Source organism: Ixodes scapularis, unplaced genomic scaffold (assembly GCF_016920785.2).
Source record: "Ixodes scapularis isolate PalLabHiFi unplaced genomic scaffold, ASM1692078v2 ptg001639l_1__unscaffolded, whole genome shotgun sequence".
Classification (NCBI taxonomy): Eukaryota; Metazoa; Arthropoda; class Arachnida; order Ixodida; family Ixodidae; genus Ixodes; species Ixodes scapularis.
Window position 1 is genome coordinate 624,221 of NW_024610181.1, and position 72,089 is coordinate 696,309.

At 45.9% G+C, this 72,089-nt stretch overlaps 1 protein-coding gene and 1 long non-coding RNA gene across 4 annotated transcripts in view; both read left to right on the forward strand.

Moving 5' to 3' along the window:
• The first annotated feature begins 43,010 nt into the window (after positions 1-43,010).
• On the forward strand, positions 43,011-50,712 carry LOC115327681. Of its 3 annotated transcripts, none has more exons than XR_003919833.4 (4): positions 43,011-43,037; positions 46,773-46,894; positions 49,223-49,341; positions 50,661-50,712. It is a non-coding gene; the product is annotated as an uncharacterized LOC115327681 (long non-coding RNA). The 3 variants fall into 3 exon arrangements; XR_003919834.4 differs by lacking the exon at positions 43,011-43,037 and adding an exon at positions 44,678-44,713; XR_003919832.4 differs by lacking the exon at positions 43,011-43,037 and having other exon boundaries at positions 46,710-46,894.
• A 10,862-nt stretch (positions 50,713-61,574) lies between these two features.
• Positions 61,575-72,089, forward strand: part of LOC121834580 — a 14,380-nt gene continuing 3,865 nt past the window's right edge. Inside the window, exons 1-3 of the mRNA XM_042288306.1 lie at positions 61,575-61,612; positions 65,875-66,294; positions 69,341-69,526. Of these exons, the coding sequence (XP_042144240.1) occupies positions 61,575-61,612; positions 65,875-66,294; positions 69,341-69,526 (644 nt within the window). The remainder of the gene's footprint in view (positions 61,613-65,874; positions 66,295-69,340; positions 69,527-72,089) is intronic.

Consider the following 72,089-nt stretch of genomic DNA (forward strand, 5'->3'; position numbering starts at 1 on the left):
TAATTATTACAAGCAAACTTTATCGTCGAAAACTAACATAAAAATGTGCAGAAATTACCTTTTTCACAAAATAAAGAAAGTACACTACGGTGGTGGCGGTGATGATGATGACGAGTAGCCTCTGCCTCTCGTGGGAAAGAAGTCCGCCATTATGTGCACCTACGCCTAACGAACAACAAATATTGTTTCGTGCATCAAGTTTTGTGCTGGAAGTGGTTGTGGTCTTCCTGGAACAATGAGTGGCCTACCGCGCAAAAGGAAAGTTCTAACTCTCGACATCGAGGCGAAAATAATCGCCGAAGTGACGAATGGCAAAAAGGAAAAGATGGTTGCCGAGAAGTAGGGTATTCCGCAGAGTTCACTTTCCACGATCTTGAAATTAAAAGATAGCATCATAGCCACCGTAAAAGCCAGTGGTTCAAATACAGCAAAAAAGCACCTGAAGACGTTGAAAAGGCCCTGTTACTTGGTTTACCGACATGCGGGCTAGAAACATACCTTTGAGCGGAGAGCTGCTTCAACAGAAAGCCCAGTGCATGCATACTTGGATGCGACGACTTCAAAGGCAGCAGTGGGTGGCTGCAACGATTTAAAGATGGCCACAGCATCGTCGGAAAGGTGGGGAGCGGCGAGTCTGCTGCAGCCGACGCAATCGGAGCTGCTGACTGGCTACGTGATTGCGTCCTGGATATTTTGGCACCTTACAATGTCGCCGACATCTACAATGCCCATGAAACTGCCTTTTTCTTTAGGCCAAGCACAACCCTCGCACTAAAAAAAACAACAGTTCAAGCAAAGCCTGACAGTGTTGCTATGTGCAAATATGGAGAGAACCGACAAACGGTTTCCATTGGTGGTCAGGATGAGTGACAAGCCATGGTGCTTCAAAGGCAGCAAGAGAATGCCCGTAAAGTATGTGTCTAATACTAAGACATGGATGACACGCGCTTTATTTAGCGACTGGCTAACCGAGCTCAATGAGGACATGCAGAAGCAAAAGAGGTGCGCATCTGTCTACTTTTAGACAATTGTTCGGCCCATCATGTTCAGGACCTAGTGTTATCGAACAATGAATTGCAATCATTTCCTGCTAACTGTACGTCGCTGATACAACCACTGCATCAAGGCGTAATAAACAGTGTGAAGTGCTCATATTGCAAGCGCATGATACCAAAACTTTTATTGAACATGCACCTCAACAGAGCCACGAACATTGCCGTGGAAATGCTCTCTGCATTGTGGGACTCTACCAGCCAAGCCATTATTGCATACTGTTTTAGAAAGGCTGGCATTAAAGAAACAGGCGTTTCTTTGAACGAAGAAACTGAATGCACCGATGAAGACGGCAATGAGGAGTCCACGGGACCATTTGCGGACATTGCGGACTCCTGGCAGCAGCTTTGCGAGCAAGGTGTAATGCCCAGCAACGTAACTGTTCAGGACTATACATCTAGCGATGCGTCTGTCATTGTAACCGAAGAAATGGACGACGAGGCGATAATTGAGAGTGTAACAAACAAACAAATGCGTAAAGACGAGGTTGATGAAGAGCCCGAGGCTCCAACGTACGTTCCTATGTCAAAAGATGTGATGGACACCATCAATCTTCTGCTCCTGTGATTCCTCTGTTGACAACGCCATGTGTTGCCAATGCTCTGGACTAAACGTCAAACGAAACTCATTGACTTTATGACCGCACCTTAAAGGGATGGTGAACCGAAATTGGGTTTTAAAAAAAAAACAATGCTGGAGATGTAGGCAGGACGCTACAATCCCTACAACACTACTAGTAAGACGATATCTCAAATGGACGGCCGTATTTTTGGAAAAAGAGGTCGAGATTGAACCAGGCCGACGAGGCGCGTGACGTCAAGATACCTAGTTACCTCCTCTCTTCGCTTCGCTCCCTCAAGGCCGCGAAGCGGAGAAGACGCGAGGCCGTTCCCTCTCCGTCTCGGAGAAACATGACGTCAACATTCCTGCCAAATGTGCCTCTTGTTTGAAAAATACGGTCATCCGTTCGAGATATCGCTGTACGAGTGATATTTTGGTGTTTGTAGCATCCCGTTGCACGCTTTTGCCGCGGGTTTTGGGGAATCCAGATTTCAGTTCAGCATCCCTTTAAACACATGTGCCGAGGTCTTTAAATAAATAGTTTCCTCTTTGTGAACCTTTTTTGTCATGTATTGACAGATTGAGCGCGGTCTAGGTTGCAGGTCGCAACTACAGTCGTCATAACATTCCAGTGTATGAGAGCTGAAAAACGGTTCGCTTTATTGACTTTCTGAGAGTCGCATCTCACTCTCGGTGACGTAACGTTAGCTGCCACTCGCACCGCGCGGACATAAATGAACGAGACGGCTCTGTTGGAAACCGAGGATGGTCGTATACGTGGCACCATCTGTCGGCAGTGACAGGCGCTAGAAAGTTGAAAATGATAATGGTGATAGTAACAAGTGTTGTTTTTTCACGTGGCGCCATCTGTCGGCAGTTACAAACGGTCCGCTCCTCGGTGGTGTATTGGTTTCGTTTTGCTTTCTCGACTGCACGCTCTCCCACGGTGGTAGTCACTGCTCCCATAACCGTACCAAATGCGGGTCAATGAAATGCATTCTTCTATTACTGCCACATTTTGTACTGGAATCTTATTTGTAAACACTCACTTGCTAGATGTGAGGGAATTTTGGGAGTTCTGGGAACCTAGCAGACCACTTTTAATGCTAAAAAACCAAAACCTCAGTCTAACAAAACTCGCGATGTAACGAAATTTTCGCTCAAAAGACGACTTTGTTAAATCGAGGTTCAACTGTATAACTCAGTCAATGTGAATCGAAAAAAGGATTGTTATATTCAAAATCCGTTACATCTGGGATCCGCAAAAAAAATTACAATTTCTTTTATGCACAGTACAACTGATGGAATGCAGCATAGAGCACAGGCTTTTATAATAACAACTGTTCTACTTTCATAGATTTTCACTGTAAGGTAGCTATAATAGAGTCGCAGTTCTGTTGATCGCAATTGCGGCCATGCGCACGCATGTTAACGCGCCTGGAGGTGCGCTTCTCCTTTCGACCATTTGTGCAATGCGGGAAAGCGAGGAGCAGCAGATAAGCGGGGTGCATACATTATTCGGCCGGAGCGGCTTCGGGGCGCAGCATGGTCAATACGGCAGTCTCTCGTGACGCGCCTTTTTCAACAAACCGAGAAAAAGAGGCCTTACGACCAAAAAAACATGAAGGGTGACAAAGCTCCGAGAAGCTGTACGAGAAACGGGAACCTCCTGCTGCACAAGCTCGTTTCGCAGGCGCGTTCACAGTCTTGAAGCACCCAGGTTCACACGAAAAAACAAGATTATATTTTTTCTGATGTTTTAATAAGGATTTTGAGGATGGAAGTCCCCTTAAAGGCTCCAAGGTCGCCGATGCGGTAACCTGAGTGCAGACGAGATGAGTGAGTAGGGGGCAGCGGAGAGAATGGAGAGTTAGGAAACCTACATACTCACTGAACCTAAGTATGTGGGCTCCCTATAGAGAATGGACAGAGAGCGCCATCTGTTGTAGAGCTGGGAAGGTATTACGGATTCATTTACACATGCCTGAGCAGTGCCCGCACTGTGGTGGAACAGGCGTTAGAACGAAGGAAAGGTGGTGCATCATATTTAAGCGAGCAGATATCGACTACAAGTTTGTTCCCACCATGGCAGCAGCAGTGAGCGTACTCCACAATATTTGTGAACTTCGCTCCAAGGGGTAAAACATTGGATGGAATGCTGCCGTCGCAGAGTACGATCGGTATTTGTGGAATTGTGCGTGGAGAAACTTGATCCCGACATCTCGCAATGACCATGGCCAGAGACAAATGAAATGTACTAGAGTTCAGACCTGTAACGATATTACACCAACAATTTTACATTCTGCTAGCAAAACCGCTGCACGGAAACATTACTTTTTGTCAGAATTAACCCACAGTGATGAGGCGTGATCATTATATCAGATATGTGATGTGATGGTATTTATGCAACCTATTTTTGTCTATAGTTTGGTACTCGTATCAAAAATCTGCGATCAAAGGGTTTACCGAGCATCTTACCGTGTCTATTTGGGTAGCAACGTGTTTCAGAGATTGTAGAACTGAATTTTAGTCATGTCGTATTACACCTGAGACTGCGGTGGAAGAAATCGGAAGAACCTTCAGTAGAAGGAACAGACACAGTGAACGTCTCAAACTCAGCTCATTGTCTGTTCCTTCTACTGAAAATTCTTCCAATTTCTTCCACCGCAGTCTCAGGTGTAATACGACATGATTAGCTACCACCAGCTCGCCTGCACTCTCACCGTCTTTTCACTGAATTTTAGTGTTGTGATCTTTTTTTCTTTTTCTTGTGTATGCCTTGAGCTGCCAAGTCAACATGGCTTTTATTGTATTGTATCCAGAACTAGCCTTTGGCTCAGGGTCCTATTTTTTTGTAAATGTGTTGAATCATGTCTTTTAGAAACAATAAATGGAATTGAATTCCAAAAAAAAAGAGGGAAGTGACATATGTGCCCTTCTGCATTGGCCCCTGCTTCCTATAGTATCATAGGGAGTGAAAAATAGCAACTTAATTCTTGAAATGTCTGTACTTGGCTGTACAAAAGGTTTTCTCTGTGCATGTGCGGCGTTTAAACAGACCAGTTGACAGCATTTAAGCCTGATCGGTTGTGGGAAACATACTTCCCCCCTGAATTACTTTTTTTTTCATATCTTGCATCAGCAGTCTGAAGTTCGTGCACAGGATTTTTAGAGAGTTCATATAATAGAGAGCCAAAGATAATGTGTGGTGCTACAAAAAAGGTCTCCCATGAAATGGTTAAAAAGCAGCTCTACTGTTGGCATAGGTTTGTGTAGCTACTAATTATAGTACATCAAGTGTCACCATAATTGATTGCTTCCAAGAACTGTTTCATGAATTACATTTCTGCCCATTCAGATTCCAAAGCCTATCATGCAGCGTGCCGGGAAGTGCCCACGACGCAACAGTCCTCAAGCTGTCTGATCTGTACCGAACCAGTGAGAGGCTTCTACCAAAAGGTGATTGCGTGATTAATGGTAGACCGATACCTTTGATGCACTGGGGGGCGCACCCAGCGTACCCGCTTCTGCCTAGGATCCTCAAAGGATATGTAGCCACGAAGAACAGAATATCGGAGAAAGACGACTGATTTAACACATATCTCAGCAGTGCCAGCATTCTGGTGGAACAGGCGTTCGGCAGAATGAAGGGAAGGTGGCACACCATACTTAAGCAAGCAGATATCGATGACAAGTTTGCCCCCACCCGGCTGCAGTGAACATACTTCACAATTTTTACAAACTTCGCTCCAAGACGTACAGCATTGGATGTAACGCTGCCGTCGCAGAGTATGAGATTTTCCCTCAACCAGTTCTTAGCCCCCGTAACGTGGACACGGAGTACCCCATAAGAGACTTCCTTCGCGACTATCTCGGCGACAACTTCCCGCTAAGGCCAAGTAGCTATGTACGTCAAAACTAGGCATGTTCAGAAGTATGTACGCAGCTCCATATTTCTCTAAAGGGCATTGGGCAGCATGGCAGCACAACTGCTACCACGCTTAAACAATGCACTCTTGCACTGCAGATTCCTGGCTGCATTATCTTCAACGGGCTATCTGTCCAAGGACGCCCCAAGCTCCCTTCGAAAGTTGACGTGCGCGGTCATGCTGATCATCTCGCAACACCGAATGGGAATCCCGCCCCAAACATGACATCGATTCTTTGGCATCTGGACCGCATCCAATGACAACAACCTTTAACGGTGACGTCACATACTGAACCAGAGACGCCGGCTATAAAAGAAACCTTGACAGACTGGATTTTCAGTGGGCAGTGTGGCAGCACAACTGCTACCATGCTTAAACAACATACTCTTGCACTGCAGCGTGGTTCTTGTTACAACTTCCCTTGTTTTTGTAGTAACAACCGTTTCATCGTGCTGCTGCCCTGCCCATGAAGAGTCCGTCTTTGTTTATTTGAATGCTTGCATGTATTTGTGCAACTGCTTCTGCTTAGTGGTGATGTCGAGCCAAACCCTCGCCCGAGAGATCGCAAAATTGTGTTACAACCGTTAGAAGGCCAAAAGGAAATCAAAACCATGCAAATGTTACTAGAAGACAAACTTAATAAATTCAATGATCGTCTGGATACTCTCGATAGAAACCTCAATGTTAACATGAAAGAAGTTAACAACCATTTGGGTTCGGTAGATGCAAACGTAGTGATGCTTGAAGATCAAGTAAAGTTCTTGCTTGGACAAAGTTGACGATCTCAGGAACAAAGGCCACAGAAACAATCTTTTCATTTACGGCGTGAAAGAACTACCCACAGAAACTTCAGATAATTTAACACACTTTATCACGAACGAAATATTCAAAACCCGCCTCAGTACAACTGTGACTGGAATTGAGCGCTGTCATAGAATAGGCAGAACAGAAGATTTCTCGCTTAAAGTTCGTGAGGCCAAGAGAAAACTGTTGAATAGTGCGGCTAATGAACGTGACCAAAAACAAAAAGTAAAGCTTTGTTACGATAAGATGATTATTGATGGCACGACTTACATTTGGGACGAACGAAAGGGCGAAAGACTTGACATCAAAGAAATTAAGAAACAATGACCAAAAGCATTGGATGTCAGTGGGTTTAGGTTGCTTAACGTAAATTGCCATAGTGTGGTCAACAAATGTATTGAACCCGAACATATCATCGCTGTCAACTCGCCGGACGTTGTTTGCTGACCTGAAACTTGGCTTAACAATAACAGTTTTGACTGTGAATTTGTTCCTAAATGTTTCATTGTAATTAGAAAAGACCAAGATACTAGAGGAGGTGGGGTGGCCATACTGTATAGGAAAACATTACCATTTGTGAAACTAGATGATATCTCTGGTGTCGAGGGCGTATTCCGTAAAGCGACGATAAATGGTACAACGCATCTCCTTGGAGTCATGTACAGTCATGTCTCGTTAATATGGACCCCGTTAATCGGGACACCCCGCAATATGGACGAAATTTTCGGCGACCGGTCTCCCGCCATGCAATTCTGTCCCGTTAATACAGAAACCCGCAGTCCGGACTATGGACGGCTATTTTGGGGACAAAACGGGAAAATACAGGCATTTTTGTCTGGTTAATATGGACACGTGTCCACGAAAAAAAAATATTAGTGACCCCAGTGTGTACTACTCGGAATTCACCATTGCCTTTTTGTTCCCCTTCTGGTTACTTTTTGTTCCCCGTCTGGAAGGCGAGTCCACATACCCGACAGAAGAAAAGGTTAGTGAATCGTAGAGGTCACAGTTTGTACCCGGAATTCACTATTGTCCTCCGCCGAATTGCGCGCCTGAAGGTGGTTGTTTTTTGTTTTTTTTTTGTTTCTTGTCTTTCAAGCTTAAACGTATGCCATCTCCTTCCGGGTTGGCATACGTGATGAATCACATTCGTTGTGCATAAGAGGCAAGAGGCAAGGCTGGACGCTTCTCCGGTCATTTCGGAGGTGGAGACGATGACAGGTGTTAAGCGTAAACGGACAGGGCTTTCTGCTCAGCTGAAAAAGCAGATATGCAAATTCAAAATTGAAACGCCTTCAGCGTCTGTTCAGTACGTGAAAGAGTGGAGTGGAAAAAACCTTGGCGTTGATCTCGGAAAATCGACAGTCCACGCAATTCTAAAAGAATCAAAGAAAAGGATGAGCGTTCCACAGCCAGCTCCAGTTCCTGCCGGCAGCGACCCCCAAACTTTGAGAAGTTGGAGGAGGCCGTCAACATCTGGTTTGCGGAAATGCGCTCCAGAGGGGCCGCCGTCAACGACGAGATTCTGCAAGAAAAGGCGAAGGAGTTCGGCACAACGATGGGTAAGTGAGTTCTGAGCGTATCTTTTTAAGCACTGAGTTTGAAAATGTTTTCTCAAAATGTTACGCATTCCTCCCCAAAAATGTTGTTTCTTCTAATGATTTTTCTAGTTGCTCGTTCTTGTGCAATTACGCATCTACGTTAAAATAACTGTTCTCTCTTCAGTGGTTTTATTTTAATGTCTGCAATCTTCACGTCGTTATGCAGACATTCATGACCTGAACTACTCAAGGGGTTGGCTCAGCAGGTTTAAGAGAAGGCATGGAATTTCAAGCCACCGTATTCATGGAGAGAGTGGAAGCGTGGATACAGCCGCCGTTGCCAGTGCTCGGAAACAGCTTGCGGAATCTCTTGCTCACTATTTTCCAGATCATAATTACAACTTCGACGAGACTGGCTTTTTTTACAAGTTGGGCCCATCTTCGACTCTGGCATCCGAACCTGTGGCTGGAAACAAGCGAAGCAAAGAGAGAATCACGGTGGGATTCTTGTGCAACGCGAGCGGCACCCACAAGTGGAAGCCCATTGTCGTGGCAAAAGCGGAGCGACCACGATGTTTTGGAAAGACATTTGACCCGAACATGTATTGCTCTTACAATTGCAACAAGAAAGCATGGATGACAGGAAAGATATTTGAAATCTTCTTGGCAAAATTCGACCGCTTCTTGAAGGCTGAGAAGAGGAGGGCTGCTTTGTTGGTTGATAACGCATCATGCCATTCTGCTCGTGCGGACTATGAAAACCTTACCTTCAAGTTCTTTCCACCCAACATGACTGCCAAAATACAGCCCTTGGACACAGGAATTATTAGCGCGGTTAAGGCACACAACAGAGGTGAACTTGTGCGGCACTACATCGCTTGCGCGGAAGACAACGAACCGCAGACTGTTAACTTGAGGTGGTGCCTTCAAAAGCTGAAGGGGGCGTGGGACGCGGTGAGGCCTCAAACCATTGTGAACTGCTGGCGTCACGCAGGTATTCTTGTTAACAGCTCTGCTATGAAGGTGGAGGATCCGATGGATGAACTTCCGCTCGCGGCCCTTCCTGAAGCTCTTCGACAACTCGGGGAGAAAAACCCAGATGAAGAGGCATCGGCATTCTTGGATATAGACGAAGAGACTAACAGCTGGGAGCCTATGAGCGACGAGCAGATCATGGAGCTTGTCGGTGAATCCGCTCAACAGGGCCATCAAATTGTCGAAAACTTTGCGCCGACAGAAACAGACGATGAAGAAGAGAGACCAACCGTTACTCGATGTGAAGCTCGCCGTGGCTTGGAGACAGCGATCGCCTACCTCGAGCAGGAGGGGGACGGAGAACGTGCACTTCAAGTGGCCGAAGTGTTGCGCTTTTTGGACACTAAAGTGGGATCGAAAGCGTCAGTGCAAACTCATATCTCCTCGTTCTTTGCGAAATAAACAATGCTTTTTTTTAACAATTATTACCTAATGTTTGTGTTTTTGACCTTGATTCGTTATTATGGACGATTCACATTATGGACGATTTTTCTGGGGAACGGAGGCGTCCATATTAACGAGACATGACTGTATAGGCCTCCGAATCCACCTATTTCCGTTCTTCAAAATCTAAAAGCTTATCTCGCGCAGTATGTAACGAGTAAAACCAGAGTCATCGTGTGTGGAAACTTCAACTTACCTAACATAGATTGGCTTAATTATTTTCCAGGCAATGTTGACTTTGAACGTACTGAAGAATTGCTGGACCTAGCTTTTACATTTGACTTATCGCAAGAAGTAAAATCTTTCACAAGAGTGTACAGGAACTTGCAGTCTATTTTAGATCTTGTTTTTATTGAAAATTCCGTACTATCACTCTCAAACGAGGTTGTCAAAGATAACGCTAAGGTCACCAAAGTGCTGGACTTCGCTCACGCTGATGATACATCAATCTAAGACACGCTTAATTTAGTTTGATGAGTTTTTCTTAGTTTCATCCGATTCCTGTTCTGATGTTAACCAATTGTGGCTTAGGTCTAAGAACATTCTGAACCACTGTATTAAAATGTATGTTCCAGTACGAACTATAAAGCGAAGCTGTAACAATCCATGGATCTCACGTGAATCCATTAATTTAAAACGTTGATCGCGACGTTTAAAAGCGAAATGTAAAACCCATATAAATCAGTCCCTAAAAGACAATGTTAAAGATCTTTCCGACAAGTTAAAAGAACAAATGAGGGCAGATAAACACATGTTTTTTAACATCTCTCTTCCCAACTTTATAAAATCGTCGCCTAGAAAGTTTTGGAATCATATCTTACCAAGCACTACAAACACAAATGTGTTTACAATTGATGGCGTTCTTAAAACAGACCCCCAAAAAATAGCTGATCATTTCAACACACAGTTTAAATCTGTGTTCACACGTGATGATGGCATCGTGACCCCTTTTACCAAGTTTGACCACTTACCAGCCCTTGAGAATGTCCGTGTGACTGTTCAGGGAATCTTTAACTTATTCTGAAACATAGACCCGCGGAAACATAGACCCACGGAAGCCATGAAGGCGACGTGTCGATTGATTGGAGGATGGCCAGAGTTAAACCGCTATATAAAACCGGAAACAAAGAGCTGATCACTAATCATAGACTTATCTTAACTTGTTCTGTCTGTAAACTCCTTAAACACATTACTAATAACACATTTTTGAATTTCTTGATACAGATAACATACTGTCGAGCAGCCAACATGGCTTCAGACGAGGATTTTCCACAACAACTCAATTGCTTGAGACAGTTCATGACCTTACCTCTGCCCTGAACAAGAAAGGTAAGGTAGATATCATCTTTATTGATTTCGCGAAAGCGTTCGATTAAGTATCGCATGCAAAGCTCCTAAAAAAATTTATAACAACTTAAAAAATAATCAAGTTATTGGTTGGATCCAAGCTTACTTAATAAACCACTACCAATATGCAGATTTTAATAATGAGGGTTCTCCCCCACTTTCAGTGGACTCTGGTGTCCCCCAGGGATCGGTACTTGGGCCTTTGTTGTTCTTTCTATTCATCATAATATTCCCGATGAGATTTCTGTCAAAGTATGTCTTTATGCCAACGATTGTGTGATCTATAACGAAGTCAAGTGTGTTGATGACCAAATTAAGCTAAATGATCATTTGAACAAGATTTTGAAATGGTTTGACAGATGGCAAATGTGTATAAATTACGACAAAAGTGTTTGTATGTCCGTCACTAATAAAAAGAAGCCACTTTCATTCTCCTATCACATGAACAAACATATCCTAAAAGAAGTTACTGAATTCAAATATCTGGGTCTCTGGATCAGTTCCGATCTTAGATGGGATAAACAGATCAATTTAATTTCCTCTAACGCCCTTCGTAGGTTATTTTTTCTCAGACGAACACTAAAATCAGCCACTTCAGATACTCGACTCCTGGCGTACAAGACTCTTATCCGGCCAACCCAAGAATATGCAAACATTATTTGAGACCCATTTACAAAGGTAGGAATTAATCGTATACAACGAATGCAAAATAAAGCTGTCAGATTCATTTTTAACGCCTATAAGAAGGCGCCCGTTTCCAGGCTTAGCAAACAGCTTGGGTTTGTCCCGGTTCAAGAGCGAAACAGTGTATGCAGACTTTGTTTTTTATTTCAATTAATTAAGGGACAATGTAAAATTAACGTCGACGAATACATCACTTTCTCGACTGGTTATGCCACCCGAGAAAAACCCCACTTACAATTCCACTTTACCAACTGTGCATCAACGTTTTCGAATTCTCCTTTTTCCTCGAACGATTGTAGAATGGAAGCGCTTCGTTTTATGTTACTTTCCACCCTGCTACGATCCTTGATAGGGATCAGCAGTATTTGTAAATAAATAAGTAAATAAATTTCCAGATAAGATCAGACAACCATGTCTGGCAACAATTTTTAATATTGATGAAAAAAATATATTTTGCTGGCTCCAGGCTCAGAAGAATAAAACCAATCCTCGTTTAAGAAAAAAAAATCTTTGTCTTTGCGAAAAAAATTTGTAAGCACCCTCTCAGTCACATGCACGTTTTGCGTATCGTGCGATGTTGGCATTTCGGGCGGCTTCCCTCAAAAACTGTTCTGGTTACGGGTCTAGAAATATTTACTGAAAAATTAGGCATAGGAAGGATTGACAAATCACTGAGTATTAAGGTCATTATTTTGAGAAACAAAACCGCAAACACAGCACATTGCGCATTAACGGCTTGGATTAAAGATTTTTTTTCCTCCGTACCTATAAAAGCTAAGGTCTTCAAAATTGCCAGTGTGTTGCTCTGTATATAGTTCATCTTTGCATGAAATATTATTGTCCTGGTTAGCGGGAGAATTTACAAGAATTGCTCACACAGGGTCATTTCATTAAATAAGCATTATTTTGAAAATTATTAAAAAAAAAAGGCCATCTTCAATATTGTTTAAACTTTCCGAAATTAAAGTTTATAATATGTACTAACAAAATCTGCAAAAAACATACTGCAATATCTTTGTGGCTATGAAGCTATAAAGCGAGAAAGCTGGCCAAATTGACGGTAACATGGTTGCCATGAATGGGGAATGCACATACCCTCTTAAAAATTTCATTATTTTTAGAAAGCGTAAAAATGCTACGGGGTGGTAGGAAAAGACAAATTGACAGCACAGAGCTTCTCCCTTCTTCCCGGCCGTCGTCCGGCCCAGTTCCAGGGCCGTGTTGTGTAGTACCTGGGTGCAGTCTTCGTTTGGGTACAAATCTTCTTCCCAAGTACGGACGTACAGATTTCCGATGGAGACCCAGCGGCAAGCCACGTGAATGAAAGCAATACGTCGGGTACACTGGGAGCCAAGCAAGCAATCGGAGATATGCTCTGCACATTTCATATCAGATAATCAGTGAAAGAGTTTGTGCGTGAAACTTCTTGACTATTTATATCTACCTATACCGCCACCACAGGCTGCCACCCTGTTGAACCGGGTCTATGCGCTCTAAAATAGGTAGGAAAAATAAGCGGCTGCATTCGCCAACATTTAACGAGCTCAATCTTTTACCAAAAGTATATTTTAGTGGTGAATTTTACTTTTTTAAAGTTTGAGGGCATAGGTTGCCTGTGCCAAATTTGAACGTCGTTGAAAGTCAGAAGACCAATGACAAAAGCTGACACAGACGAATTACCTGAGAGTAGCGTCAGGGGAATGAAGCTCTCAGCTACTTCCATCCGGCCGCGTATATTTACGACGTTTGTCCGGTCCGGCGAACTGCTTCCGATTGCCGGAAGCAGTTCGCCGGACCGGACAAACGTCATACATTATTTTATTTTAAATAAATATGATTTATATATTTCATGAAGTGAAATAAAGGTGAAGTTGTTTTGAAGGTGTGATTGGCTTTGACGGTTGTTATCGTAACGTTTTCTTTCACTCTTTCAACGCGTCTGGGCACTCTCACTCTCGCTGCTCTCACGCGTCGGGATGCTGGGATGGGCAGGGATACGCAGGGAGGCTGGGGGCTGGGATTCCCCAGCGCCGCTGGCACCGGGGGATCAATGAACCGTTACGTGCGCGTGCAGGTTTCTAGGTTTCGTTGGTTTCGTTTCTGGGAGGGCATGCTGGCGGAAGGTTCATAAATGCGCGCGTGCTCGGCTTTCCTTTCGTAAAACTCGTTATGTTTTTCGAAAGCGTTTATTGAATGGAATGGATTCTCGTTGCCACCACACCTAGTGCTGCGCTAAGTGGTGCAATAATTCATGCAGACATCCAGGAGTGAAGTTCTTTCGAATTCCGGTAGACAAAAGGTACGCTCTTTCGGTTATCATCGGTGGCTTTAGTTTCTGATTAAAAGTTTCCGACATCAGCACCTGTCACAGTAGTAGTGAATATTCATAAGTTTGCTGGAGCAATGGCTGCAATAGTCACAATTAAATCAGAGCGAAATCCTGCGCTTGCTTAAGAGAATTATACTCGGTGAGCTGGGAATGAGACGAGGGCATTCCATGTTTGCAATTCCCGCGTCGATAGATCTGTTTTTCGGGGGTATTTAAGACCCGAAAGCTTTGAATACCATAGCTTTGCATGCTAGTTCTGTGGCGACGTTTTGTTAGCACTAAGGTCTAACACTTTTATTGAGAATTGAGAATAAGATTTTAAACACATTAAATTGTTCATTTTTCTTTTTGCATTGAGCATTCATTTTTTTTTCCATTTATTCTTAAGCTAAATTGTTATTTGTGTTACACCTCAAAGCTACAAATCTCAACTAAACTGCAGAAATTACCTTTTTTTTCTTTTCTTTTTTATTTTTTTAGATTTTCCATCTGGCTGAATTATGCTAACAGGCTGGACCTGGCAGACCTTCCTCGAAGGCAGGTCAATGAAAGATACCAGCTCTGCTCAAGACACTTCACAAGTCACGACTATATGAATTCAGAAAAGACCAAATAAATATGATCAGCTGTGCCTACAGTCACCAACTCCGGCAAGAAACTGAAATGTCTTGCAAGTTCAGGTAAGAAGACAATTTGTGTTGCCGTTCTTAAATAATAATGTAACATTATATTTAGACATTTTCTCAGATATTAAGAGATCCCTTGGGACATGTAACATCTTATTAACTGCTATAAATGTTACATTTTGCTAGTGTTATTTTTTTTGAACAAAGTGAGCCATTTTATTTTATTTAATGTTATTAACTGCTCTGAATGTTAAATTTTGCTAGATTCTTCTTTTTTTCAAGAAAACAATGAGTCATTTCATTTCAATTCAATTCATTTTATGTATTCCCATAATACAAATTGTCTTTATTTATCTTTGCCATTGACCAAACTTTGTTTATTTGGGCCTATATGTGAAGTGGCTTCCCTATATTTACAAATAACTTTTGCTGCAGCATGAGTTTAAATATGGTTACTTCCCAAAAATTTTACAGTCAATGCCTGGGAACACATTTGATAAAATATTTTGCTAGTGTTTTGTTGTAACAAGCTTAAACTGGAGCTCATAAGACACTCATTTCAGGTGACACAGACTTAGTGTCTCTGGCCCTTCCACATCTCCTCCCGACCGAAGATGCACCGAGAGAGCCACTGCGTGAGTCACCTTAATAATTGTAGTGCCATTAGCAAAAGAGAATGACATTGGTCAACCAGGCACATCGTCAGCATTCGCTCCATATTGCAGTCCCTGATTACAAACACTTTTTCTATTTTTTTCATTTATGGCCTTTTTGTTTCTGTGAGGGTACTATCATCATCATTTATTATCCTTATTATCCGCGGACAATATGAGCTGGAACAGCGCTCCGGCCGGCGCACGGCACTACCTGCGCCGCCTGTCGCCTTATTCCGCACACAAAGCGCATCCTGAGGCCGATATAAATTGGTGCTAGGCCTAAGTTCTCGGGCCCCGGCCTCGAACAAGGGCAGTGGAGTTTCAAGCGGCGGAGTTAAAGTGGCTCTACGGACTTCCGATCCCCCCCTGGCGTTCTATGGGCCCCGGCCTCGAACAAAGGCGGCGGAGTTATAGTGGCTTTAAAGGGACACTGACACCCCCCAAAAATTTTTTTTAATTTTTTGCCAGGCGCTTCATTATGGTGTGGGAGGACTACCCAAGTAATATTTTGCAACAGAGTAGCGTATTTTTTTAATAAAACCAAAAGACGCAACTGCTCGAAACCGAAACCGAAACCCGACGGAGGTCGGAGAAGTGGAGAGAAGAGAGTGAGTGGCGGAAGTCACGTGGCTACACCCGACCGTGTGTTTTTTTTTTTTGTTTTTTTTTTTCTCCTTCCCGGTAGCAGACGACATGCGGCGTATGGGAACTGCTCGCCGTGGGATTCTTTTGCAGTTATGTATGTTCCGCTCGTTGTTCTCTACTCCAAGATGAGTTGTTTTGTACATTGAGGAGTTGGAGATGAGTAGTGAGTGCCCGTGGTGAATTTTGATCGGCTCCGAAAAGAATACAACCAAGATGTTGCGTGAAGAGCTGGCTCACATGTCCCGCGTCCGAAACAGAAGTGGCATTGTGCGACAGAGTTTTCGAAAGATCAACGGGATCGGGACCAATGGCTGGCTGCAATTCCTGTAGACCATTTACGGGCACCTCGGAAAGCGGACGCTACCTGATTTATATGCTCCTTGCATTTTGTGGAAAGTGATTACATTGAGTTCGCAGGTGTCAAAAAAGATATCCCATACCATCTAATTCAGCGACGTGTCGTCCACAACATTTGTTTCTTATTTTTTTTTTGTTTCTTCAGTAATAATTGTAAAAAAAAAAAGAAATGTGGACATCAAAAAATATTTAGAAAAAAAAAAAAGTTCCACGGGGGATCGAACCCGGCTCTACCGGGTGTGAAGGGGACGTCTTTCCCACTGAGCTACTGGGGCATACCGAAAGTGGGGTATCTTTTTTCCTTAGTAATAATTCAGCCGATAAACTGTAAGTTGGAAAGTTTGCTACCGATTTTCCTCTAGCAAAAGCACTCCCGGGTCGAAGTCGGGATGCACCACGCATTGGCGACATTCTCACCTAGTAAATAAATCGTACGCGTGCATATTCCACTCGAAGTAGACACGCCGCGCTTGACGTTTGCACGAGCGATGTCTTCAGCCACAAGAAGGGAGCGACGGCTCGGCGACGTCTTCGTGCAAATCGGCTTGGTGGTCGGGCGTGTCGAACGGGATGAATACCAATTCTTTTGACCAGTCCCAAATTTCTCTTTTAAAGGCAGACAAAATTCGCCGGTACCGCGAACGACAGTTCTGAAATAGAGGTCCCACGCCCGTCGCCCGCTGCCATCGCCGTCCCTGCGAGTCCCACGATACGCGAAACGACGCACGCACAGAATGCTTCCGGTTGTCTGTGGAACTTTTTTTTCAATCAACGTATTTACAGCTTTTTAGAAGCCACAAAAACTGGGTTTTCTATTTTTTTCTATTTTTAATATTGAGTGTGTGCTTTCAGTGACCTACGACTTTGATTAAATTTGGTGGTCGCATCGATACCTTAGAAAACGGCCCGAGACCGCGGAAAAGAGAGTGAGCGAGACTCGAACCGGCCAGTTCTTGATCGGCGGTTTTCGGGCGGAAAGAAACCGAATTTCGAGCCGCAAATTCTGTTCTGGGTAGTTGAGCTCTCATATGTCACGTACAACTAAAAACCTCGGCGAGTATAAATACCCTGTCAGTGTCCCTTTAAGGACCCCGTTCTCGCTCACGTCCTATGGGCTCCGGCTCCGGACAGAGCAGGACTATTTTCGGTTTGGAATGGGGTCCAATCCCCCTTGTTGTTCTATGGGCCCCGGCCCCGAGCAGAGGCGGCGATCTTAAGCTACTTCAGGCGTCCGCGCTCACGTCCTATGGGCTCCGGCTCCGGACAGAGCAGGACTATTTTCGGTTTGCTATAGGGTCCAATCCCCCTTGTTGTTCTATGGGCCCCAGCCCCGAACAGAGGCGGCGATCTTAAGCTACCTCCGGCGTCCGCGCTCGCGTCCTATGGGCTCGGCTCCGGACAGAGCAGGACTATTTTCGGTTTGCAATAGGGTCAGATCCCCCTTGTTGTTCTATGGGCCCCGGCCCCGAGCAGAGGCGGCGATCTTAAGCTACTTCAGGCGTCCGCGCTCACGTCCTATGGGCTCCGGCTCCGGACAGAGCAGGACTATTTTCGGTTTGCTATAGGGTCCGATCCCCCTTGTTGTTCTATGGGCCCCGGCCCCGAACAGAGGCGGCGATCTTAAGCTACCTCCGGCGTCCGCGCTCACGTCCTATGGGCTCGGCTCCGGACAGAGCAGGACTATTTTCGGTTTGCAATAGGGTCAGATCCCCCTTGTTATTCTATGGGCCCCGGCCCCGAGCAGAGGCGGCGATCTTAAGCTACTTCAGGCGTCCGCGCTCACGTCCTATGGGCTCCGGCTCCGGACAGAGCAGGACTATTTCCGGTTTGCTATAGGGTCCGATCCCCCTTGTTGTTGTATGGGCCCCGGCCCCGAACAGAGGCGGCGATCTTAAGCTACTTCCGGCGTCCCCGCTCGCGTCTTGGGAGCTGCGGCTCCAAACGATGCGGCGCAGTCTTAGACAGCCACAAGGGCTATTCAATAAGCCAAACTGTCCGATCCCCCTTGTTCTATGGGCCCAGCCCCGAGCAGAGGCGGCGATCTCAAGCTACATTCGACGACCCCGCTCGCGTCTTGGGGGCTCCGGACGACGCGGCGCGTTCTCGAACAGTCACAAGGGCCACACTTAGCACCTTTATTCCTCTCGTTCGACAACGGAGATCAGTGCGGCTGTAATCGTTTCTAAACCGATATGTGACTTTCTCGCCGGGCACTCCGAGAAGGCCAAGACGCAGTGGCTGCCGCTATGGGGCCACTAGTTGGCCTCTTAGAGATCGGCCTCTCGGAGGAGGCCATTGACAGAAGGACGGTGGCTGACCACTTGGGGGCAGCGACCGCCCATCTCAGGCAGCTCTTTGCGTTGCTCTCTAGCGAGCGCCGGGAGGGGGTGATTGCACGAGTCACCCCAGACCTCTGCCAGATGGTGGCCCATGATGGTGGGGACGAGGGATCCCCATTGCTGCTCAGAGAGGGCTTCTTGGGGCAGCTTTGAACGCGGAACGAGACCGTCAAGGTCCTTCGGGAAGCATGCCAACCGCCCCCTCCCGCCGCGGAGCCAGTAGCCAAGAGGCCCCGCAGCTCGGCTGCCCCAAGGACCAGTGCCCAGAGCCGGAGTGGGGGCCAGCAGCCCTTTCACAGGGGGCCCCCCTTCCTGAGGCTACACGAGGGGGCCTACCTCCACCAAGGACATTGAGAGAAGTGTAAGCCCGCACCTCTTAGCACTGCTGCCCGCGGGCCGACTGGCATATTGCCGCGAACTGTGGAGGTTACTCTTCCACGATGTATGGGTCCTTCAGACAACACAGAGGTACAAGCTGGAGTTTGCACAGGTACCAGCGATTCAATGGTTGCACAGCGTGCCGACGCGAGGGCAGTCAAATCAGGTCCGGGAGGCAGTGTCCTAGCTGGTAAGAAAGGAAGCAGTCTCTCGGGTACCGCCCTCCGAAGTGAAGTTCCTCTCCCCCTTCTTCATAGTACTAAAGAAGGACAACAAGATGCACCCAATCCTAGATCTCCAACAGCTAAACAAGTCGGTGCCACACAACCACTTCAAGATGGAGGGTTGGCACTCTTTGAGGGATCTTATCCAGCAGGGCGACTCCATGATACGTATCGACCTGAAGGACGCATACCTGTCTGTCCTAATCTGCCACCAGGACCGCCCCTGGCTCGGCTTTCGAGAGGGGGACAGGGTCTATCGTTGGAACGTGCTGCCATTTAGCCTCAGATCGGCACTGAGAGTTTTCACAAAACTATTGAAACCAGTCGCGGCCTATCTCCTGTCCAAGGGACTTCGCATCGTCATGGACCAATCCCCCTCTCTACTGGCAAACCAGGGACATCTAATCGTGAACCTCCTACAAAACCTAAGTTTTGCCGTAAACTTGGAGAAGTCAGTACTGACACCAGCACAGGACTTGTTGTTTCTGGGACTATCAATAGGCTCGAAACGATTGACGCTCGAGCTCCCTGGAGAGAAACTCGCCAACCTGTTAGACCACCTACAGCAGAGGCTAGAGCAATTAAGGATCACGGCCCGCCAGGTAGCAAGCTTGGCGGGACAACTGAACGCATGCCTAATGGTGCTGCCGGAGGGTTCCTTTTATATCGGGAACCTTAAAACAGATTTGAGACGGACCCTACAGAGAGGTACATACACGACCACTCTTACACTATCCAGGGACACGCGGCAGGACTTAGCGTGGTGGATCCGAGCACTGAGGAAGACCCCAAGGGGCCAGATCAAGACACCCCCAGTAGTACAGACGATACAGTCGGACAGCTCTCTCACCAGGATAACCCACGAGCTATGGTCGTGGTGTTGGGCGAGGGGAATATCAGTCAGGGCGCAACACATTACGGGGCACATGAACACGGATGCAGACCAAGCATCCAGGAGAGTGATGGATGCCAGCAGTTGGAAGCTGTGCCCGTTCACATTCAGCAGGGTCAACTTTCTGTGGGGCCCCGTGCATATGGACCTTTTTGCAGACTTCTCCAACCACCAGGTGAGGCACTATTACAGCTGGAAGCCGGATCCTCAGGCGGCAGCAGTGGATGCTCTTAGCCACGACGGGACGGGTCAGGGCCTCTATGCCTTCCCACCGTTCAGCCTTGCCAAGTTGCAGACCTCCAACAGTCAGCTCATTCTAGTAGCTCCAGTCCGGCCATCTCAGCCGTGGTATGCCTCGCTGCTGTACCACTCGTACGAGGAACCGCGTCTTCTTCCCCAATCACACGAGCTACTGCGCAGCCACGACGGGCAGGTACATCCAATGCTCAGCACGGGGACCCTGATACTAGCAGCATAAAGACTGACCAACTCCAGCAAACACATAGCCAACTTTCGGAGCAGGCTGCACACCTCATTGAGGCATCATGGAGGCGGGGAACACAGCTCACCTACACCTCTTGCTGGCGCAGGTGGGAACGCTGGTGCCATTCACGGACTGTTGATCCCTTTCCTCCCACTCTAACACAGGTGCTCAACTTCCTCGCTAGCCTCTTTAAGGAGGGCCTGGCGTATCGCACTATAGGATGTTACTGTTCTGCCTTGTCTCAGATCTTGCATAACTTTGACGGTTGCCATCTAGGGGAACACCCTTTAGTGGTGCGCCTTATGAAGGGAGTGTTTAATCCTAACCCCCCCCAAAACCCTGATACCCCCCAACTTGGAGGGTTGACAAGGTGACAACCCTCCTGCAGTCGTGGGGTCTTAACAAGGACCTTAGCCTCAAAACGCTCACTAGCAAGCCAGCTATGCTATTAGCCCTTGCCTCAGCAGGCAGGACGTCAGACTTGTGCCTGCTTTCAACATGCCACATCCGTAAGCAATTCGCGGGTTGGGAGCTTGTGCTCATTGGCCTCAGAAAGACTTCTGGGGCATCTAAGCCCCTTCCCACCCTCTTCTTCCCAGCATTCAAAGAGGTTCGGGAATTGTGTCCAGTGGAATGCTTGCAGATGTACCTCGAACAGACTGCACGACTATGAGGCGCCCACACGCAGCTTCTGCTCACTACGCAATAGCCTTTCCGCCCAGCAGCACGGGACACCGTAGCTCACTGGATAAAGCACACACGCTTGCGGGCATTGACACGTCGGTTTTCAAAGCGCATCAACGCGAGGAGCAGCCACCTCCAAAGCTGTGGAGGTCGGAGTACCACTTGCCGACATCTTAGCAGCAGCTGAATGGTCCTCCGAGGCGACATTTAACCGCTTTTACCGACGGCAAATGGATGCCCGGGCTCACTTTGGAACCCAGGTGCTGAGAACACATGCGAAAGCTTTGAACAAGCAGTTGTGAACTTGATAGTAAGTGCGACAGAGGCTGAAGTATAATTACCAGTTCTCACGAATGGTACTTACCTGAAGTTAGAGCGGGAATTATACGAAGCCTATGGAAGCACTTACTATCAAGTTCACACTCCCACCACATACCTGCCCATTTTTGGGGTATATCATCACATTCTCTTCCCTGTCGCAGGTCGAGGTGGTTCAACATGGCACCAGAGGTAGTGCGTAGCGCGAGAGCTCCAACCAGGTGCCATCACCAGAACGGGAAATAAAAGCGTTCTGAGTGCACAAGTGCTTATACTCTATCTCTCTCGTGGGGGCCCCACCATCTCAATGCAGCCGCAAGCTTTGCTGTAACAACTAACTCGGAAAGATGAAGTCGGAAGGGGAGAATACTTCCCTAAGGGAGAGCGCCTATGGCGCCACCTACTTTTTATTTTCAAAATAGCTTTGAAACGTTGACGTCAGTTCCGGTATAGAAGGAAAAAGCAGTTGTGAACTTGATAGTAAGTGCGACAGAGGCTGAAGTATAATATGAGCTGGAACAGCGCTCCGGCCGGCGCACGGCACTACCTGCGCCGCCTGTCGCCTTATTCCGCACACAAAGCGCATCCTGAGGCCGAGATAAATTATCACCTGCGCTCGCTGCGCCACCGCGCTCTTCCAGCCGTCTGCTTGCGAGACAGCGTGTGCAACAGCGGGCATATGCGTGGTAGGGCGGCAGGGGGGACAGAAGATTACAATTGTCGTCCGTGTTTTTTTCAATTGATTTACTTTATTCTATGGCGCCGAAGCAAGTAAAAAAAACACTGACTGGTGAAGAAAAAAGTTGCGCTATCTTAAATTGCAGCTGCGATTATTGTTTTTCAAAGTCCCATCAAATTACGTTGCAGGTAGTTCTTATTCGATTAAGTGCGTCTACAAAGTAGGACATCGTAACAATAAAGCGAAACCTTTTTACTGGATTTAGGCCGGCTCCAAGGTATTTTCCTCTTTTACTTTTTCAATTAGCACAGCTGTATAAAAACAACGGTAACCATACATGTTACTGCAAAGGTTTGGTAACCTTGATTTTGAATAAAAAAGTTCAAGAATATTATTTTAGTATTACAGGGCCCATGTGTTTCTTTCAAACAAGAAAAGTTATTGACAAGACACCAAAGTTTTATTTATAAATTTCTAGTCTTAATAAAGTGTGACAAAGAGTTGTATATCTGCCATGAGAGGTAGCTTGAAACTTCATCGAAAAAATATTCGCAGAGGACAATGTCAGACACAAAAAATTAATGGTCGGCGTCGAAGTTAAACTGCACTATACAGGCAGATTAGGATCAAGGATGCACTACACATAAGTATGTGCCGGTTAACGGCATCAAACTTTGAGTCGCAACCGTTGCACCAATCTTTGTTCCAAACGGCAGAAGTCCGGTTCAGGGGGTCCTGAGGCACCGTAAAACTTACAAAAAAAAATAATAAATGCCGCGTAATTCCCCCCCATCCGCAGCCACGAAGTCTGGCTCGGCCCGCTCCCATTCACGTCTCACCGCTTCCCAGAATTCGTCGGCAGTAGCGTGGTAGAGGGGACGCAGTGACATGGCTACCTTGATGCACCTCCAAACGTGTTCAATGATATTCAGATCGGCTTTGGGAATCAAGGCAGCTCCGTCAGCCACGGCTCCTCGAGGAGATACGAGCGTGACAACGCATTTTCTACTTCGGCGCTTTCTTGAAATACACTGAAATACACGTTAGCTAAAAACGTGAACATTGGGCTGCACAGGCATCTTGATGGTGGTTTCGTCGACCAATCATTTTGCTAGCAGATGGCCGGAAGAGCAGAGCGGTGCAGTGAGCGCAAATAAGAATTTATCTCGGCCTCAGGGTGCGGCGTATTTGCCGAGTGATGCCACAGGCGGCGTAGGTAGTACCATGCACAGGCCGGAGTGCTGTTTCAGCTCATATTGTCCGTGATGGTACATTCAACTACCAAAACACACTGGAAAAACAAAAATGCATTGAGAGGTTTGAGTACCAGATTTCCAGAAGCAAGAACTCCCATTTTGTTACAGCTTTGGTTTCTGTTTACTGTAAACATTTTTATCTTGTCGGTGACATTGGTTGTTACATTAATCAGCTGAATCAATGCATTAATATCAGCGGTCTCCACATATTGCTGATAACAGTATCTTAGCTCCAGAGTTCAGATTTAACAAGCTTAAACTGGAGCTCATAAGACACTCACTTCAGGTGACACAGATGTCCTCTGGCCTTTCCACATTTGCACCCGAAGATCAGTCATGGGTAAGTTACTTTTAAAAAGTAATTCGTTACAGTTACAGTTACTTTCACAAAAAAGTAACGAAGTTACCGTTGCGTTACCGCAACAAAAAAGTAACTCGTTACAGTTACAGTTACTTTCAAAAAGTAACGACGTTACTTTTCAGTTACTTTTCTATAACACAAAAATTAATGAAAAACTAATGTTCGAAAGAAAAAATATAGACACGAATCAGTCGGGCTTTCACCATAGCGGTAAATTCAAACTTAATAATTTAGCTGGAGAATTAGTCAATATTATGAAAAGAATAAAGACAAAAATTGAACTGGATGTGTTTTCTCAGATTTGAACACGAAGACTTGTTGTCGGACTTAATATTAACTCAAACTTAATTCAAACTTAATAATTTAGCTGGAAAATTAGTCAATATTATGAAAAGAATAAAGACAAAAATGCACTGAATGTGTTTTCTCAGATTTGAACACGAAGACTTGTTGTCGGAGTACTCCTTGTTGCAAAGTTTGCATACTGCAGTCAAATAGTTAGCAACCAACTTCACCACAGAAAAATACTCTGTACGCCGGCCATGCTTGTTCTTCTGTTCTGTTCTCATCAACATCCCTATCCTTGTAGCACTAGCACATTGCTGGCTCGTTGACGGTTGCGCTGTGTTCGTGGACTCCTTTGATATATTTCAGTTCGTACCTGGCAAACCAGAAACGAGCCCTGCGCAAACAACAGTAAATTTTGCCTCCACCGTTGAAACCACGCCGGAGTAATGGCGCAAATCAAAATACGAAACATGCACAGTGCGGAGTAGTGGCGCTAATCAAAATACGAAACATACGAAGTTCCCTCCGCGTGTATTGTTGTTTCACGGTTGATTCACCCGATTAAAATATGTGCGCAGAAAAGAAAAAACCGCAACAGAGGTAGTGCTTCAATATACTAAGATGTAAGTGTTCAGTCACAAAGTACAAGCAAGTGCGTAAAGATAGCTACATTCTTCTTTTTTTTTCTTCATCAAATCTACACGTGGCTGTATTCGGATAGTGACTCGCGAGAAAGAACGCATTCTCAAGTTTGTGCAAGGCCAACTGACACTCAAAAGGACGGAACAGACACTTTGGAAAGTGCAAGGAATAGCTAGATTATACTCGTTTAATGATATATTATTCACAAAGAACTGAAAAGTAACGACAAAAGTAACTTCGTTACTTTCATCGTTACCTCAGAAAAAAGTAATAGAACTACAGTTACAAGTTACATTCTAAAAAAGTAACTCGTTACAGTTACAAGTTACCGAAAAAGTAACGAAGTTACAGTAACGCGTTACTAGTAACGCGTTACTACCCAAGACTGCCGAAGATGCACCGAGTCACCGTAAGGTACCTTAGTAATACACATCATGTCTAGAATTTCTCCGTTTAAAAATAGTAAAAACAAATCTCCCTTTCCCCTCCCTCCCATTTAACAAAAAAAATATTGTCTTATTTTAAATTGCTCTGGTGATTTAAGAAACAGAGTTTTCTTGTTAAGACCTTGGATGGTTAAGATAATACAATTGAGAACTAGTTAGTTTTGGGGAACCTTCAACAGTCACTTTTGTTTACATTTCATTTCCTTTTCGTGAGCAAATACTTGAAAAATAATCATAGCCATTTTATCGTTGTAGGCTGTCCTGAGACTGTCAATGTGGAGCTGAACCCGGGTTCCCTGCATTCACCCGTTGCTCTTCCATGTAAGCCCCTTTGATATGGGAGCACATTTTCACTTCAGTTTTGTTAGGACAGGAATGAGATGGGCTGCCTTGAGTATATCTTTTTACTGTTTAACTTTAGCACACACTTTTTCAACCTGTAAAACCTAGTATTAATTCTTCAAGTTCATAACCTACGAGACATGCACAGGTGTTGAAGCTCAGTTCTGTGAAGAGAGATATTATATGTTAATTCTTTCTCGGTCATGCTCAGTCCAATAAAGCAGTGAATTATCTTTTTTCCAGGCTCAACACCTGTAAAAACAAAGGCCGTGAGTGCACTTTAAGAACATCAAAGAAAATAGCGAACCTGCACCGCTCCAATGCAAAGTATCGGAAGGCAGTGTCACGGTTCAGCAAAAAAAGAAGCCGAAAAAGTTTCCCAGTTGAGTGCCTTAGACACAATTCAGCCACATGTGAACAAAGAGTTCTTTAAATTGGTGTCTATACATGTGAACATGCAGGGTGTAAAAAACAAAGGAAAAAGGTGGTCACAGGAGTAGACAATTTACACTGAACCTGTACTTCAATGGTCCAAAAGCCCGTGCGCCTTTTATCAGGAGTGTTGGATTTGCCAACTGTAGTGATGGAAGTGCCATTTGACCTTTTGGAGCAGGCCTTGTAGCAGGCAAAATGTTGTTTTGGAGCAGGTAGTGGCCCTTTTGGAGCAGGGTCCAGCATATGTTGGCATATTACTTGAAAATGATATAATGCTGCATTGCTATATAAAGCCCATCTCTGTCACACAGCGCCTGCTGCCTTTTTAAGACAGGATATATAAAATTCAACAAAGTAAACACACAAAAAAACATTCTTTTTTTTAAATAAAGTTTATCTGCTCGTCAGATAAAAAAATACATTTAAATATGTCACATTGAGTCCTGATGGTACAGGACATTTAGTTTTATCAGCCTGCACTTCTTTTAGGATATCAGCAGCAGCATCTAACGACCCTCACTGTTGTGGAATGTTTTAGTTCAGATTAGAGTTGTCTTTCGGGCAGCAGCTTCAAATATTGCGGTATTTAATATTCGCTTCAAAAATTCCGATTCATTTTCGATGTGCTGGCGAAGTCACAATCGGATCACGGCGAGTTAACCCAATAAGTGCGCTCCTTGGCATGCACCGACGCACTGCAGAGAAGCGACACCCGCGGAACAGACACCGCAGTCGCGCGGGTCGCGCAGTGCTTTGTGCTCCGAAAAGGACAATGAGGCTTTACCAGCACTACATCCAGAGTTTGGTTCAACTCAACTATACTTCGTTTCAGCTTCGGTGCGAGCGCAGCCGAAGCTACAAGCGCGCACATGGAGCCCGTAACGGTGCCCACACTGCACGAGCCCATGCGCGAGTCAGGAATGCACAGAGCATTGGGCTCGCGCTAGCTTTGACTTCGCTGGTAGCTAGCGCACGGGAACAGGGCGAGCCAACATTGAAAACATCCACAAGCTCGGCCTTTCTTTCTTTTTTTTTTTTTAAATAGGCTGCTCAGTGGGATAGTTCTTCGCTTAGCCTCTGCGGCTTTGGTCTCAGATATTGCTAACGTTTTTCCTTTCAATGATGATGATGATAATGCGCCATCGCAGATTCAGTTTGCGTAACAGTTGCGCCTCGGAAAATACCACGGTACCGCTACGCGCTCTGATAAGACTTAAAATTTTATTTTTTATTGATACATCTCATCTCGGCGCAGGCATGGCGCAATTCTTCGGTAAAATGACAATTTGGCGCTACATGTAGCAGGATTGCGTCCTTGGCGCAATTTGGCGCAATTGGCGCAGCACTTCCATCACTGCAACTGCGAGGACCCTGAAGTTCTGGCTGTTGAATATCCAGGCGACCACTGAAATTACTCCTCACCTCATTGATCTGGAATTACCCCTCACCTCATTGATGTCCTCAAGGAGACCGTTGAAAATTGACCATTATCAGGTCGTGCTTGTACACTAATGTTTGATGAAATTTCACTTAAGCAGAATTTGCAGTATGATGCTAAACGTGACGTCGTCGCTGGATATTCGGACAATCGTCAAGAAAGGACGCCTGCAGTGGTGAATACAGCACTCCTGATTATTATTTCGGGCATTTTGAAAAACTGGATACAGCCTGTAGCGTTCACCATAGCCAGAACCAAAACATCCGCAGACACGATAATCAGCTGCAGGAAGCCAGGATTTTCGTTAAGGCACTCATCTGCGACCAAGGGGCAAGTAACGTTACTTTGGCAAATCAGCTAGGTGTGACCCCAGTGGCGCCTTTCCTTTTGGTCGACGGGCACAAGATTTTTTTCTTGTTTGACACCCCGCACCTCCTTAAGTGCACAGGGACTAATCTTTGCGCCCCTCACAAGCTCCATATTGGACCTGAAATTGCTGATTGGACCTACATTAGGCAACTGTATGAGTCTTTACATCCCCTAAAACTCAAATTGGCAAAAAAGTTGACTGATAGTCACATCTACCCAAAGCCGTTCGGGAACATGAAGGTTAAGTACGCAAGTCAGGTCATGAGTGAGTCTGTCTCAGTTGCTATGTGCATCTTCATGGTCCTTGATTTGTTGCCGGGATCTGCCAAATCGACAGCTGATTTCCTCGACAGGATGGACAAGATCCTTGATTGTCTGAACAGCTCCTCTGTCACAAAGACCAGAGACAAATTGTGTTATGCTATCAGTGATAGCTCGGAACACCTCGTGTTCTTGCAAAAGTGCTTGTCGTGGATTGAAAACTGGTGGTTTGACGGACCTCAGTAGCCTCACAGAATCCTTGGGTGGCAGATCACCATAAGGGCCACCCTTCTCCTATGGGAAGAACTCATGCATGACTTTGATTTTCGCTACCTCTTCACTCGCAGACTGCAGCAGGACCCTCTTGAAAAACTTTTCGGGTTGATCCCATTAGAGCATGGCTGCAATGACAATCCAAATGTGTTTCACTTCATTGCTGGACTGAAACAGATTTGTGTTGGGAAACTGATGGCACTCCTCCATCAGGGCAACTAGATAAGAGCACTGTGTTGGCACAGCCGTCGCAGATGCCTGCCACAGCTGGTGCTACCACAGCTGTTGTTGAGAAGCAGGGTCCCTCTGAGGAAAAGCAGACAGACAACCCTGACATCGTGGAGGACAATATCCTATACTCTGTCAGTCGTTACCTGGTCCATCAGCTCCTGTTGCACCAGCCACAAGATTGTGTCTGTAAACGTTTCCTGAAGGAAGAGGACCCACAGCTGCGACAGCATTGCATCAATGTTTTGCGATGCTGAGGTCGAGTGGCCTCCCACCAGAGTTGTTCGGCAATGTGACAGTGCCTTCCGATGAATGTTTTGAGGATGTTAAGAACAGGGAGACTTCTTTCTTAATGCACATTGGCGTTGTTCCTCATCAACTAGATGTAACTGCTGTGCTTGCAGCACTTCTTATCAGCTGCTTGTCACAACAGGCATTTTGCATCGAGGAATGCAAACAAGCATTCGTAAACTTATTCACAAAAACATGTCTCATGTGGCATATTTGTTTCATCAATCAATCTCGCAAATCAAAGTAGTAGAAAATCTGCAGGTGCTAAAAAAATTAGGGAATTTTTGTAACTTTTGAGACAAGAATCAGTGAAAGAATAGAAACGCTTAGGGATAAGGACAGAAAGCATGGTTCTCTTCTTTGTGCATTGTATTCCTATTTTTTTGCATTTCTTGTTTGCCCTGAAGTTGGGCTTGCAAGGTTGCATGACAGAAAAACCTTTAGACTGTCGTTTCCTCCTCCAAAACATGTTTTTTCTATCATTCTAAGAGGGTGGTCTGGAAGATATATGTACATATCCAGTTGCCATACCCTGGCAGACTAAGCCCCTGCTGTACAAATGACGACTAATTTTGTACAAATACAACTCATCTGTAAAGAAAGAATCTAGAAAGAGTGAATACTGACAAATATTTAGAACTGGTATCTGCTGTAATCTGTTATCACAGAAAGTGTGTATATTATATAAGATAATGTGAGAAGTTCCTACTGCATTTTCAAATGCCTGTTATGTGTATAGAGTCTAGAAAGTGTGAGTACAGAGAAATATTTATAATTGGTGTCTGCTGTAATCTGTTACCGCAGAAAGTGTATGATTTATAACGGATAATACGAAAAATTCGTACTGTGGATTCAAATTCCTGTTGAATAAAAAGGAAAAACAATTGTATCTTTTTTGCATTCATGTGTCTTTCTTGTATGTTAGCTAGGCTTCAGCTGCTTTGCTGCTGCAACAAAACAACTAAAATAAAAAACAATGAGGCGATTTTTAGGTCTGCATTATTTCTAAACAAGATGGTGCTGCCCTATAGTTTCAGTTTCCCTTTCGGTGAGCCGCCATGTTGACTTTAATACAGCCTCCGGATACCAGGTGATTCAAATGGCGCTGCGGACTCCCAGGGTTTACCAATTCGCGTTCCACGGGCGGTATCAAAAGTTGCACTCCTCTGGTAGTGTCCCCGAGAGTGTTTCTTGTGACGCCATCTACCGATAGCCGCAGCGTTTTGTGACTGCTTCGTCCGCTTCAAACTATGTGCTTGCAGCGCCCGTCAGGAGATGGCGCCACAAGAACAACTTGAGTAACTGCACCCAAAAGCAGTTAAGGTAATGTTATTGCTGTTGGGTGTTTGCATTGTCGTGATATGTTGTTAATGTGAACAATGGGATCACATTAAATATGACTACTGGTGTGTACTCACACGCTGAGGTGCATAAAATGCGATCCCATTGTCTTTTGTCTAACACCATTGTCTTTTGTCCAACACCTAAGTCCTTGTACCTGTATATAGAAAAACCTTCGTTGAAAAGCTTGCTTGCAGAGCACTAACACACTGTCGCAAGTTGGCCTCCACATTGTGCTGCTTGTTATGTTTGGCACTGCTTGCACCAAACCTTGGTGAGCCATGACTGCATCGCAAGAAAAACTTTTCAGATTGAATCTGTGAAAATTTTATTTTGCACTGTGGAATAGGCCTTGAATGTGCTCATGTTTTGCATAGTAAAGAGCTATTAATTCATGTAACAATTACTTTACCTCTTTATCACACGTAGTAGGCCCTCCCAAGACCAGGGTCACATTGATTACAGTCCTTCTGTATTCCCGTACCGTCGCTAGGGTAACAAGGAACACAAGATGGCATGCTACAATCACCGCCATAGGCAACGTGAAGAGGGTGAAGAAAATGTAGAGGCACCAAATGAACCCGAGGAGGCTCCCCACCAACCAGAGGAAGCGTGTGCAAGAAGTGAGGCATCCATTGCGACCGAATTGACAGGAAAGGATACTGATGTGCTCAGCATCAAGAATGCCAGGTTCAAGCAGGAGTTCAACAAAGCCCAGAATGACGTCAAGCTTGCGCAGTCCCAGATAAAGAAGCCTGAAAGCCGCGAACACAAGAGCAGAATCTTGGAGCCAGCGGACGGCGGAGGAAGTTCTCAAGTCCAACAGGTCGGTGAAGTTTCACACGGGGACTGTTTCAACTACTGTTTTCAACACTCTGCTAAGCTTCATCCTTTTTGTGTGGACGCCAGACCTCCAAATGCACCCAGCTGACCAGCTCATCATGGTTTTAATGAAACTGCGCCTTGGGCTCCTCAGCGAGGATCTGGCATGCAGGTTCGAGAGCTTCCCAGCAACTGTGAGCAGAGTGTTCCATGCCTGACTGGATGTGCTGAATGCAAGCTTTGCGAAGATGCTGCTGTGGCCGTCTCGGAGAGCAGCCCGAAGAAACTTGCCCGAAGCATTTCGAGATGCAATGTTTACCCACGCTAGAAGAATCATTGACTGTACCGAAGTGTTCATCCAGAGACTGACATCATTATCTGCACGGAGTCAAACCTCGCCCAGTTACCAGCACCATAACACCATCAAGGGTATGGCGGTAATAGCACCGAGTGAGGCAATTACCTTTTATCCCAAGCTTGGGGAGGCAGAGTGTCCGATAAAGAACCGATAAAGAAATGTGGCATTCTAAACATTGTGGAACAAGATGACGTTTTCCTCGTTGATAGAGGCTTCCGTTGCGAAGAAATGTTTGCCGTGAAAGGTGCAAAAACTGTCATGCCATCGCTCACCAAGCTACAGCCACAGCTGTCTGGAGAAGTGACACGGTCACGAGAGCTATCACGTGTTCAAATACACGTGGAGAGGGCAATCGGAAGGCTCAAGACATTTCGTATTCTTCAGAGTGCTACCTGTCAGTTACATCAAGATGAGTGATGTTGGACTTGCCGCCATTAAAAAGGTGTAGACGGTGTGTGCTAAATTCCGCTAAATTCAGCGGGGAAATAGAGCGAAAATTTCCCCGTTAAATTTAGCGGGGAAATTGAATTGGTGTTAAGGTCACATGACGTCAATTTCTTCGCTAAATTTAGCAGAAAAATTTTCCTGCTAAATTTAGCCGGAAAATTTCCTTGTTGACTTTAGTGAAGAAACGTCCATAATGCAACGCGCAGTTACGCCAAAGCCGACGACGATGACGCTCAACCCGGCAACGTGCGCCTAAAAGTTTTTTTAAAAATCTCTCGGCATTCTTCACACCATCACCCCAGAAGAGAGTGTCAAATGAAACATTATCTACGTGCAGGTCACGCGTTGAATACACAACGAAAAATGTCTGAGGCAACTGTAGCAACGCCATTTGCCTCTGTACTTGAGTGCAGTAAGCATGGCATTTGTTCAAGTGCATATCTTCATCAAGAAATGGAATATTTTTCTTAGACGCAGCTTTAGTGGCAACTGCCACTCCTGGAGCAGGTCTCATGGCCCCTGGGTCGGAGGCTAAGGTACTATGGGTTACAGCTGCTGATGCAGGTGCAGTGAATGTGGCATATTTGAGTGAGAATGGACACTTCACTTCCAGAAGAGGACTCCCGCAACATGTGCATGACACACTGCCTTCAGAAGCCCCTAGAAATGGTTTCTTTGGCATGACAAAAAGGCCGGACATTCTTACTTGAAATCCTTCATGCTTTCACGACTCTTGTACAACAAAAGCTGCTCTAACCTTGGGCTCGGCTTCGCAATCCCAGCGTATACTTGGAACGTCTGGCGCCGTCAAGTACCCCATGACGTCCGAGTGCACTCCTAGATTAGTTTAGCACGACATCACCCTTTTGAGGATGGAAGCGGTAATTCTTCCTTCCCGTTGGTCAAACCATTAACTTGATACCGACTGTTCTCGTGTAGCCTCCTCAATATGTCTACAATCAGCTGTTGTTAGCCCAACTTCCTTCTCTTCCACCTCACTCAGACCGTGGTACATGATCAAGACCTTAACGGGCCGGCACGCTGGTTGCAGACAGCACTGGTTGCGGACGATTGGATTTGCTAGCCTAGACATGGAGGGTCTCGATTCGACTGACCATTTCAAACCACCCTGTCCCAGCGGATCGGATAGGATTGGATTCGACCTGATCTAAGCCGTTTACGTGGACCGATTCAATTTGTTAACTGGATCTGGCGCACTTCTATCGCATCCATGAAAATATACCGAATGTCGCACTGTATATGCATTGTAAATAAATAATTGTTTTCCATTAAAAAAAACAAAAAAAAAGTGGCGGCGCTCTGTGGTAAGGTTGCTGCTTCACAAGCAGCGGACCCAGGATCAAATCCAGAGAAAGGCGAGCATATTTTTTTTTTCTTTTTGTCAAACATTTAAAATATTGACTTTTTTTACAATTTCATTGTAAAGGACGAATGTTTTCGACGAAACGTTGGTCCCTTTCCGGAAGTGCAATGGACAACAGTGGGGCTCGGGCTGCCAGCGGGGTGCCGCGAAGCGGTGTCTACAGGTTGGCCAGGGGGTTAACATTTTTTAATGAGCCATCCACGGTCTGTCACCGCACAGCGGCGTAAATGGATGGTCAAGTGGGTTAACACGCGCCTCAGTTACAGACCCCAGAGATACACCTGCCGTCCCCCACTGCACCTCCGAAAAGGGAAAACCAAATGGCATGAGTGAGTGAGTGAGTGATTGAGTTTTATTGGCGCAAAAGCATCTAAGGCTATAGAGCGCCGAAGTCTGTGACTATTTCATAAATGGCTTCTAGAGAGGAAAGAGGGCTCCAGTGGCCAGTGATAGAATAAAAGGATGTGCATGAATCTGTATATAAATAATGTGGATGAAAAATTTGAAAATTGCAAAGCAAGTTTAAAGTTGACGTAAAAGTCCAGTGCTTTCTAGGAATTTAAAAACATTTGTCGGATTTATAAAAGGTTCATCTCCAAGCAAAAGAGCAAGGTGTAAAGGCATCTGTGCTGAGTAAAACTGGGCAAAGTAGAATTAGCGGTATCTGTGATATGCGGGGCACTCAAGAAGGATATGAACTACAGTTAATGGTTCTGAGCAGTGTTCGCATGCAGGTGGATCCTCTCGGCAAAGCAGATACCCCAATTCTTAACCGACAAAGGATTACCTCGAAAAAACGGTCCCTATGACGGGCACTCGCCCACTCCTGTAGCATCGGCTTCACAACATGGAGTTTGTTGTTGGTTTCGCAGGACCATTCCTCTTGCTATTTACACTTGATACTTTTCTTTACGGTCGCTTTGTAGTCTTGGCAGAGTATGTCGTGAATATCAACCTTCCTTGTAGCACATGTGGAAGCGGCATGATCAGCAGCTTCATTGCCGGGAATACCCACGTGACTAGGCACCCAGCAAAAGACTATCTGCAATCTCTTGTCCCTAGCCGCAGCAACCACTTTATGTTTTAGCTGAGTTATTAAATGATTTTTCGCTATTTTAAGGGATCTGAGTGCTCTCAGAGCACTTAATGAATCAGTGTAAACTACAGAGTATGGATGCCTATTTTTGATAATATAGTCTATGGCCAATAGTAAACCGTATAACTCGGCAGTCAAGATAGTTGCACTGGAATTAATCCTCCGCACACATTTAAGTGATGGTCCAATCACGGAACAGCCGACACAGAAATCGGTTTTTGTGCCGTCAGTATAAAAGCTGGAGTAGTCTTTATATGTATATTGTAGCTCAAAGAATTCCTGTTTTAAGACTTCTGGTGGGGTATTTTTTTAGTGTACTCAGTAAATGACAAGTCTGTGATGAGCAGAATATGTTTTATGCTGCCACTGTTCCCAAAAGCTGAGCAACAGGTGGGTTTGTCTGAAGGCTAGCCGATACGGCCGCAGTCTTGTTCTGCAATGAAAAGGGAGGCTTAACAGCGGGCTTGCTTTGGAAGGTTCGTTCAACACGTGTTCCCTTGACTAGTTCCCGACACGGATGTTGCACTACAGACCATATCCTAAGGGAATACATTAGACCTAGGACATCTTGCTTTTTCTCTAGATACGTTTCATTAGCTTCAGCATAGAGGCTCAGCACAGGGGATGTACGAAATGCACCAGTGGCGAGTCTGATCCCTGCATGATGGATTAGATCCAACATTTTCAGTGTTGATGCACTCGCTGATCCATACACCAAACATCCATAATCTAGGCGTGACCGCACAATCGACCTATAGATTCTTAGAAGGCACAGTCGATCGGAGCCCCAAATCATGTGGGAGAGAACTCTCAAAATATTAAAGGGTAACTGCAAAAAAAAAAGTTTTTTTTTAAGCAGCCTAATTGGGTCAATTATTTCAAAAAATAATTTTTCCGCGAGAAAAAAAAATTTTACAGCAATATTTATTGCGTGAGACCGATTTTAGTTTGCGGCTATTTCGTCCGTTTTGAATTGCGCGCCACGAAGTTGGTATTCCATGACGTTGAATACCAATCGGCTGCTATACTTCTCATTGGCTAAGAGTTTGATTGACAGCTTAGATCTTGGTTGTTAAACCTTTGTTATATGTTGCAATTTTCTTTTGAAAGGCATATTTTTTGTTTAAAGAATAACCCATGTGATGAGAGTTATTAATCTTTACAAAATGTTTACAAGACGGGCACTTCCGTTTGGATTCATACCATAACAAACAAAAGCTTCGCCATTCTTTCATGGCCGCTGAAATCTCTGCTCCCGCCTGTCTCGCCTACCTCAACTAATCGTTTCGCCGAAATGATAAGTGTTTCGTGCTGACCCAGGTGCTTGAGTGAGACTTCTTGAAGTGAAGTAGTGTGTGTTTAGCAGCTGTCGCAGGTGTTAGTGATAGGAAGCGACGCGGGGTTTTGACTTTCATGGCGCGGTTCTTTCGTTTTCCTCTTTGCTGGCTTAGCGTGCTTTTTTGTTTGTTTGTTTGCTTGCGTGTGCAAATACCGACTTTTCGGAGATGTCAGATGAGTGATCCCGACAGCGAGCCTTCCAGCAGCCATTTTGCCCCGAAAGGAATGCTATTGGCTAAAGGGCGTTCGCGTAGCGACAAATGTGTCCAGTTACGTTCTCGTCATATCGCTCTGGAGGCCGTCGAGATTCGCCCCGTGTGCACCTTACGTCCGCGACTAGACACAAAATAAAAAAGCACTATGTTCACTACGTAGAGTGGTCTCAGTTCATGCATCTGTAGGCAGGTACGAAATCATGCCCAGATTTATTCACACCGCACGATGCAGCACGTCGCTGTGCAAACGCAGTCCAACACGAAGCATAAAAACGGCAGATTTAGGACAACAATTTGGAGTCCATTGTTCAATTAAAACGACATAATTTTGTTGAAAACGCCCGCAGCTTTTTACTCACGGTATGCGTCGGGAAACTTCCACATTTTGAAACAGAACGAGGCAGATTTACTTTTAAAAAAGCCTCGCTGTGTCCTCCCGGACCAGTTTGACTGGATCAGCTGATGACGACGTTACTGAACTGGTTGAACGTAAACCCCACAACAACCAATTTGCACTCCGTGTTAGCACCGCATTACACACACCACGAACGTTTCAGCTCTTTGTAACATCGCCGTGTTGCACCAAACAGAATGAGATCGCCGAAACCAACGCAGCGCTGTCGTGAACCTTGGCTTGTGGTTGCGCACTCGTGGATTCTGTGACTCCCTTCGCCTTCAAAGCACGCACGACGATTACGAATGATACTTTCCATCTTCCGGCAACATCACAGGGGCACTTCTCTGGTCACGTCTTCGCTACATGTGCTCGCAAACCGCGTCAAACCAAAACAATACCGCCGCCGTGCGTTGTTGCCACATCTAACCGGAAGTCGAGACGCTGCGTCGTTCAACTCCGCAACGCAAGGAGAGTGAGGGGCGGGGCGTACTCCTCTTCCATGGGGGTCGAAAAAGAGGGAGTTTCAAATGTGGAGAGGTTCTGACTCCAACTAAATTACGTCCTGTAACGTAAATATTGATAAAAAAAAATTTTTTTTGCGGAACATTTGTTTTGTGACATGCTTGTCCCAATTAGGCTGCTTAAAAAAATACTTTTTTTTTGCAGTTACCCTTTAAAGGGATACTACAACGAAATTTCGGCGCTCATTTTTTGGTCTATATGTGTTTAAAAGAGCAGTATCACATGGAACGTACCAATATCTTGTTAAAAAAGTCTCGAAAAGGAATTTTAAAACGAATTAAACGATTAGCAAAGAGCACCTGGTGGATGTCGCTAACGCCTCGTTTGTAATGCTCGTCCAGGAACCTTGACAGCTAGTGACGGAGGTTGTCTCGTCTCCGGCCACAACGAGAGAAGGGGGGAAGGAGGAACTCCCCTTTTCCCGAGAATCCCTTTTGTGTGTCGCAGAAGTCAATATTGTCCCCCTAGAAGATTATAGAAGATTAACCCGTCACTCACAATTCGTACAAAAGCAGCCGCTTCGGTGGCTGGAACAACTTGGCCATCCTCTCGACGTCAGCCTCGCCGTAGCTTTGCTCGTCTTGAGACGACCTACGTCACGATTGCGTTGGATGTCACATGCTCTAAGCTGGGCCTTCTCCGAGCGCTTGCCAGAGTGGGCCGTTTATAACGAAAAATACAGCCACCAGGATCAAAATACAAACGAGCGATTGTCATTTACAGATATTGTGGATCATATTCAACCTATTTTTTGAACACGACGGGAATATTTCAAATTTCGGTGAAGTATCCCTTTAAGGGATTTATGGCATTTTTGTTTTAGAGTTTTGATATGCTGGCTGAAAGAAAGCTTGGAGTCGAATATAAGCCCTAGAAACTTATACCCCATTTTTATCAGAACTGATGCACTGTATATGGTCAACGAAGGCGTCGGCATCACACCAAGTTTCCGTGAAAAACAAACACAAGCAGTCTTCTCCGTGGAGAACTTAAATCCGTTATTGTTAGCCCACCTTGTCACATTATTAATAGTCAGTTGAACATGCCGTTCACAAAATGCAAGGTTACATGAGAAAACAGCGATCTGGAGGTCATCTACATATAGCGAAGAGTGGACTGATGGTGGTATGACACGCGCGATAGAATTGATTTTTATTGCAAACAGAGTAACACTTAGGACACCGCCCTGTGGAACACCGTTTTCCTGTACAAACTATTGTGAGTGTACAGACCCCAGCCTTACTCGGAAGGTGCGTCTACCTAAATAGCTCTCAATGGCATGGAGCATGCGGCCTTGGATACCTATGTCCAATCAAGTCCCTCAAAATTCCATACCGCCAGTCGCTTATGCTTTCTCGTATGCTTTCTCGACATCGAAAAACACAGAGGGGCAGTACTGTCTATTGACAAAGGCCTCTCGAACAGTTGACTCCAATCGAACCAATTGATCCTGCATCGAGCCAGACGAGCGGAAACCGCACAGGTATTTATCCAGGATGCAACGTTTTTCCAGGTGCTGCATCAGTTGTCTATTAATCATCTTTTCAAGGGTTTTACACAAGCAGCTCGTCAATGCGATTCGCCTGTAACTAGTAGCAGCATCCGAGTTTTTTCCAGGTTTAAGTAGAGGGATAATTGTAGCCGTTCTCCAAGCTGATGGAAAACGTCCCTCCTCCCATATTCTGTTGAAAAGGTATAAAACCAGATCAAGTGTGGACGGGTGGAGATGATTCAACATGATGTAGTGGATACCGTCAGGACCAGTTGCCGAGGGTTTGACGCTATGAAGTTCAATAAGGGTGAAGAATCTATTATAGGCTCCCGTGCACCACCAGGTGCCTCTATGGTCCTGGCTTCTTTCTGTTGTTTTAGTCGAAGAAATGATGGTGAATAGTGCCTGGAACTTGAAACAAACTCGAAATGTTCCCCGAGAATATCGGCTTGTTCCTCTAGACTTTCTGGACAGGTTCCGTTGCAGGATAACAGGGGGATGGTGAAAGCACTATAATACCCTAGTTACACGGGCGCTTTCAACTGCCATTGAGTCAACGATAGTTGACTCAATCGCGATCGGTCGGAGTTACACGGCGGCGCCAACTGTCATCGAGCCGCTAATGACAGTTGAGTTCAACTGAGATCCCTTACCTCAGTTCAACTGAACCAACTGAACGGACTTCCCCAACTGAGGTAAAATGGCGCCTGTCTGCGGGACCGCTGCCGCCGACCATCGTTCCCGAGGCACTTACTGTTTCAGAATGCAGGGGGAGGCGTCTAAAAAGAATCGTAGCAGCAAAATATCGGGGAAGGAATAGATTTAGGAGTCCGAACTGCCGCTCAAATGATCCCGGCTAGCCGGCAAGCCACCAAACGAGTGAAGATGGCGGCGGGACCAGCTGTGTGAACGGACAGATAATAATGGGTGCACTGCACCCATCGTAGCAGGTGGTAGCTAGCCCCACCTAGCCTAAAATATGCGCAACTTAGCCCTGAGTCTGCTTTGGTACTGATGTAAACGCCGCTAAAAAACAACAAGGTATTGAAGATAATGTGCGATATACTTATAGTAAACAAAATATGATTCTCCGAGTAGATTACTTTAACAATTAGACTGATCACGAGGCACAATAACTAGTTTCGTTTTAGCTTCAACTGGGTTCTAGAGAGCCGTGTAGTACCATCTCAGTTCAGTTCAGTTCAATCACAGTTGGGGCCGATAACTGTGATTGAACTCAACGACAGTTCAAAGCGCCTGTGTAACTAGGGTATAAGATCCATTGATTTTGTTAATTCGGTCCCAGACCTCTTTCGGGGACGTGTGGCTATTTATTGATGTCGCATACCTTTGGAAACTTGTTCTCTTCGATTGCCGGCGAATGTACCGTGTACGGGCTTTCATTCGCTTAAAGTGAAGACGATTGCTTGATGTCGGATACCGTCGAAATATGCTCCATGCCTTGTTTTGTTTTTTTCGTGATTCTGAGCATTCTTCATTCCACCAAAGCTTGAGACGGCGTGGGTGGCATCCCGAGGTCATGGGGATTGCCATTATAGCTGCCTGAAGGATACAATTCGTTAAGTATTCGTTCACTTCATCAATTAAAGCTTGTCAAGAGATGTGCATGTGAGCAGTGAGAATTCGCTGAATTCTGACCAGTTTGCCTTCTCAAATTTCCAGCGGGGAGTTTGGCTAGGGAGGGTCGCACCTGGGTTATTTCGTCTTAAAACAATCGGCATGTGGTCGCTGCCTAAAGGATTATCTGTAACCTGCCATGAAAAGAGTGAAAATAAAATAGGTTCACTTATAGAGAGGTCAATTGATGTAAATGAGTTTGTAGGTGCACTAAAATATGTAGGTTTCTTTTCGTTAAACAGACACAAATTTGTAGATAAAATAAACCGTTCGACAATTGCTCCACGAGTATCGCGTCTAGTACTGCCCCATAAAGGATTGTGTGCATTAAAATTGCCAAGAATAATGAATGGATGGGGGAGTTGAGCGATGGGTGACTCAAGGTCTTCACATCTTAAATGAAAGTTCGGAGGAATGTAAAGAGAACAAAGGGTTATCAGGCGGTCTGACACAAAGCGAACAGCCACTGCTTCCAAGACGGTCTGCACGGGAACCTGAACACATGCAGCTGATTTTTGCACTACTATGGCCACGCCGCCAGAAGAGTAAGAGGAGTGATCTCTATCCTTGCGGAAAAAACGGAAGTGCCTTAAGACACTTGACTGACTCCCCCTCAGGTGAGTTTCCTGGAGACAGACTGCCAGTGGACGATATTCCTCCAAAAGGGAGCAAACATTGTCATAATTATGTAGGAGGCCTCGGCACTTCCATTGAATAAGACTCATTGTCGGTTACAAGTTTGAAAGTCAGGACCTCGAGTTCGTAGCCTTAGCGCATAAGCAGCTAAAGCTGTAATGCACCACTCACAAACTAGGGTTTTAAGAAAACATCTAAAAACTAATTTAATAAAAAACGAAAGAGGACATGAATGGGTATGGATGTCAACAGGAGGGCAGTTCCGACCAAACCTTCGGGGAAAAACAAAAAAAGGTAGTGCCCCAGGCGAGGGAGTCGCCAATAGTCCTCTGGCTGATCCTTGTGGAGCTGCCCCCTCTGACCTCCAAGGGGGTCGAGACTTTAGGCCAACGCCACTGGCGAGGGAGTCGCCATTATTCCTCTGTCCCAACTGATCCCTAAGAGTGAGTGGTAATGCAGGTGAGCGACAAAGAACAGTGATGCTGTGAGGTGTATGAAGTGTTCATGAACATTTTTGGGAGTTGAAACAGCATCCACGACTAAGCACTTGCTATGTGCCAGCTTCTGGACCTGTCCCTTTAGTTTTTCTCTTTTGGGTCCTCAACTTTTGACGAGATTTTACCACCCTTCGGGGCAGGTGGAGGCTCCGGTGGACTGCTGGAGACATCCATTGCCTCGACCTCGCGATGCGAGGAACATGAAAGGCGCCCCTCAAGGCACTGTGACTCTGTCGTCACAGTTTTCTCACGAGGACGTACGGGCAGACGGCGCAGGGCCGTCGCCTTTGAGGGTGCGGTTTGAGTTAAATCCCTCTGTTTTTGAGGGATTCCAGGTGAGAGTTTGGGGGCTTGAGGTTTGCGCGGGGTAGAAAGGTGTAAAAGGCAGACCTGTGTCCCCACGGAAGCCGTTGTCGGTGCAGCTCCCCTGCTGACCACAGCGGCGTAGGTGCCTCTCTGTAGGAATGAGAGGCGTTTTTGGGCTTCAAAGTAGGTCAGATTTTTTTCGGTTTTCAGTGTTAGTATTTCTTTTTCTTCTTTAAACTTTGGGCATGAGCGGGAGTATGCAGGGTGAGCACCTGAACAGTTCACGCATTCGGAGAAATCACTTGCACAGTTGTCAGTAGGGTGATCATTGCTTGAACATTTTCCGCAGGTTGTCCGTCCCCTGCAAATGGCTGCCCCATGTCCGAAACGCTGGCAGCTAAAGCAACGTCTCGGATTGGGGATAAACGGTCGAACCTTGCAGTTGAGATAGCCTGCCTTGACCGCCTGGGGGAGGGTCGTGGAGTTAAATGTAAGCACAAGGTGCTTCGAAGGCTTCTCTTGGTCATCTCGACGAAAGGTAATACGCCTCACTGCAATCACACCCTGATTGCCGAGTCCTTCAAGGATTTCATCCTCAGTATTTCCCAATAGATCATCTTCGGAGATCACGCCCCGAATGGTGTTGAGAGATCGATGCGGCGTTACTGTGACTTTGTGATCAGCTATACTAGTAAGTCCAAAGAGCGCTTTACTTTGTTGCTCAGTTTCAACCTCGACAAGGAGGTCTCCAGAGTGAAGCTTCTTTGCTTTGTAAGTTTTTCCAACAGATGATTCCAGGGTTTTTGCCACAAGGAATGGGGAGAGCTTTCCCAAGTGGTAGTTCGTATTCACAGTGCATTACTAGAAACTTTGGGAAGGCTTGAGTATTATTGGTAGTCTTTAGAGGAACGGTGGCTTCGGTGCGAACTCTTTTCAGAGATCGATCAGAAGGAAGTTTAGGTTTGGAACCCATATAAAAATGGGAGATCTTCGACATCTGCGGTGTGCCGCCCACCGTGGAGCCCAACATGGGACAGGGTAACGGCACATAACAAAAATGGCTTTGCTGTGCACGTTACTCCAGTAGCACCTACCCAGATGTTATACCCAAGAATCGGTCTAGACTAGCGTCCTCCTCCACTCAAGGTTGGCCCTTGCCGCCATGGAGGTGAAAGGGGAATGGAGAGAAAAGAGAGAAGAGAAGTATAAAAAAAGGTAGGAGTGAAAGATCGGAGGGGATAGTAGAAAAAAAGGCGACTAGACTGAATCATCCTGGCCGGGCCTTACCAGGACTCCCGTCTACGAGAAGCAGGGGCCGAAGTGGTGTATTGCCTCACCCGGGGGGCCCCGAAAGGTCCAAACCTACACTGTAAAAAATGACCGTGAAATAAACAGTCACCTGACCGTGAACGTCACGGGGCGCCCACCGTAAAAAAAAAGATACGGTATGTTGACAATGTTTTTTGAGTGAAAAGGGTACGGCGACGGGAGGAAAGAAGTGGAACGAGAGAAGGCACGGCGACGGAAGGAAAGAAGCGGAACGCCCCAAGCGAGGCGCGCTACACACTCCGCACCACGCTCCAGACACAGGCACGGCACGCACGTGATGTGTTGGGGGCCTTCTACGCCTGCGTCGTCAGGCTGCTCTCCAGTTCGCGGCTCGCGCCTTGACCCTCGCCCACAGCCCTCGCCATCGCGCTTCCTTGCTTTCGCACCTTCGCTGCCTTCGCCACCTTCGCTGCATTCGCGCCGTTCCCCCGTTCCCACTGTCGGGTCGCCATATTTGTTTCCCGAAGGAAGAAAACAAAGCGAGGAAAGTTTGCGGTAGGGAGCACGACCGTGGCTACCAAGACGGCTGACGGCGCAACACCCGAGGCATTTGGCGGGCCCGATAGTAAACGAACATAACGTGAGTATCATTTTGAATATGAATGTGGCAAGCACGATCCGATTCTGAGAAAATTAATGCCCGTGGCCGGCAAGATCGAGAAAGAGCCGACACCGACAAACCGGCAGCATGTGCGTTGACGGAGTGCATCGCTGGCCGGCTGGCGATCGTCGTTCGTGCTCCTTTTCGGGAAGGGAGCACAAGCGATTGAGAGCCAGCCAAAGATAGCTTCAGATTAATACTGCACATTCTCGCGATTTGTCGGTCTTAGCTCTTTTCTCTCGCTTTAGTGAGGCGACGGCTTGAACAACCATGTTTGTTTGCCGCGTTTGTTCAAAGGCGTCAACCACGTTGGTCGAATATGTGCGTCATTATGACAGCCACGAGTTCGGAGCGCGGCAGATTCCAAGTATACACGCAACTTGTTGTTTGCAGTTCACTACTTATGTAGGGCTCAGACCTCACATATTACGGTTTCATAAAGGTCAACTGCGCGCGAGTGGACCTCGGCTCGATTTAACGGGTGACGTAAACTTAAACTGCGGCGTGCACGGATGCGTTCGCGAGTGCTCGAGTAGGGCTCAGATAGTAACTCATCTTAGAGAGCACATCGACAACGGGCAGTCAGTCAGTTGCCCGTATTTTAGCTGTGACAAGTCGTTCACTGCGAAACCTACGTTTGCGTCTCACCTATCAAGAAAACATGTAAAATCAGCCCAACAAGCGAGCGGCTCTTCGGAGCAACAGGCAAGCGCCTTAGGCGCAACCAGTTCTTCAGGGCAACAGGCACACGTGTTAGCTGCGACCGGTTGTCAGAGCAGCGCTTCTCCAAAAGATGCAAGCATGGAGGATGCTAACTCTGGAGGTGGCACCCCTCAGTTTTCACCATCTCCAAGTGAGTTCAAAAAGTGTGTCGAGTACGATCTGGCTCTCTTTTACCTAAAACTAGAATCGAAGTACTGCTTACCTGCTTCCACAGTTCAGCATTTGTGGCAAGAAATCGAAAACCTGCATGGCTCGAGTAAGCAGTGCATGTTTAAAGCCTTGCATGACAAGTTGGATGAACGCCTGGGGACGGCTGATGCTAAAGAAATTGTTGCGGATGCAAACAGCCACGATGTATTCAGCAGTCTGAATGCTACCGTGTTCAATAGTGAACACAAAAGAAGAGCCTACTTTAAACAAAAGTTTTCATACGTCCAGCCAGTGCAGATTTATCTTGGGCGTGACGGAAACAAGAGAGATCGCTCATTTCAATATGTGCCAGTACTGGAAAGCTTAAAGAGCCTACTGCAGAATGGTTCGCTTGCTGACTGCATTCTTAACACGTCTTTAGATGACAGGGACGCGAGCTACATGCAAGACATATCAGACGGTTCAGTCTACAAATCAAATCCGTTCTTTAGTACTGGGGTGCCAACATTTAAGCTACTGCTGTATCAGGACGCTTTTGAGGTTGTGAATCCTTTGGGATCCGCAAGGAAGAAGCACACTATTTACTATTTTCTCATTTTTTAAACTTCTGTAGGGGATGATCTGTGGACTGCCCACGAGTACGCACTCAGCATTGATGGCAGGCTCATGGTTCAGAAGATACCAGACGTCCCTACGGCATGGGCTGCACTCTTCGCGAGTCACTATTGCTTTAACATCTGCTACGGTGAAGGCCTGTCATCGACCCTTGAGTTCCTTCAGAGGTAATTTCCTGTTCTGTGATTTTTGGTATATATACCGTAATATCCCGAGTCATCGCCCACCCCCCTACCACCTGAAATTCATTAAAAAAGTGGGGTGGGCCATGTCTCGGTGGGTGAGCACAAACACTTGAAAAAAAGCGGAAAAAAACGCCTATTTTTCTCTGCGTATCTAGCGCTGATGCACAAGAGATACATCAAACTCAAAACTTGATTTAGTTTCATTGTTTTATAGAAAAAAATGCTCACGAAAGAATATTTTGCTATAGCGAAGTCCGTTGCTTGCATACGCGCTAGAAACACCGCCGATCTGCATATAGCGCGAACGTTTGTTCCGTGAAAGAATGTCACCACTATGTTCTCCTAGTTAGTAAAACAAAAAAAAAAGAAAGAAAAGTCTACAAGAAAATAGAAAAACCGACCAGGCCCAACGAGCGAGCGAGCGAGCGAGCGGACCAAAGAAGCGACCAAGAGCAATGCTGGGAAAGCGGGAAAGCCGGAGGTCGCGTTGGCAAATACTTTGGCGTCGGGCCAAGTCGGGCGCCTTGTCAATTGCAAGCTCTTGCGCAACTTTCTTGTTTGGTGCGTACATACGTGCGTCCGTGCATGGCGGGCTATCGATGCACGGTTGGGACGCTCTGCAAACGTCTGTGTAGGGCGTTCCAGCAAAGCTTTATTTACGCGTTGGCTTTGCCTAAAATATTGCACAACCGCAGTCGCGACAGGCGGGAAGAAGGAGCGGGTCCGCGGTGACCTTACTTCGGTGGAGACAGACTTTGACCTAACACTCTGCGGTTACATTAACAAACTCTTATTTTGTTATCTCCATCGTTTTCTTTTCACACGGATACACGACCACTTTGGGGTCGCTCACAGAGGTAAACAAAAAGAAGTGTCTTTCCCTCCTTTGTTTTACTTTGTCACGGACGCCCTCGAACTGTAAGGTCCGCGGCCGCGTCATTCGGGTAGGATGAGTGTTCGCGGATCGCAGAGTCCGCGCTGGGGTATTTGAAGGGGTGGGCGATGACTCGGTGTTTTTTCGGAAATCGATATTGGCCCAAAAAATGGGGTGGGCGATGACTCGGGGATGGGCGATGACTTGGGATATTACGGTATGTGGATGCCTAGTAGGACTCCATACTTTTTATCTATATCATTTCCAGGCTTATTGTTCCTATTGAAATAAAGCAAACACCTTGCACATTTACTGTCATGAAAGACATGGAGCCACAGTTGGTACCTTCCTTCTCATTTGTTAAATAGAAGAGCACATATCTCGCTGATTGGAAAGCTGTCCCAATTGCTTCCGCCAGCTCCAAACAACTATAGCTCCCACATCCTGCACCAATGCTGTACTTTTTATTGAAATTGCACCCGAGCAGAGTCCACAGATCGAGTGCATGCGTTTCGCCGCAAGGCACTGCACATGCAAGATAGAGGCAGGTGAATAAAAACCCTTGTCTGCTCTCGCAGTCAATCAAACAGCTTCAATTGCATGTATGCATAGGCCAGTGGTCTTGGTGTTTCATCAGGCAGCTGGACTGCATTGTAATAACAAACCTCAGAAATCAATTTTAGGGAAACATTTAAGCACAAAGCTAACACTGCCTCATACTGGCATGTGAAGGTGAAATAAAAGGTGAAAAAGGAAATAAAAAAAATAGAGCTTATCTTTCAAACTGATTTGCCTCTTCTGACCATTACATGTCATTTTAACGTGCCCTTCTACAACGAAACAACTCCAGCAATATTGCATATTTTAATATGCTCCCGCTTCTCACTGTAACGTTTTTGTAAACAAGCTTAGTGTTTGGTCCCACCTGTTATAACTTGTGGGTACTCGGGTTAGGAGAGCTGCAATAGGGGGGCATGAAGAGATGCATGCGGCTCACGAGCCGCAGTTTGGCCCCTCCTGATATTCTCTTTACTAAATATTTGACTTTCTTTTAGTCTCTCCCTTCGGTCATGTATACATATGTAACACACATGACAAAATTGACTAACTTTTCAGGTTACCAACTTGGATGAAATGTTTCTTTTATGGCACTGATGCTTATTGCAGAGGTTTCCTGAGCATGAACCCTGACCGTGGCACCAGAGCCAAGCGCTCCAAGTCAGAAGTGAACAAGAAAGTACTTAACCTGGTCAAGAAAATAGCAGAGCTGGAGTGGAATGTGTGAGGCTGTAAGTATGATTCACTACAGTGTTCACTTAATAAATGGGAAGTGAACATGAGACTCATTTTGAAGAGAAGCAGAAGTGAAATAATTCAATGAGCGTAAGAGTCCACTGTCACTAGAGAGAAAGAATAATTCTCAGAGATAGATAGATGCAGGGATACCTTTGCCACTAACGAAGAGTATGTGAAGGTTTTGTAACAGACCACTGTCTTAGCAAACTACAAGCATTACTCACTGGTATAGTGTGTTTGTCTGCCAGTGATGGATTTACAAAAAAAAATGTTTTCACTTTGTTTTTTGCAAAAAAAGAAAAATTGAATTCGGCGCTTTATTAGTACTTCTCGTGAGTCCGCACCTTTATCAAATTATCTCTGCTGGATAGCAAAACAATGATATCACACAGCTTATTTTAGAGCAAAATTTCCGGCTGTAGACAGGTACCTTGAAAGGTTCGTGAAATATTGAAAGCAATTTTGCAACTGTTACCCGTCTGGGAGGGGATGTGATGAGGTAGTTTACAATAATGGTTCTTCATTGATTCTGGCGAATGAGTGTATAATTTATGAAACGTTTGGGTAAAGTTGCATGAATTCTTTAATGCTGTGAAAAGGGGATGTCAGGTTTCAACAAATAATGTGTTTTGCCAGTCGAGTTTCATGGCAAAGGTCAGTGACTAACACTCTGGACAGACTGACATGTCACACTGACAGATGCAATTAGCGAATAAATGGTGGTCACTTAGCCATAATCCATGGCATCTAGTCACCATTGTTCCAAAATAATTTGATAACCTAGTTAATAAACATAGGACACCAAACTAGTGCAAAAGACTCCTTAATTTTTAATTTTATTTTTATTTTCATTAGTTTATCACTTAAGACTTTTCCTTATTATTTTTTATAATCTTTTTGTGATACATTTTTTTGTGATTTTACTTTTTCTTTATTGTATTTTTTTTCTCTTCCTGTTATTTTAGCGTCAATGTTGTCTTTGTCTTCCTCTTTCCTCTCATAAAATGTCAGTTGTAAGTAGTGCTCTGTCCTGTCTCATTCTTTCTGTGTTTCTCTTTTGCGCTGATTTTGTGCATCATTTTTCGCAGAGTCCCACCCAGCTTGTCACCATTCTGAGAATAATGGGATCACATAACCATTATCAGTGTGTGGTCACCTGACCATATTGCAAATAGTGAATCGGTCATAGTCGGATGGTCACATAACCACACACACCATGCATCTGAGAGAGCCCAACACATTCTGACCTTTCATAGCTTTTATGAGCATAATCAAGCTTGCCTAAATTTTTTCTTACATTGTTGTGATACTGCTCATGCCTACATTTCACCACACATTACTTCATCCCATTATTATAGAAAGCAGTGAATAAGACACTGCTTCATGGCTGGACCATCAGAGTGGGCTTGAGCAAATAATCAAAATTTATTGCTGCTCTGGACAATATACTATTCAATTTTACTTTTGTAAAATTGATCCTGTGCTTTCAAGTTTGGGAATTTTTGGCATTATGTGTGGTCTGTCCAATCTAGTTAGCCACCACCGTTGGGCGCACTCTTAACCATAGACTTGTGCAACACAAAGAGGTGGTACCCACAGGTTTCACACTGATCTGCATATCTCGTCTCGCTGTAGCAGGGGTGCATGCTTGGGAAGGAAATTTGTCATTTAAACATATGGTCCACATGTCTTTGAACAGACAGGGAAGTTGAAAAATGATAATCTGAAAATTCTAAGTTGGTGTAAGATTTCAAAAACCAAGTTGTTTGCTAGTACAGGGTCTTCTAAAAGGCTCACGCACTAACATGGCCCACAAATTTGAACATGTATATTATTTAGTGCATGGATTAAATGATGGAGACGTTAGTATTGTTGATAACAGTGTGGACATATCAAGTAGTAATATTTCTTGAACGGATATATTACTAGTTAAATTTACATGTTAGAATAAACATAAAAATCTTTGTTAAATGCAATTGTTGTGAATAACTATATTACAGAATTTTTGTCCCTGAACTTGACACTGGTGGTAACGCAGGGGTGGGAAAGGGAAGCAGGCATTGTCTTCTAGTTTTCACGGGCAAACAGATCTGGGGGGGGTCTTAATGTAGTATTCACAACAGAATGAATAGGAAGTGTGCTTTCGAAATCCAAAACTTCCTTTTGTTGCTTGAAAATATATTTTTGGCTGGCCCAGAAGGTGCTCCGAAATTACTCTGACCGTTTACATCACATCAGCACTAGCTTGGAGTTACTTTCCTTGATTTTTTCAGTCTGTGGTTTTCTACTCATTCTGTTCTGTTTGAATATGTCTGTTGAAGGTCGGTCATCCTATGTGGGAACGAGGCATGCAACATGGGGCTCGGGCTCATTCAACACAAGGTCTTGGCACCAGGAAGATTTCAGCAGCCATAAGCAATGGCACTTGGGTCTAAATTTGGTGAGTATGGTAATGATCGAGCACCCAGCTGCTTGTGTGAAAAAAAATGGGGGGACACTTATGATCGGCCTTAATGTATGACACGACAGCGGGAGGGCAGGGGGTGGAGGAGGAGAGGGGAAGTGGGGGCAAGGGCAGGGAGGGCAGCAGTGGGGAGGGGGGGGGGAATCCTATGATCCCTTGCATGCACAAGGGATCGTGGCGCAAAACATCGAGGGGTTTTCTCGACATGCCGACGCTGGACGCCGGGTTCTTTTGCTGCATTAACACTATTGGGTTGAAACATAACTTACCTAGCCTCACTTAAAACTCAAGCATAGCTTTACTACGCTGCCTATAACTACATGAAAGATGCCTCTGTGATGCTAGAAATGAGACATGGTTAGCATGCAGTCATATATTTTAAGAGAAATGATGCCACACTAGGTATAGTGCATCTCATACATGGCAAATATAGGTCGATGAAATGAGAAGCATGTAAGTGGCAGCTGCATCACAAGCTGTCCATGTTTATTTTGGATATCATCTCAAATTGAAGTGCTGAGCACACTGCTTTAACCATTTGTTTATCTGAAGTGACACTAGGCACAGTGCACAGAGATTCTATTGCCAGCTAAGCCTGACGTTCGCAGCTTGCCCTGATGCAACCGGCCACGACTATTCGCATCTCTTTCGGTGGGAACATGTCAGAGAAAGATTAATGATGCGTTTTCATTAGTGCACGGTGGCAAGAGAATTGCAGTCTCTGGTGGTGGGGAAAGACTAGTTCTACGTTAGTGCCAACAACAGTCAACCAGCTTAACTAGATGAAGAGGAGGAGTAAATTTCTATGTGTGCTGCTTAATTAATGTCAACCCCTGATTTTGAAAACAAACTCACTCAGCTCTGAAGTTGAAAAATGTCTAGTAAGTGAATAGTAGGCTTTCCCATTAAATAGCTGTATTTTTGTGCAGCACTCTCTGCCAAACTTTGTGCATATCCTCTCATTCATTTGCCCATGTATATAGGGCTGTGCTGGGATACTAAAATGGTATTTGAGAAAACCAGAATACATGTACTACATGGCTAATATATAGCTACTGAGATATAATGAAGTTTGGCTTGATTAGGAGAAGCTCAGCTAGAGGGAGGGAGGGAGGGGGGGGGGGTTCAGTTGTCACATAAAGCTTCTTTCAAACATTGTAAACAATATCAGCATCATTAGTTTCTTTGCACAGTGAATAAAGCGTGGCTACCATTATACAACATATCTGTTAAATTGCTTCTATTTTGGCACATTTATATATGTTATATTGATAACTGGTTTCTTTCTTTTCCAGATCAGAGGGTATATGGACCTGGGTCCTCATCATCCAAGTAAATAAATGTTCTCTTTTTATTTCTATCCTACACATAATTTATGCTGTGTTCTGGCTTAATTGCATTTGCATGTACATACACAACGATCGCATTGCAGACATGAAGACCACACTACAATTACAATAAACAGCATGCCACATATATTACAGGCACAAAATGGCTAACCTAAGGAGACTTCATGACCGATTGTTTGATTCATTGTCTGTTGACCAGTAGTAGGAAGTAAATCGAAGCAGCAAAACATGTGCAGTGAAACGCTAAGCATGTCATACAATGCGGTGGGAAGATGATAAAATCCGACAATGCTTACTTTTGTCGAATTTTCCATACTTTCTGACGTGTTGTACGAAGTGCTAGCGCTTCATTGTGCCAGCAGTTTGCACCTTCAATTTACTTCTTACGATGGCCAACTGGCAGTGAATTAAACGGTCAACATTTTTACGGTGACCATTAAATTAGCAGTCAGTTGACCGGCAAATAAACTGCCACCATGCCGTGATCTTAGCGGCAGTCAGTAAATCTCGTTTACGGTCTGTTCAGCATCACCCCGTAAAATTAACGGTATCTTTTTTTACTGCGACCGTTTAATTTACTGGGAGATGACGGTCAGGCAGTAAATTTGAATTTACGGTCTGCCGTATAAATTACGAGAAGTTGCTGGCAGCCAGAATGCCAGTCAACTTACCGTAATTTTGACGGCCCATTTTTTTACAGTGTACCCCGGGCTCGGGAAAGCCACGCACAGCCAGACATGGGCGGGCGAACCCGCATGGCTCGGGGTCCGTGGAGACGCCTCTCCAAACACCTAGAGCACTATATAGCTCCTACGGAGCAGAGTAACGCAATCCTTTGAACCCCGTGTTTTGCCGACAACATGGCCGACAGAGCGGTTCGGCGCGAGTCACGTGGTACTCAGGGTTCCAGAAGGCGGCCCGCCCTATGAGAGAATACATGGACATCGACACAACACGGCTGATTAAAAAATGAATGGCGAGTTCACACTTCTCAAAACTAGTCTGTCGTAAAGTTAGTAAAGCACTAAACACTTTATCAAAGTTTTAGCAATATCGGATGCGTGTGCAAATTTTGAGAAGGCAATTTCCAAGCCAATGGCGTTTGAAGCAGACGATTTTTGCTCGCAGCGGAGATGGGCTTTTCGGGTTGGCCGGAGCGGGTCACGTGAATGGTGTGACGTCGCCGTGTCGTCTGCTGCATGATGCCGCTCAGGCAATCTTTAAAAAAAAGTCGGGTCCTTGCAGGGCACAAAACTTAGCGCAAAGTATTCTAAAGTGTTCCATTATTATGTCAAAAATGATTGCGATTCCGTACATTCCCACAATACTGGAGAAACAACGATTTTCTCACGTTCTCCATGCATTTCTGACCGCAGTTGGAACCTCCGGGCATTCGCCGCTAGTCGCCGAGAGGCGGCGTTCTAGATTGCGCTACTCTGCTCCGAAGGAGCTATATAGTGCTCTACAAACACCTGCCTTCACAGGTGCCCCCCGCGGGGCAAAGGGCATGAGCGCTCCACGTCATGCGTATAGCCATTTCCGCTAGAGGTGCACGTCGTCGTGTGTATAGCATAACTCTATTCAAATATACATTGTACTACACCTGTGTAACTTACTTAAAATGCTACGAGCATTTTTTATTTGCTTTTGTAACTAACTGAAAGTGGGTGCGCATAGTTTGTCTTTTTTAAGTGCTTGGAGAAAACTGTCACGTTTTTTGTCACGGCCTTTCAGCGCATAAAATGCAAACCCATTCCCGATGTTTATCGCTGAATACACCGTCGCGTGAGCAGTTCTTTCCTACTTTCTTGAAAGAATAAACTTTTCTTAGGTTGTATGCAAGAGCTTTGCACTACTAGTGAGAGTGTTTACCGTCCCATTGAGCCCAGACTGTCCTGGCGACCACTGGACCCGAAATCTGCAGCATATGCAATCTACGAAAAGTTCCTAATAAAATGAGACATCCCGGTCCCCTTGTGCAACGCTGTTCCGAAGTGGGCCCCAACAATTCCTGTTTGAATCACTAGTTGTTGTTTTTTTCGTGAAAACTGCATGATGCATGAACATGCCGACCAGAACAGCAGCACCAGGGCCGACAGTCCTCGCCATCGTCTCTGCCGCCATCTTCGCTTTTCTGGTTCTTAGTTTGTCCGCAAGAGGGCGAGCTGCAGGCTGGAGTTGCGAATGGCCGAAACAGCGTGGGAAATATATTCTCAATTTAGCAATTCAAACCTATTCAAACTGGTTTGAACCGGTTTGAACAGCTAAATTGCTCTCCAAAACCTGGTTCAGTTTCGGGGAGCAAAAAGCGGTTCAAACTGCTTTTTGCTCCTCAAAAATGAACCGGAACTGAAACCAAAGCCGTAAACCCGAGCCAAACTAAAAGAAATTTTGTTTCGACACTCCCGCAGACTAAAGGCTCTGTTAAGGCTAGCCCACATGGCGCGTTTTTCAGTGCGTCTAGACGCGCGTCTCGGCTTGGCGCGCGCGCTAAGCAGGACGCGCGCGCCCAGTCAAACCACACGCGGCGCTACCGGGCTGCGCTTCGCGTCTGCGTTTCCGAAGCGTCCACCCAACGTAGCCAGACGCGCTTGAGAAACAAAAGCAAAGCTGAAGTAGGAATCGCGCGTTAAATAATAGATGCATGCCGTAATATTTAATTTTATTAATATTAAGCACCATTTTTATTACAGCAATTCTAATTAAGCTCAATATCTCTTATTTTCATCCTTTTTAGTGCGTACGCCTCATCCACCTTTAGGTATGCCATTGGCATCACCATCTCCCGTGCCAAAACGCTGGCCGCTACAGATCAGAGGTTGCGTAGCTGCTGTTATTGCCGATAGTGTCAATTTATTACCTTTGTCTCTCGGATTAATATATTACTTTTAACAAAGCTCTGTGACGCGGACAAAATGGAGCGCGAGCTGGACGTGCTTCTTTTGCGCAAGAGGCTCGTGCTCTTGCAGCTGCTAGTTAAGAAAAGAGCACGAGTAGAGCGTAAATGGTGGGTTCGCCCAATCTTCGAGAAGCGAAGAGAAGAAGGACTTTACCATACTGCGGTAAGCTCCTCTCACGTGACTTATGTGCATTCGCATGCATAACACTTTGTGATTTCTTCACTTCAGATGAAACGTATGAGAGACGGCGACGTCGACTTCTTTGTGAGGTTTTACCGCATGACGCCTCCGACTTTTGGTGAACTGCACGACATGGTGAAGGAGGACCTGACACGGCAGTTCTTCATCCGTGAGCCGCTTCCATCGGAAGAACGCCTTGCGATTGCCCTGAGGTATCGTATTTTCAGAAGCTGCCTCTATTGTTTACATGTGGGTCAGATATTCCCGTCTAGGGTGATAGCCATTTCTTTGAGTCTGCCTGCGCATAATGTGTGAAAAATATGGCAATGAAAACTTCCCATTCCCATCACATAGCCCTTCCAACGAACGAAAGCTAGCGACGAAGGTTACGATCAGTCAGCCAAACTTGCATAGACTGGTCGTGTGAAGTAAGATGCATCAATGAAGCGAGCAAAGGTTGCACTCTGTATTTCATTCTGTTCTATTGCAGCTACCTATCATCTGGCCAACAGATCAAGGACGTGGCCCTGCTATACAGGGTTGGGCTGGAAACAGCGCGACAGGCAGTCCATGTCACGTGCCGGGCCCTGTGGGAGAGGCTGCACCGACCATTCATGAAGGTATGTTCTACTAACTTGATGTGATATGTTTCACATTTCTTTGTAAACAGGAAAAAATTAAAACATGGTTATGCTTGAAGCGAAAAAAGTCAGCGATGTACCTATTGATAAAAATTTGTAGTCATTTATAAAAATGCAAACAGGTGGGTTTATCAACCTACAAAGAAAACTAACAAATCTACTACAGATCGCAACCATGCTAACACGAACAAAACTTTGAGAAAGTTGCAATTCATACATTATTGTTACCACAATTACTCAGTCGGAAAGGATACTTGGTGAGAGATCCGACAAGAACCTCAAGAAAAAGCTTAGTACGTCATATCTGCATCAGTGCTTCGAGTCCGGGACCTCCTCCTCCAATTTCGGCAGGGGGTTGGAGACCCTCCCGTTGTACCCGAGGTTACTCTGTCTTAGTCCTGTGCTTGGGGAACAGAGTCCTGGTAAATTGTAAGAATACATAGCTGTAGATGTGTCGGTTTAATGTTTTCGAAAAAAAACAAATAGAGCCCCCCCCTCCCCCCAAAAAAGCGTTACTTTTTAACTTTTTTTTTCGCAGCATTGTGTTTCAAAGTTTGTTTGGGGGGTTGCGGGAGGGTCTACAGTTGGGGAGGTACAAATACTGAAAGCATGTGTGTTTGTGCACCGAATGTTCTGCCAGAGCACCAGCGCCACGGCGTTCATTTTCGTTGCCTGCGGCGCCGCTATCGTAGTCCCTCTTCTATTAACACGCACAGATAAGCAAGCGCCTAGACATTGCATACCCTCGCAGGCGTACATCATCTGTACATACAAGTGCATGCATCCACAATATGGATGAAGAGGTTCGTCTCAAGGGTGCTTTTGCTAAACAGTTTCTCAGAAACCACTGCAAGAGACGGCGGTAGTTTTTTTCTTTTCTTTTTCGATTGCTTTACACAACGAGAGTAGGCAATTTAGAACTTCGCCCGTCTTTTGTCCGAACCTGTCGTGACGTTTCCCTTCCTTTGCAACCTTGGCACATGGTTCTGTTTACTGTTGCTTGCCATTTTTATTTTTTAGTCATTTTCAATATGTGTGCTTTCTCACAAAACGATAGAAGGGATTTTTTTAATGAGCTGTTTATGCCCACAGATTTATTAATCCAAGGAATAATAGCAGAAAAAAAAAGAAAGATGCTTGCTTTAGGGACTATGAAGCACCGTAGTCAACATGTGCAACAGTGGCAAGCAAGCTGCCATGCCGCGCAACTTGTGAGCTATACATACTGGGCGAAAATACAGCGGGCCTCAGCGGGTACGTGAAAATTAGCATCGGGCCGGGCCGGCTGTCTAAAAGAGCTAGCAAACCGCTGGGCAGGGCTGGGCTTAAGTGGCATGAACAGCCTGTACCTGTGCTCGAGCTAGGAGAGACCCCCCCCCCCCCCAGACTGGAGGGGGACTTTAAGCCCTCTCTGCATGTGAAAGAAAGGAACAAAATGGACATGAACAGGATGAGACGTCTTTCTAGGTGCTTAATTTTCCCCAGAATGTAAGCATTTCATTTCAGCAAGCATACTTTCATAAGAATCGATAGATTGGGTTGCTACATTCCATGATAAAATGAAGTGCCGAAAACACTTTAAACAAGGATGTTTCGCAACTTGATTTTGTCTTTGTAACTTGCTTTTCTCCCTGTTTAAAATTTAGTGACCTTTACTGTGTGAAGCATGCTTCTTCTTTATCACATACCCCCTTCCAACATGTTTCTCTACTCCAGCATTTATTGGAATATGTCAACAATCGCTCTTTTTGATCTTGGCTGTGGGAACCTTCGAATTTTTGTATGGCCACTTGTCACACTTCATAGGGCATGTTAGGCTCCACTAATGGCTTCTCTTTCTAGCCTACTACTGAGGCTGAGTGGGTGGAGATCGCGGAGGGGTTCAGGCGGAGGCGGCAGTTCCCCAACTGCCTAGGAGCTGTCGATGGCAAGCACGTCGCAATCACCTGTCCCAAGGACTCTGGCAGCGTTTTCTACAATTACAAGGTGTGTATCAGATGAACAAGATGTCTAAATAAATCATGTTGTACAATTTAGAGAAAGTGGTAAGGAAAAGACAAACTATGAAGTGGGGGAAAAAGACACAGGAGGGTTACAGCTCAGCGTCATTTTTGAAGAAGGGTAACATTCCAGCATCAGTTCTTGAGAAGAAGTCTGTGGAACCTCTCAACTCACTCTTTCTTGAATGCGTGGGTAACATTGAAAAAATAAGGAAGACTATCGTCACTATCCTGAAGGATGATATAAATTGCCTGGCGAGACAGTGAACCAAACAAGGATAATGTTAAGTTTAAAGCTTCCCCCTAAAGATCACAAACCAGGGTCGCTAATCTCGTCAAGCACAACTTTGTGCCCAAAGTTTGCGGAACGCGCTAATTGGACTCTCGCGACGCTGACGTCACGCCGAGCAAGGTGTCAATCATTCGAATGCTAATTTCTTTGAGAGAGGCAGAATGTAGCGAAGTTCATAGAGTCGCGCGTGAGGGGCGCGAGGAGCCCGCTGATTGAACGATTTCGCCGATGACGTAGCGCCCGTTTGTCCCTACATCCCTACGCCAAGCTAAAATTAATGCTTTGCAGATTGTCCCTAGGCGACCGGCTGACGCTCCAAATCCCTCCAAAGTTTGTGTTAAAAAAAAAACCTCGTTTGTCGAAGTTGTCGCTGACGTGACGTTTCCGAACTTTGCGAGAGCCGTGGTTTGAGCTCGAGATCTTCGCTTTGGATTGAGGCGAAGTTTGTCAACATGGCGGTGCCGTACGCTGCAGCTGAGCTTATCTTCCGCCATCGTCGGCATCGCTACCGAGAACACCGGGGATGCCTTTCAACTCCCCGACGACGACTTTCGGCAACAGTACCGGCTATCGAAAGCCATAGTGCGTTGACTCTGCGACGAGCTTCGTTTAGCGCCCAGACTTCGAGGCGGCCGACAATCGCGTCTACCATGACCGTGGAACCACAAGTTCTCTGCGCGCTCCGGTTCTTCGGAACCGGTAGCTTTCAAGGCATGGTGGCGACTGACGAGCACCTGTCAGTCTCCCACATGACTGTGAGCCGGGCTGTCAGAGTTCTTGCGGCTGCCATCGCTTTTTTCTGTAATATCCGAAGAGGTGCTAATAAGCTGGATGACAATTCAGAATGTTGGAAAACAAACAAGAGCCGGGGTAATTCTAGGGTAGGGTCGAGTGTCCCGGCAGCCGGCAGAATTATTCCCCGGAGATTCTACTGGCAGTCGTTGCTCATTGGCGGTCAAATCAGTTCATCGAACGAGGTGTCATTGACAGATCGTTTCATCGGCACGCAATGTAATCACATGAAAGAGATTTTCTTCAGTTAGAGGTATATACACATTCAACATTTTCACACCTTTATACATGTAAGTGGGGTGTCCCATAAATAACCCTCTAATAAGTGTATCAATAGACCTTATAAAAAAAATATAAACCTCACACCTTTAAAAACTCATAATTTTTTAAACACGTTCCTTAAAACGTGTGATAATGCACTACACCTTTTTAAGATGTAAAACTACAATACCCCTTCTTGTCAGGCACGTAGCCAGGGCGGGGAGGAACCATAAGGCCCCCCCGAAATCTTCCATTTGCTGAGGCCTCCTCTCCCCCCTCCCCCTCATAGAGCACTTTGTCATGGCCGCCCCCCCCTCCCCCTGAAACAAAATCCTGGCCACGTGCCAGCTTCTCGTCAAGGTGTAATTACCACAGTACATTTCTTTTTTGGGGTGTACACAGTGGCCCGGGACACAATAAAATGACTGAACAAATAAATTATGCAAACGAGTCGCCAAAGAAGCACGTTGCTTCTTGGCGAGTGTCGAGGCAATTTCGGCCAAAAACCGGCTTCAATACTGGCCGGATGTACGGTTTTGCGCCTCGTCCCAACATCCGGCAGGTATGGGTGTACCAATGCAAATAAACGATTTATGTCTAATAGCACTGGCACCACTGATCTCTTAGTAGGCTGGATCGCGGATATAGGCCTGTATTGCTGGGGTCGAGCGGCACCACCGGCAGTCATTGCTTGACATGAGCTAATGCATGCTATAGGAGAAACGGGAAAACTCAATTTTATTACGTTAGTAGGTTGTTCTCAATAATGAAACTTCTATCGTGCTTCCCCAAATAACAGTTAATATTGTGGGCAAGAATATTAACTGCGTTAGAATACCAATCTTGTTTAAATAAATGTTGTGTGGTTGAGGGTGGAGGGCGACTTTGTTGGGCGTTAACTGTGACGTGTTTAATGAGACAAGGGCTACCGAGAGTTATTGTGGAGTCATACGTGATCTCGGAGTCATCAAAGCTCAGCAAATGATAAGTTAGAAGGCCTTTACTGGGGACATTCGCATCGCATCGTTTTAACCGCTTGTCATAGTACTTCATGGTGAAAGCTTTTTCTTTGAACTGCTGCGAGGGTTTCCGTGACAAACTGAAACTCGGAGCGTGCCATTCAGTCGCTGAACGCGCCATTTATTTAGCAACCGAAGCAAGCGATGTCGGTAAAATCGGTGGTCCTCCGGGCCATTTTTTTTAATCAATGTTCGAAAGTTTGACGAATGTCTATTTGACCTTTAAAGGGATACGGAATCGAAACTTGAAATATAGAGAAAACACCAAGAAATGAGTTCAATATGATCAGCTAAGCCTGTAATGAATAATCGCACGGTCGTATTTTGAGCAGATGGCTATAGTTTATGCTCTAAATGCCGCGATTTTGGCGAGCGCTTCAAAATCAGCCATAGAGGAGCGCGATGCATCTCGGGAGATCCGGCAGACGTCTTGACGTCATCATGCCTCGGACGACCAAGCGTACCGTAGTGACGAGTTTTGCCACTTGGAGGCGTCAACGCGTTACAATCTCGCTTTGTCGAAGTACCCAAGGGCTGTAGATATCGCGGGGCCAGCACGCGCACCAAACCTGAGAACAACCGAAGCACGCGTTTGCACGTCGCGCGAGAGCTGAAACCAAGGTGGCTCACTTCGTTTTGGCTCTTTCCACCAAGACGCCTCGGTATTGCGTTCAGGCCTAGGCAATCTATACCAGTGAGCGGACATACCGCTGCGGCGCTGCTTTCAGAGGCATGTTGTCGTCACGACATTCCATTGAAGCTTCATAACCAACTACCAGGTGGTTTCTGATTATCGTTTAATTCACTTTAAAATATGTTTTCTTGCGTTTTCTAGCGCAATATTTATGTTTCTGTGGTTGTGCTGCTACCTGCGTCGTGTTGAAACAAAGAAATGAGCTCCAGAATTTGGTTTCCGTACCCCTTTAAGCACCTGATATACTCGTCGCAGCACGTCATAAAATACTCACCCTCGAACACCGCATACAAGCTTCCTATTTTTGCGTGTTTCTCCCTTAGACTTGCGTGTATTGCCTCATGGTGTAATACGCCAAAACAACAAGGACGAAACCGAAGGGAGAACTAGACAGGACGCGGCGTATTGCCTGTTGTCAAGCAATAGCCGCGGTAAGGCCAGTGACGGGCTCCCGATCCGCGATCCAGACTTGCACTGTGAGAGTTCTTATGCATTGCACCCGTGGAGTGCTGCACGGAGAACAGGCCCCGAACGAACTTGCCGAATGCACCGAGCGCAGACTGGTACTGACGCCGTAGGTGTTGTAGAAAAGTACCAACCTCAAACCGAAACTAGCACCTTTTTGTTCGACATGATGGGTGGGCATGCGAGAGCGCAGTCGCTGCCATCGTTTATCTATAAACTTTGGTTGCTGCAACGTGTAACCTATATTTGCGATGACTTCTAATTAAGGAACTCGGCTGTTAGAAATATCTACAGACGGCGTAAGTTTCCGAAACCAGCTGACTACAAAACAGCATACACTTGAGAAAATTGATGGCACTGTAAGTGCAAGAGCTTGCTTCGTTTTAAGCATAGTATTATGAGTGAACCACTGAAAGGATGCGGCTTAAATCTAGTTCTTTGGAACATCTAACAATATGTTTCGTGAGAGTTTTTATTTCCCTTGCGAGGGCATTGAAAACGAGAGCTTTCTCAAAAAAAAATAAAAAATATGACGGGGCAAGATAGCTGCCGTTCAAATATGACTTTGCGTGAGCCTCGGGCAACGTTTCCATGTTTAGACTTCCCGGACGCTGAGTAAATGCGTCACAGGTTTCTGGCAAGGGAGCTTTGTCGAAAATGTTCCACTTTTCACCCGCACATACATGATGCAATATCTCGCGGCCTCTGAGTTTGTCCTGGGCCTTTCATTACACACTGGTAGGTTTCAGCGTCTGCACGGCAAGAAAGTGACTCAAATTTTGCAAATAAAACACGGGTCGTCGATTCCTCCCTTCGTGAAATATCAGACGCTTACAATTCAAGCTCGCGTTTGGGTTTGTGGCCCGTGGGACGCGATTTTGAGCAGAAAGCCAACTTTTTCTTTCGGTTCTGCTGTGCAAATGCCGCGTCATAGCAGACAAACTTTCGTCGTCTGCTCTCGCTCCTCGCCTGGGCGAGGCATGACGGGATTGTCGGCGCTAGAGAGCTCAAAGACAATGTACAGCGAGCGGCGTGAACGCTCGCCTCCCCGCGCTGTCTCGTGCTCTCGTGCACCGCCTAGGGATTGCGGGGGATTTTTCGTCAAAAGTTGCGAAGTTGAGCGCGCGCAGGGAGGAGGAAACTCTGCAGCGTTCTTTTGGTCACTCCTCACGCTACGTCAGAAAGCGAAGAATGTTTTTCTCCACGAGTTTAGCTACCCAGAAATGTCTTTCCGCGCACGTAATCAACCAAAATAAAATTTGCAGTATATTCAATATATTGCCTCTAAATTTCTCTGAGGGCACAATGTAGTGAGTCTGCAAAAAAGTCTTGTGCTAACAAATTGAGAACTAATTGATGTTAAGATGTCACCCTCTTGCTTGTGTCGTACTCTTCTGCTTCCAAGTTTCTCTTTTCCTTACCGCAGTCTCGGGTTCAGATCACATTGATTGCACTCATTGTGCGACTTATTCCTGGGCAGTTTGCCTGAGACAGTAAGGTTTTACACGTGTACAGGCATTCCACGACCGTATCCCCCACCCGACATTTGTAGAAGAGTTTTTGGAATTTACCACTGTGTCGTGTTGCCTAAACTCAACGTCCAATTGCGACACATTATGTGTGTCTTTAACAAATACAGACCTAATATCTATCGGTATACCACTGCTCCAGCCAAGCACATAGCCAGGAGTTCTTTTTTGAGGGGAGGGGGGAGGCCCATCGTTGTCAGTTTGGCCTGGGTGCTAACGAATAAAGTTTCTCCATGTTTAGACGCAAACTTTTATTCAGGCGAAAAAGAAATAAGCTCGTAGTAGACAACTTGTAGCCTCAACAGTGTTTGGCGCGCCGACAGCGTCGCATCAAAACGGCGGTAGTCTTTTCTTTGCTCCCTTCTTTCTCTCTCGCTCCTTCGTCACTCTCCTCCCCTTCTTTCACTTTTCTCCTCTCCAGCACCTTCGTCGCCACACCCACTGGCCAGATTCTCCCGATATACGGGTCTGGTTCGTGTTGCACAATCAAACCACCAGACAGAAAATTGTGGTGCAGTGCATGTTTTGATAACTGCTATAGACCGTTTTATCGTGGGTAGCGCCATTTTGAGAGCGAGAGAGAAAAGGGGAAAGGACTACCGGCGCTTTCCTCCTTTCTGATTGTGTAGAAAGAGTGAAAGTCCCGGATGAGAGGCTTGGCCGGTGTTGGGCGTCTGCAGTGCCCCAACTTCGTTCGCGCTTTCTTCTACGTTTAAACTCCCAAACTTAATTAGAGCCATGGTCTTTGATGGCGACAGTCCCCCGGTCATCGGGACACCATTGCTGGATTATAGGGTGCACGAATAACGACAGAAAGTGTCGAATACTGTCCGAGGACCTATGTAGCTTCCATGGAATCCGGCAAGGCAAGTACGGCTGGAATGTTTTTAAGCTCCATTGCTTTCCGCATGACTGGAAATGATGAACCATTTATACATTTTTGCTTACAATGGGCCTATTTCAACGTAGCCGCTTTTAGTTGTAATCAACAAGCGATACACGAAACGGGAACCTCAATTAACTTTGTAAACGCCCGGAGCTCCTACATATCGTCTTGCTGTGCTGTTTTTATCTTCGTGTCCCCGTTCTTATATCTTATTGTGAATGAACGACAAAGACGCTTTAGATGTACTTTTATCGAACCGCAGAAAGCCTCGAAGCAGCTACGAATTATTTTACTATTCGATGCAATATTTTGAGTACTCACCTCCAATTTCTATCGCTGTCACGTTCGCTGCCACTGTTCCCCCCGTCGCCACACTGGCGGATGCCATGACTTAAAGAAACGTGCACACTGGGCTCGAAAACGCAGATCGCAACACACGAGACGTTCCTGCAGCGACTATCAAGCGCCTCAAAGCGCCTTAGTCAACGGAAACAACCCACCAGCGGCACTCCAAGGAGCGCTTTTGCCGGCTCTCTAATATCGCGCAGAAAATCGCGATTAAAAAAAAACAAAAAACACAATAGAACTACGTTTTCAACAATTTCCAGCCTCACCCGGCGGCGGAAATAAGCCTTCAACTAAGTGTTGTAGATGATAAAATCGATTCAGTCACCACTGCAAATTATCACTATTAAGATAAATTCAGTTACGAAATTTTACAAGCTGAAACAGCAGTTATCACGAGAAAACTCGCACGCACATTGCGAGCGTACCCCATGTTCATCGGCGGTACAGCGTTCGGTGCACGCTCCATTCACGAAATGTTCCGAGCGAAGTCGAGAGGATGGCGTGGAGGAAACGCCTTTTCGGCTTACTGACGCAATCCACTGCCACCGGAGACAGGGGTCATGTGGAAAGCGATGGAGCTGAAAGACATTGCAGCCGCTCTCGCCTTGCCGGGTTCCTTGCAAGCTACACATGTCCTCGGACAGTATTCTATGCTTTGTTTTTATTCGTGCACCCTATGACCGAGCAATGGTGTCCCAATGACCGGGGGACTGTTGCCATCGAAGCCTCTGGCTCTAATTAAGTTTGCGAGTTTAAAAAAGGAAAGAAAGCGCGAATCGGGCACAGCAGACACCCAACACCGGCGAAGCCTCTCATCCGGGACTTTCACTCTTTCTACACAATCAGAAAGGGGGAAACCGCCGGTAGCCCTTTCCCCTTTTCTCTCTCGCCCTCTTTCAGTAAAACGGTCTATAGATAAGAAGTTGGAGTCAAGATTAATGAAAATCTTTGCACTAAGACAAGCTTGCTAAATTGGTGAAATCTGAGCACATGAGCACAGTCTTAAAAGGATACTGAAGACAATTTGCATGTTCTATTTAAAATTGAAGTATATGTCAGGAGTTTCCCCGGCTATGTTGACCATGTTCTAACCGAAACTGAACTTTCGTCTGGCACAAATCATGAAAGCAGTCCTCTTAATAATCATACTGTGAGCAACACTTCTCGGGGTATCTAGTGACCGGGAAAACCGGGAATCGTCAGGGAGATTTGAACTACCGGGAAAAATCAGGGAATAGTCAGGGATATTGTAAAAAAGCGAGTCCAGTCAAGGAAAATGAGACGGCAATGCCATCGAGTTCCCTGAGCAAAGACTTGAGGACTGGGGGGCAAAAAAATGGGCAATAAGTTCTGCTTAGAGCGGAGCGCGGGCTCTGCTAACCCGGTGTAGAGTGCACTACCCAATGCAAATGAAACGACCGACAAATCTAGTCCGAGCCTTGGATTGGATTGGATTGATGGAGCAACACTAGGCTCCATCCAGTTAGAGCTACTAGATTCAGGCCGTGTTCCAAAATTTACTCAATCTTGCTCCAGGGTAAAGGTTTTGTACCTTAGCGTTCTATAACCTACCCGCGTCCAGCGCTTTTCAATCGGCGTTGTCACGTGACGCGACCCTCCAGAGTAACTCAGATCCATTTGGGTAAGATTTGGAACACAGCCATAGTAACAAATGATAAAGCCACAAACCCCAATCCAAGCCAAAAGTATCCGAAAGTGCATCTGGCGGCTTTGCCGCCATTCGGTTATTGATGTGCACAGTTGAGCTTCGTGTTTCCGGAAGCAGCCTCTTCACTGCAATGTCTGCGGCAAGAAAATGTTTGTTCAATCCGGACTGGACAAACCCGAATATTTCGGAATATGCAATTTGGATCAAGCCTGCAGAAAATTATCCTCACAGTGCTCAATTTCTTGTGTTGTAATTGTCTTGTATATTTAACCAAATTGTTTTATATATTTAAGTGGTCAGGGAGTTTCACCTGAAATTGTCAGGAAAAGTCAGGGAATTTCAAAATAATAAATTGCTAGACACCGTGCTTCTATTTTGGGGGACGAAAATCCAGTTAGTTTTGATTTTGCCAGTTTATTTGCAGATGCAGGCACAAGAGTTAACAAAAAGGACAGTGACATGTTTCGGCGTATTGCAAGTCCTGAACATCTTGAGAGTGGGCTATCCAAGGAGTTTATTAGTACTAGGAGGGGGCACATTGCAATATGTGTGAAGCCCAGTCATAAAAAAAGTTTAAACAATGTTGTACCAAACTTGACCCAAGATCTCTCTGGCAATTGGTGCACGTGACATGTCACGTGCGAGATGGATGGTTGATTGTAGCAGGATTCCTTGCAGGCTTGCGCGCGCTCCGTCCGTTAGGTTTTATCAGATCGAACGCTAGATGTGAAGCAAGCAGCTCCGTCCGGTAGATTGCGTCTTGGGCCGATAAGTGAGGAGGGTAAGGAGGAAAATGAGAAAGGCGAGGCGCCAAGGGAGCTTGGCTTGTGGAGGCTACACGGCTGACGTCATGCCCCCTCCTACCCTTCTAATCTTCCAATCGACAACACTCGTTTGTCGATTGTGCCCAAGCACTGCAGACAGTGCCAACAGGGCAAGCTGTCTTGAATTTTCAATTTCAATGACCTTGGTCACACTGAGCAGGATGCCGCGGATGACCTCAAGCTCGGCATACACCGGATGTGCTCAACTCGGGAGCTCATCACTGCGCAAACTTCCACCTCCTCTAATTTCACCATCTTGAGTTTAGCCCTCTAGCAGCATTGTAGTCTACTACGAGGAGGAACTTTTTTAACCTCGCGACTACAGAAAGGTGCACCTGCCTTGCAACAGAAATTTTGCCATCTTTTTTTTTCTTTTTGCCCTCAATAGTATTACTTTTAAAACTGCCTCTTGTGAAGTGCTCAACACATTTAAGAAACTGTCGTAGGATTTTGTCATAATTACATAAACCTTGCAATGATTTTGTGAATCGATTTACACTCGGGTTTCATCATACACATTTTTTAGTCCCAAGTCCTTCATAAATTGCTTAGAAGTGCATCCAGTTTCCATGTTTAGAACATCTGTCAGTGTTTCACTATTCCTTTTATTCCAGTGCTATTGTGTGCACACTAATCACTTTAATAACTTCTGTCAAACAGGAGATGTGTGGAGAATGCCTTTGGGATCATGTCCGCCCGGTGGAGAATTCTCCTCCGGACAATCAACCTCCTGCCAGAGAACGTCGATTACATCATCAAGTCCTGCTGTGTCTTGCCCAACTTTCTCTTGGTACACAGCGAACACCCAGCAGCCTATGCTGATCAGGACGACAACATGGAAAACCCAACGGCAGGAGGGTGGCGCCGCGAGATCCTAGACTCAGCGAGGGAATTGCTGTTTCCGCTGGAGGCCACACGTGCACGGAACTTTGGCGATGATGCAGACTTCGCCAGGAAGATGTACATGTATTATTTCTGTAGTCCTGCTGGGGAGGTTTCCTGGCAGTGGGACCAGCCTGGCGTGAACAAACAGGTTGCACGAAGCAACCTGCGAAAGCTCGGAGTCCATGTGAACCTCATGTAAAATTTTGAGTCAAGTTGACATTTATTTGGCAAACCTCGGAAGACACAAAACAAAATATTAACTAGATTCTGAACTTTAATAAACACAATAGACCATTCGCAATATCCCCCAAGCGCCCTGGCCAGTGCTAGAGGAATCATGGGAACGGTGTTCCTTCGGCTCCTTAGTGATCGATAATTTCGACCCAATTTATGGTTACATAGCTTTTGAGCGTAATTCGGAGTCACCCTGAACAAGCGCCTTATCATATTGCTCTTAAAATTTCTTAATGTCAGCGTTTTTGACACTGTGCATGCTGTCCACCCTTCAACCTGGACGGGCTGCAGAAATCTCTTGCATTATTATCATTTTCGTGATATTAAGTTGGAAACTTTAAAAATGCTATAAGCCCCACTGACTCCGAGCAAAATCCTGGTTTTTGTTGTTGTGAATTGTCGGCTTTTTAAACCATTGCCGCTAAAACAACAATCACGAGAATGATAATATTGCAAGAGATTTCTGCAGCTCAGCCAGGTTGAAAGGTGGACCGCACGTGCAGTATCAAAAATGCTGACATTCACGAGCAATTTTAAAAGTGGTACGACAGGTCCTTGGGGGTAGGGTGATTCCGAGTTGTGCTCAAAAACTGTGTAACCATGGAATTGGTCAAAATTAGCAATCACCAAGGAGCTGAAGGAACACCATTCCCATGATTCCTCGAGTGCGGGCCGGGGCGCTTGCGAATATAGTAAATGTTCTATAGCAAGAATCGTACATCACCAGAAAATATCGTGGTAATTAACAGTACATTTCTGAACAACAAAATTGCAGCATAAAGTGAATGTCTATACTCGTCGCCGCTACAGCTGTAACAAAAAAAAAATGGGGTTGCATGTTCAGAGATAACATTTTAGCCTATCTGTTAAGTGCATGTGCCACACGGCAATGACTAGTTAATTTGACTAACCATGATTATTTCAACTAACCTGTACATGCGGCACCAAGTCCCGATTACATTTCTATCCAGTTGCTTCATTAGTAAGTTGCCGTTTGAAGGCACTTAGTAGATGCTGTAGGTATATTGATTCACAACAACTTGTCTGTTACTGTTTCTGTTACTTCTGCTCTTCAAAAACCCCCCCAGTCTCAGGGTAAACAACGAAATGGTATATTTCTCACATTGCATATTTTGTTTTGAATTTATTATTGCACTAGTTGTATCAATGTATTTGAATTTTTGAATAAATATTCTGTATATAAATGTAACTTGAACATATCACCATCTTTCTAAATTGCCTGCTGCAGCAGTACAGAATCCACGACTTAAAATGGTAACAGTAACAACATACCAGGTACATATAATCACAGTGAAACTCATAAAAGAAGATTAGTCTTGACAACTTTCATTCCTAGAAATAAGATATTGTTAATAGTATGAAAACATTGCTTGGGCACAATATGCTATGCAGCAATCTTACCAAAAAAGAAAAAGTTGTACACAGGTAATGTATTGCAAACAACAGCCTCATGTCTGTAAATGCCCTGCAACTGTAGACTAAATGCACTGAATGTTACATTCCACTATTGCACCCCCAGTAGCTTTTAAACATTAAAAATAGAACAAAATTAAACCAGGTACCCTCTTGGCAGCGCGAAGTCCCACTACAGACAGAGCAATTTACAGATTCTCGAGCTGTAACACGGAATTGCTGGACTTGATCCGGCTCGATGCCACCTATACCCGTTTTCACGTCAAGAAAAAAGGAAGTTTTGCTCCATGTTCCTACGCCGCGCGAGGTAGTTCTCACAAAATTTGGTCGTCGGAGGAAGACGCGATGCTTTTGGCGTTTGAAACGTGTACGTCTTGATAAGAGAACACATATCTAATCTAAAATACACCTACATATGCCTCAATTCTCAGCGTAACGAGGGATATTAGTAATGCTCCGCGAGGAGCCGAACTTTTTTCACTATGGTTCTTGAGGTGAAAACGGGTATAGCAAGGAATGGCGGGATTACTGGAAAAAACTGCCCCATCTGAAACAAGCCTAAGTTACCTAGTCCTGGCACTCTTCGATAGCCTGCAAGATGTTTTTACGCATTCTTAACACCTTGGATAGATAAATAGATCGCATTGGATCGCACAACGATAGGGCAAAGTATTCATGCGCATCTGGCTTCTTCTGGCATGCAACACTAGAACTTATATTTTGGAGCTCCGTCAAGAGCGGGTCAGGATTGCTCTTTGTCCTTTTCTTTTGCGGCTCGTTCGTAGCGCCACTGGAAAAAGCTGGAGGGAATGGGCTTCCCACCCCCCCAGACTGGTGCTCCTCGTCCACTTCATACACTTCGACAATGCAAGCCTCCGGCTCCGGCCCATCCGCTGCTCCCCTTTCGTCTAAATAGGCCCCCTCGTTCACCGGACGGATGAAGTCGTTATTACACGATGTGCTAGATGTCTTCATGTTTCCTGACGTGCTGTTGATTAAGGAGAAAAAAAATTTGTTTAATAAAACAAACAATCAGTGCCACACATCAGGGGCACAGCCACGAATTTTCGGGTAGGGGAAGGCTAGGCTCACTAGTGCAGTGAACGATTGTGTGAAGCGCTTCGGCAGATTTCGCTGAGTTAGCATGAAAAATGGTCATAAGTCACTGCACACTGCTAAAAATAGCCTCATTCTATTTCGTTCTTTCTGTACCTTTCATCACACTGAGTATTAACCAGTAGAAAGTTCACATTGTGCAGGAAGCTTATGCTAGCCGAAATGTTCGATCGGCACAGCTACTACGCAGCTCCAAATCTACTCAGACCTTAGTGTATCAGAACGTCACTAAAAGCGCCGTAAAATCGCGTAATTATAATAATGATCATGTTTATTTGCACTCGGATGCCGGTGACAGCAGAAAGACCGTATGGACATACCAGAGGCATGCACACGTGGAATCTATGAGTGGCGATCTATTATTTGGGGACAGCGAAGCCTGGACGGCTATCAAATAATTTAATCAAAGAACACTATCGGAGAATTCGCAGTGCACGCATTACCTTCGATGCTGCAGGGTATCTCGCACGAAATACATTTGTTCGAAGTGTGGCCACGACATCGGGTCTTCGACGTCGTCGGCGCCGGCACCGCTCGTGCTGGTTTTCTTCATGTCGCGCAGCAAGCGCACCAGCTTGTCCCGGAGAGATCTCCAACGTTTCTGGACTTTGTCCACTAAAATAAAAAGAAGACTCAGATTGAGGTGGGCACTTTCGTTGGTGAAAGTTAGGACTTACCGCGATCCTTGTCTCCCGGCAGAAGGAGATCGCCGAGTTCACTCCAAATGGCCGATTTTTTTTTTGTATCCTTGTAATCCTTACATTCCGGCTGCCAGAGCGCAGGACGCTTTTCAACTTCGCTAATTAGGCGTTCGTTGTTGACTGCCATTCTCGCAAGGCCGTGGCAAAAACTACAAGAGTCCTACAGTGGTGAAAACTGAAGAAACTTCAAACGCTGCTTGCTACTAAACACGGCCGTTCATTGGTTGTTGCCTGCTGGACGCAGCGGGAGACGCGCCGCCTGGACGCAAAATATCTGGCTCCTCCAGATACGCCGGAATGCGCCTAAAAACGCTGCGTTTCGTCCTTGCGCCGGAAGTGACGTCAAAGCACAGGCGCAGACGCGACGCAGACGCGGAGAAAAACGCACCATGTGGGCTAACCCCACGTAACGCGTGCGCGCATGCGAGCGCGTCACAGCGACGTCACGTCGGCGAAAACCCGACGCTCTATACTCCGGCGTCGTGGCGTAACTGACGCGACCGGCAGCGTTCGACGCAGCCTGACTGCCTCGACGCCAAAATGGAGCATGCCGTATTCCGCGCCGGCCGCGCCAGCGACGCTGAACCAGGATGCATCACGCGCTGGCTCCCGGTAGCCCTGGCGGCGAATACGAGCAATAGGTGACATTCACTTGACGTCACTCGCTAGGTTCGCTGCCATCGCCCACCGCGGTCGCCATCTTCGAGGTCTCTTGCTATCGCGAATGCCATCTGGCCGGACCTTTTGAGCGTGGTTTAGCAGTATATTACAACTTTAAAGGGTCTTTTTGATCGAAACTAGGGGTTATTCTTATACTTTGGTACTTTTGAAGCGCCGTGGGAGTATTTTTTGTGTGTTTTAGTTTGTTTTTGTCGCAATCGGACTCGTTTACTGCGGCCGCGTTGCTCCCTCGGCTCCATGAAGCGCTCCGTGTCGCCCGCTCAGCCGACGGCGGTAGCTCTTGCAAGAACTAATTTTTCTACTTTGGTGCTTTTGCAGCACGGTGTGATTACTCTTTGTTTTGTTTTGCTAGTTTCATTATTGTTTTTCTCTAGACTCCGTTCCACCTTCAGTCTGAGCGCAGTGTACGCCACAGGCCATCCCAGCCGATCCAGCGCCGGGAGAAAATCGCGTGACCTGCCGGTTGGGCAGAGGGACACAGGGAGCTCAAGGTCACATGACACTCTCCCCACACTAGATTGGCTGGGATTACTCCTAGCGTCCGCTGCGCTCGGACTGAAAATGAAACGGAGTATAGCTGATTTTCTGTACTACGGCCGTGTAACCGTGTGGCTCCATCGCCGCTGTGTCGTACATACGTCGTGCCTTCGGTGTTCGTTCCTGTGCAGAAACATACCGTGCGGCTCACAGAGTGCGCAGCTTATAAAAAATGCGGTTCAATTTCATTAGCCCAAGCGATTTAAAAACCGCATGTAAGCGATTTGGCGAGCGGGAAGACAAGCGACGGCGACCCGCTTCGCTGCCGCTCGGTCACTCGCGCGACGAGGCAAACCGCATGAAAGCGACGGGAGCACGCGACCAAGGCGATGAGCGCTAAGTTTTTTAGAAATCCCAAAACCGAGCTACGCGACGAGTGACAGTGAAGGGTGAACCGCATGTAAGCGATTTAGCGAGCGATGGCGACAGCGACGGGGGTCGGCGACGAGCGACGGAGATTTCTCACGGTCGGTCGTCGCGTCGCTTGGCTTTTGGATTTCTAGAAAGGGTCGCTTATCGCCTTGGTCGCATGCTCCCGTCGCTTTCATGCGGTTTGCCCCGTCGCGTAAGTGACCGAGCGACAACGAAGCGGGTCGTCGTCGCTTGTCTCGTCGCTGTCGCTCGTCTCGTCCCGTCGCTCGCCAAATTGCTTACATGCGGTTCAGCCTTTACACACGGTACTTGGCGGCAACAAGGAAAACGGCCCGCCCCCGGGACCAACTTTTCTTCTCTCTTCTGTTCAACGAAGCTTCAACGATATGAAATTAGCACACACTAGCAGCGGACGACCGCGTAGCGTACCCAAGCCAGTCAAACCGAGACCTCGAAGATGGCGGATCGACGGTGGCGCTCCCTGGCAAAATCGAACCTGCAGCCTCAGTGAATACCACCTATAGCAGACGACGGGAGCACAACTCCGTGCAGCGTCATGTTTGAAGAATCGGACGTCTCGGTCGTCGAGAAGCTGATCGAGGGAATTCGTCCTTACCCGTGTGTCTACGACACGAGGAAGCTTGAAAACCGTAGACTGTGCGCTTGTCAAAGATGTACCGCATGTACATTGACCGCCTACACTTGCGGGGCAGGCGGTGCACCAACAGTGCAAGCGCGAGTTTTCGTCGTGCAAGGTACGTCCACGCCATCGCTCGAACTTAGCGCTCAAGAAGTGCGAGAATTCTCGTCTGCTATTCGAAACGAAAAGGAACCGGAAATGGCGCACTCTCGCAGGAAACGCGCCCTCGTAGCCAGATTCTGCGCATGCGCCGCGCTGGCGGCTCACCGACGCGC